Raw genomic sequence first — 72,089 nt, 5'->3', positions numbered from 1 at the left:
AATATAAGTTGTTCGGTTAAAAACTTTCTATAAAATTTTGACTCACGTCTCCGGGGTAGACGTCCCGTGTTTGACCCCCCGAACCCTCGAACCCTCCGACCAATGCTGACTACACTGGAGGGATGTCACCGCCTGTAACGTTGGGCCGCTGACCGAGCCGTCGAATTTGACATGTTAGGAGTCAAATCAGCAAAAAAGTAATCAGTTTAAGAAATCTTTGCATTTCTTTAGCAGATACTCGGTACATGTACGTAAAGCTACGACGAGGAAGCTTCATCTTTTGTTGACTGCGGCGCCCCCTGTGGACAAAAGATGACGTCAGACTACAGAGCAGCTTCCTTCAGCTCGTCCTCGGTGCCACAACATCAACAATACATTTGATTTGACTCATCCAACCCAGATAATACAGAATCATAACAAGTTCAACACTCCCCAGAGTACATTTAATAAATGTCATAATCATTGATAGATTTTCTAAATTGTTATTAACTTCCTTCTGAACAAATCAATAGACTCTGATTCAGATGATTGATTCATTTTACTGGTCAGTGATCTGGTGTAAAGAGCAGAAATCATGCAGTATTTTTAGTTTAAAGCTGCACATGAGTGTTTTTATTTTAACACTGGACTAAATGGTTACGTGTGGCGTGACAGGTGTCGCTCATTTATTGCAGCTTTAAGTAAAAAACATATCACACAGAAATCCCTAAAACTTCTGTCGAGGTTGAGAAACTCTGCATTCGTGGCTTAATGTCAGCAGTCAAAACTTATTACAGGAGAATTAAACCAAAATATCTTCCAAATATCCTGAAAACAAACAGATTTAACTGGTTGATATGCAGCTCAGTGAAGATCAATCGTGTGATCGGCAGTAATTAACATTTTGGACTTGGCAGTTGGAAGCTTGAAAACCAAAATCGTCGTTTTGAAAACTTTAATTTGGAAGGAGAGGCGTCGATCCCGTCCTCGTCTCTGCAGACAGAAACAACATGCTGTAAAGTTTGTGAACCAACAATCTAGAAAATGTTTTTCCGTCTGTCGAGCTGCTCCGATGATATGAAAAAACAAACTATAAAACATCATTTGGTCCCTTCAGTGGTGCAGGTACGTCTCAGACTTTGGCCTAAAACACGACAGATATGAACAAACAGAATGTAAAAACCACGACACTACCAACTACCCTGATGTTGCTTTAATCACTAATTTTAAACATCTGTCAAGAAAATATAGAATTTCATTTTTTATGTGATTTCATTCTTTAAAAAAAAAAAAACAGTTGTGAGATTTGTTTGTAATTTTGCTCCCTCGGACCGACTGCATGTTTGACATGAAGCACCTTTGAAGCTTTTATTTTACTTTTTATTTTTTATCTGACTGAAACTTTAATTAAAGGGATTTTTTTTTGTTCTTCGTTCGACGGCAGTTTGTACATCGAGCCTTCAGAGGCCGGTTGATGACACACAGACGCTTCACACGCAAACGCACAGGAGACATGTCGTCGCCACAGACATGCAGCGTGTTATTTCAAAGTAAAATCTCGGGCAAAATAAAATAACTTTTACACAAAAAATGATGGAAGTAAAAGCTGCTGAGACTCTTGTTGACATATGAAGCAGGACACAAGATAAAGAATCATCTTCCAGCTTCACGCAGCTCAGATTTAAATGTCCACATCAGCACTTTGAGTCTAATAAATCCTAAACCGGCACAACACGTGGGATCAGTTCATCTTCTGCTGAACTCTGAATAAAAGTAATTAACTGAATAACTAATCCTCTCAGCTTTGGGAGTTTTCAGGTGTTTCCAACAATCCTGCCGACCTGCTCGGCCTCTGTCGGGTCCTGAGACGAGGCGTGAAGTGGAAACACCTGTGTGGGCGACGTGCACGGCTGCTCAGGTGTTTAAAGAGCAGACGCGCACGTCGACTCTGATGAGATTCAGCTCCAAATCTCCAAGTTGCAGGAAGTCGTTTTCAAAGTGTGAAATTTGCCGATGAGTCTGCAGAGTTTTCATCCCGAACCAAATCCCTCCGCAGCTGATTTCACTTCTGAGCTGTCGGAAATAAAAAACCTGCAGACTCTTACGTAACTGAAGCTCCTGACTCAGAGGAGGCGCTGCTGTTCAGCTGCTCCACACAAGTTGCATTTTTGGAAGCAATGGTTTCCTCAGACTGTGCTCACAGAGACCCGTGGGTTTCAGACCGACCGAACATCACACTGATGATGTTTCTGCAACTAAAACACCTTTAACAGCACTTGAGTCAACACATCAGAGAGTTTCTTCAAGGTGCCTGTGAACCACCACAACACTGAACTAGTTCTGGTCTTTCCATTACTGGATCAAGCTGATTCAGACAAACTAAATACAACAACATGAAGGTTTCTTGTTGTAAAAGCTTCACATGTTGGTGTGAAGGAGCCGTGTGAACATTAAGACAGAAATCATTTGAGTTTCAGCTGAATCCTGAAGAGTTTAGGATTTTCAGACCGACAAGATCAAGAAACTCAGAATCTTTCACCTGAATTTGGACAAAACGTGTGTCAGTGGTGCGTTCAGGGACCTTCAGCAGTGTCTGAAACTCTAATATCAAAAGATTTGTGTTACTTTGTCTTGTGTGATAATCTGTGGCTGCTTTTACTGGATGTTTCTACAAAAAATAAAGAAAAATTATCATATGAATCGCAGGTAAAAATGTTCATTAAAGGTGCAATGCGTAAAACAGTTTTATAGTTTTGTGTAGCATGCTAACCAGCTAGCTCCTAGCCACTTTGTACCTCATAGTCCAACAGTAAACAACAACAACACTCCTAGAGTCTGCTAATACGACTGCTAGCTCCGTGGTTGACTGAGCCAACGAGCTAACGGCAGCTACAGTTAGCAGCAGTTAGCGGGGACTATGGAGACCAAATCTTTTACATATTGCACCTTTTTATGTAGGATCCCAAACAACGAGTTATTTTTAATAATCTGAGCGTGGTGGCCGAGTGACGGACGATCAAAGGTGCTTGGGATTGTAGCGCTACGGAAGCCCTGAGGGACAAACTGAAAAAATATCAAGGAACTAAATTTATCTTCACAAAACAGATTCATTTTTTTTTTATCTTAGTGTCTTGAGAAACTGAGCTTTGTTATCCCGAGATAACCAGATAAATGAATGATCACGGAGTGTAAACGTCCCTGACAGCAGCCGTGATGTCGACACACTCACGTCACACCGACAGGTAAAACATTCAGACGTTCATGTGAAGTAGTTTTCACGTACGTTATCTCAGGAAAACACTTCTGTGAAGACGACATGAACAACTTGAGATCTCGAGAAAGAAAAGAAGAGTTGTACTCGTCATCACGGGACAAGACGGGGGAAGTAATGTTTGACCTTCACACTGAGAAGCGGATCAGTACAGCAGTTCTTCTGTACGGCACCATTTTGCATCTTAACAACAGGGGAATGAAACCGCTTTCAACTTCCACTCACTATTTGTTTTTAAGTGTCACATAATTTGTTCGAGTGTCGCCTCACGGTCGAGTTGAAAGTGTCAACACTGAGCGAGGAGGGAGTCTGTGGGGGTGAGAGCAGATACGTGTTGATCATTACGTGATGATTCATCACTCGCAGCTGTCATTGTGGCTGAATTTTGAGAACAAACTGCAGCAGAGAGCTGAAGCCAGCCTCGTGCACATTTTGTCCAGATCTCTCTCCTCGTTTTTAAATCACTCAGACTCAATAATCGCTCCTCGTGTTGACGTTTTCCTCCTGAAAGCACCACAGCAAAGACAGCCATGTGCTCCCTCCTCAGAACAACACAGCAGCAGCAGCAGCAGCAGCAGCGCCATTTTGCTGGCATGCAGAGTGACTAATGCCTGTGGTAATGTTCAGATGATGCTGGGTTGCTGGCTGCTCTGCAGAGGAAACACCGACTGTGGTCAGATTCATCATTATCTCTCTAAATCCACAGCTCCCAGCCAGAGAAAACGTTTATTCTCCTCATAATTTCTCCCCAATTTCTTCAGCCTCAATTATCCAAACACTGAGAACACGTTGGATTATTTGAACCTTAATAAAGCACGAAGCTGTGAGACGACCACGTGAGGCTCATTATTTCCACATTTTCAAAGGACAGATTTGTTTTAAAACGTGCAGATCTACTTTATCGGCAGTGATTTTGTCTTTTTCTGGCCCCAGGAATCAGAGGGCGGCAGTGTTTTGTGCAGCCAGAGGACGGCGTTCAGCTGAGTTTACAGACGACAGGCTCCTCTGACGGTGGCAGTCGATATGAAGTGATAAAGAGCTTCAGATCTGCAACAGTCCTGCGAAATGTTTGGCGCTGCGGTCGGAGCCGTAGCTTTAAATACTGACGTCGTGTCTCAGGAGGTTTTTGCAGCCTGTCCTTGGATGTGTCCATGTGTATATAAGTGGTCCATCCATCAGACGGTAGTGAGGCTGTTTATTGATCAAACCAGGCTCAGAACACCACCTTTCATCATTAAAGACACGTGTAGGACTTCTGACCTCAGCACAGCTACGGCCCCGCCTGCAAACGTACTTTAAGGATCTTTGTAAGAAACTGAAAATAATGAGCCTCATAATAACGCAGTAGATGTGTCTTACTGATATCAGTTTCCTGTTTCTGGTATTTTTCTCATAGTCTTATTCTCATAATTGAGCCGCTCGCTTTGCAGCCGACACCGGTACAGATTTGGGAAACAAGATCCGGCAACATCGTCTGTGACAGCAGCACAAACCTGAGAAGTCTCCAAATAAACTACATGTTTACATTAATCCACAACGTAAGTGCTGCTGACACCAGAGTTAGCCTTCTGCATTAGCAACTGATGCTAACTATTCCAATCAGTACACAGGTGAGCTTCATCGAACGGAGCAGGAAGTAAGTGAAAGTTGACTTCTGTTGAAGTAGAGTCATAATATTAAATGATAAGTTATACATCGACAGTTTGCTGCTCAGCTAACCAGACAGCTAGCTTGGTTAGCCGTCTGGTTGCCCCATGAGTGGATCCTTGTGCTGTTACGACCCACAATCAGAAAAGACACAATTTTGAGAATAACACCCAAAATACTGACACGTTCTTCAAACTGAAGCACGACGATGAAAACAACCTCTGTCGTTCTGACGTGTAACGCAGCCATGTGTCATCAACCGTCACCATGCGAGGCCCCAGGAGGAATATATTCATATCTTTATCGAAACATGTTTGTCTATAACCCTCTTGTTTTCCAGATGTGCAGGGAGCAGTGCATCTTTATGGCAGGAGAAGTTAAGCTGCACATAGTTAAGCTCTTTGCTGTCTATTGTAGCGGGAGGCACTTTAATCAATTCTATAATGAGACGGGGTTCAAGGCACTAGAAACTAATTTTAGATATATCTATGAAATTTGTTAAATATCACTGCTTTCCTTCTTGAAACTGTTTTTAAAAGTCAAATGCAAGAGAAAAAAAAATTGGGGTCACAAATCACATAAAATGATCTCATGCACTCCGTCGTCAAAGATCAAAGCTTTAGATAAATGAAAAGGAGGATGTAATTTCAGAAATGTCATTTTTTTAAAGAGATCGTCGGATGTCTCTTCCTCTTTTTTTCTTGTTTTTTTTTTCAGCAGATTTGTCCCCTTCAGCAGTTAGCTCCGTCATCATGCACCGTTATCCTGTCGTTAGCTCGACAATAATGAGGAGAATCATCATCATCATCATCATCATCATCCCCCAGCTCCCGAGGTCCCTCCACAACTGCAAGCAATTTAATACTGTTGTCATGCATTGAGTATACATAGCTATACCATAGCTAATTAGGCCATAATGCTTTAGTATTTTTGACATGCCATGATCTTCGAAAAAAGAAGAGTTCCTGTTCCCTTAATGCTTTTTAACATTCAACACTTAAATGCTCCAAAATAACTTAAACAATAATAAATAGCCAGTGCACTTTTGGTGAAAACAAATGAGAGAAAAAACTGCGATTCCAGGAGGAGAAGATGAGGGTCGAAGAAGGAAAAAATGTAAAAAATAAGAATGAGGTAACGTCTTGTGCATGCCAATATAAGAGAGAAGAGAGTCTCCACATGCTTTTATATAAAGGAGTGTTGCGTGGCGTCACACAGGGAACCTCCAGCCGATCTGTAGCAGCAGCAGCAGTGCAGATAATCCTCCACGAGGCTCGGCTCGCTTCCTGTTTGTTTCTGATAAGGTGCCTGGAAAACATCGAGTTTTTCCAAAAAGTCCCTGGATGTGCCGCAGAAAAAACACGCCCCGAACTTCAACTGTAATCCACTGCGAGTGCGTTTCTCCAGGAAGTGAGCCGTCCTCCGGCCCGTTCGTCAAGTCTCAGCTGGGCTTTGTTGTTTTTTTCTTTTATCCTGAATGTTGAGTCTATTGCTCAGAGTCGGGGAGGTGTCGGGGAGACTTTTTGATAAATTCGTGTGTCAGATTAATAAATCGTGCCACTTATTCCCTTTAGTTTGTCGAGTCGTTCTATTCTTAATCGTCTCTGTTTGTATTTACTCGTATCTTACACCACAGTTGTGTTTATTCTTTATCACTGTTGTCTTAATGCCTTTGTGTATTTTGTGTGCAGCACTTTTAGAGAAGATGCTTCACAAACACGTCTCACAAAATCTTTCTCTCCAATGATTCCTTTGCTCCCTTCTTTCTCTCTCATGTCCATCGTTATTTTTTTTTTTTACGAAAAAAGCTCCAGAACAAGATTCACTTTATTAATTAGATCATCTAAGTTCATCTGAGACAAACTGGAGCACTTAAATTTGCATTAAAGACGCGACAAAGACGACGATACCGAAGCAACGTAAAGATGATTGCACTATGAAAGAGGCCCTCCACCAATTTAGGGACGCACTACCAACATATCCAGGGTCAGACTCCAAAAATCACTGTTTCCTACATTTCCCATAATGCAATCCAACAATAACTACAATAATGTCTCTTGTTGGACCCTGTCTTCCAGGTAAAGGCTTGCAAATTTGGATTTAGAGATCAACATACTCTAACTGCTGCTCCCTCATTTCATGGCAAGCACCAACACCTAATATTTCCCATGATGCAACTCAGCGGTGTCTTTTAATAGACTCTCCCTGGCTGGTAAACACCCACATCTTTCAAACTGAACACCTCCAGTTTGTGACACAGGCTTTTCTGTCGTCTCGGTGCCAAAACTAGAAGAAGACGTCTCTGACGACATCGCTCAGGGTGAATAATCTGCTGCAGAGCAACAAGAAGCCATAAACCTGTGAGCAGCAGCTCCCTGTGGTAGATTGATGGAGTTCCCCTTCAGTCTGAGGGAATAAAGAAAATGTCTAAAATCAGTGAATAATTTATCAAAAACGTTCCCCCGACACCTGCTGATCTTTGAACTATTGCCGAACAACTCCGTCGTTGTGTTTTCATGATGTAACTGAGCCTCTACCTTTTTTATAAAGTGACCATGTGTGCCTCTTTGAGTATTCACACATGTTTGAATGCAAAAGAAGAATAAAATGCACCAATGGAGATAAAGCATCCGGATATTTCTACAATATTTACACTGGTGCGTCGGACGCTGCCTCAGACGTCGGTCAGCAGCTTCGTCTTGTTCACACAGTTCTGGCTGGGCGCCGTGCAGTTGGCAGTCCTAAGGTTCGCTTCCCTAAAGTTGTCGATGCTGTTGTTCATGTCCTCGTCTATCTCCATGTACTCCGACTTGCTGACCACCGAGGAGCTGCGGCGGCTCGAGTTGGTCTCCGACGCCAAGTTCTGGTTGCTGACGTTGAGCAGCTGGGCCTGCTCCTCGCCCTCCGTCTCCCGGTGGTAGAAGTAGTTGAAGTTGGACACGATGACGGGAACAGGGAGCGCGATGGTCAACACTCCGGCGATGGCGCAAAGCGAGCCCACAATCTTCCCCCCGATGGTCACGGGGTACATGTCCCCGTAGCCGACGGTCGTCATGGACACCACAGCCCACCAGAAAGCATCCGGGATGCTGGTGAAGAACGACTCCTTCTCCTCGGCCTCGGCGAAGTAGACGGCGCTGGAGAACAAAATCACGCCGATGAAGAGGAAGAAAATGAGCAAGCCCAACTCTCGCATGCTCGCCTTGAGAGTTTGGCCCAAAATCTGGAGCCCCTTCGAATGTCGGGACAGTTTAAAGATCCTGAACACCCTCACCAGGCGGATTACCCTGAGAATAGCCAGAGACGTGGCCTGTTCCCCTCCTCCCTTCCCCTCCTTGTTGTCTTGGTCGTCGGCCAGCTCCGTTCCGAGTGTGATGAAGTACGGGATTATAGCCACAATATCAATCGAGTTCATCATGTTTTTAAAGAACGCCGCCTTGCTGGGACAAGCGAAAAAGCGGACTATCAACTCGAAGGAAAACCAGATGATGCAGAGCGTCTCCACCACGAAGAAAGGGTCTGTGAGGACGTTTGGTTTGTAATACACGGTGATGTTCCCGACTATCTGCATCCGCGCGTTGGGATCCTCCTTCAGTTCTGGTAAAGTCTCCAAACAAAATATGACTATTGAAATAAGAATAACCATCACGGAGACGATGGCGATCCCCCGGGCGGGCCCCGAGCTCTCCGGGTGCTCGAAGAGGAGCCAGATCTGCCGCTGGAACTCCTTCTCGGGGAGGGGCCGCTCCTCTTCTCGGATAAATCCTTCGTCCTCTCGAAACTTCTCCATGGCCTCCACGCCAAGTTCGTAAAACTTTATCTCCTCTGAGAACATATCCAGGGGCACGTTGACCGGTCTTCTTAGCCTTCCACCGGACTGGTAATAATACAAGATGGCGTCGAAACTCGGGCGATTCCGGTCAAAGAAATACTCGTTTCGTAAGGGATCGAAGTAGCGCATCCTCTTCTTGGGGTTCCCGAGGAGAGTCTCCGGGAACTGGGCCAGAGTCTTGAGCTGGGTCTCGAAGCGCAAACCCGAGATGTTTATGACCACCCGCTCGCAGCAGTCGTGGTCGTCGTGGTCGTCGTCGGGCGGGTACGGGTCCTGCGGGTGTCCCGGCAGGGTGGAGGTCTCGTCCATGTTTTCTGTTGACACCACGGTCATCCTTCCTGGTGGGACGAGGACAGGAAGAGGAGGCGGCGTGAAGGTGAGGAGCAGCAGGTCGGAGTGAAGAAGCCTCTACTGAGGCCGGTCGCTGTGCAGAGCCTCCGTCTCCATCATCATCTCCACCATCTCCGAGCTGAACATCCTCCTCCTCTACAGCGACGCTTCGTCCTTCACCTGCGAGAGGGCGAAACAAGCACAAGACGTCCCTTCACATCGCGTTTCTCGCTGCTCAAACACCCCAACATGAAGAGAGAAGCCCTCATGCAGTACAGTAGAGACGCCTGTGCTGCATTTGCTGTATTTTTACCGCATACATCAGTATTCAAGTTTGCAGTCCTGCTGCGCTTCCTCTCTGCGCACATCAGGACTCACACTCATCCCACCACAACATCAACTGTCACATGAACGTTTCACACATTCACATGAACAGACACTGTTTTAGATCTGAAGGATGTTGATTCATGATCAATAAAAACCTACCTGGGCTGAGCTGGAGAGCAGCAGATGGAAGGAATGTCCTCTCCCTGCGCACCTTCTCCCAACTTGGCTTTAATACTGATATCGCTTTACAGGATCTCTGAAAAATTAATAGACTATGTTGTCTTGGTTAACATCCGTATCCTCTTGGTGTAGGTTTTCAGCGTCGATCGGAGCAGCCCGCTGCAGGAGGAGGAGGAGGAGGAGGAGGAGGTGGAGGAGGAGGTGGAGGAGGCTTCAGACGGCTTTGAACCGCGGCTCAGCAGCAAAAATCCTGACTGACTATTTATCAAAATCATGCTGGAAACACGAGAGAAGCGGTCGAGTGAGAAGATATCAGAAATAAAAGAGGCTGGTGGAGAGAGAGCGGCGAGGAGGAGCGACACTGCAGCATCAGCAGAATGAAGACCTCTCTCTCTCTCCCTCTCTCTCCCTCCCTCTCTCTCTCTCTCTCTCTCTCCCTCTCTCTCTCCCTCTCTCTCTCTCTCTCTCTCCCTCTCTCTCTCTCTCTCCCTCTCTCTCCCTCTCTCTCTCTCCCTCTCTCTCTCTCTCTCTCTCTCTCTCCCTCTCTCTCTCTCTCTCCCTCTCTCCCTCTCTCTCTCTCTCTCTCTCTCTCTCTCTCTCCCTCTCTCTCTCTCTGTGCTGCTGCGGTAAAATAAAAAAAGGGAGAGAGAGAGAGACAGAAAAACAACGCGGAGGCTCCAGAGGAGAGGCGGTGCGGTGCGGTGCGGTGCGGGTGCAGGATCCCGCACTAAGAGGAGACAGGATGTGAGGATGTGGCTCTCCGGTAATTTGGAGGCATGTTGCGGGATTTTCACGTAGAGGAGAAGGAAGTGAGCGGAGGAGGGAGGAGGGAGGAGGGGAGGGGGGGGGGGTTTCGACGCAATGCAGACAGACTGTAAAACACAGTTGGCACTACAGTGTGTGTGTGTGTGTGTGTGTGTGTGTGTGTGCTGCACGATGCTGCATCCAGTCGATGGATCAATGCACGCAGATATATTGATCATGTGTTATATAATGTCTCCAGTCTGACGGCTGACTGGAGGAATCTGCAGCAGGAAGCCGCTCAGACGCTGTTTGCGACAGTCAGGCCCGCGTGTCGGTGTAAATATCCCCGGTGTTGCTATGGTAACAGGGAGAAACCAGCAGAGGGGTGTTTATTTATTTATTTATTTGTTTATTTATTTATTTGTTTGTTTTGTGTGTTTCCTGAGTGAAACTATGAGACAGAGAGAGAGTGACAGGTGAAGGATGAGCCACAGTGATCAGTTGATCAGGTACGGAAGCCTGAAACACACACACACACACAGACACACACACACACACACACACACAGACACACACACACACACACTCACTCACAGACACACACACACACACACACACACACAATAACATAAAACGTGACATGGAAGGAAAAAAGTGAATTAATGGAAGAATATAAATTAAGATGAGCGTAAATTGAACCTTTAATTTTCATTCAGGCAAAATAACTTCAGATTATATTTTGTTAGATTTAGAAATTTAAAGAAAATGACTAAATATTTAGAATAAAATACTGAATCAAATGTAGATTAAAATTATGACGTTATGTAGACATTAAAAAAATAAACAGTACATTTCTGTAACAAAGTTAAGTTAAACTGACGTAAAGAGAAAGTAACTCACAGTTATGACTCATTAAATCTAAATTAAACATATTTACTCTGTCAAGCTTTAAAATACTGTTGTGACTTTTTGAATTAAAAAAAATCTAATAATTCTGATTTAGTAACTTAAAGTTACAGTCACAAGATAATAAAGATTATCAGACTAAATTAATTCTCATGAATGAAACTGACGTCAAAATGATTTTAACTCAAGTCAAAGTTTCTTTATGACGATAACTGAAGAAACTTAACCAAAAGTGAGACTTTAAAAAAGAGTAACGATGATTTAGTAATTCTGATTAATTAACATAAAGTTTCATTAAAGTTTTGACCAAGGCAAACTTACAGAAATCACATCACAGCTGAAAACAATGATAAATCTTAAAGGTAAAATGATAATATAATAATTATAATAATATAATAATTCTCCCACCTCAGTACATGAGTGTTTATACCTCCTGTCTGTATGTTCAGAGGTGATTTTAAGAGAAGCTCCTTCATTAAACACGAAGCTTCACGTGCTGATAACTGAGATAACGACTGAGCGGAGGCTTTAATCAGAGTGGAGTGAATTATAAGAGGTGGATCTGGATCTGCAGTCGCTCTGAGGCCGACTCGGACTTTATCTGAGCGCTGGAGATAGAGATCTTCACCTCTATTGTGGAGGAGGTCAGGTGAGCCGGGCGACTTTAATCCGGCTGATGTGAAACTGGAGCTGTTCAGAAAAGATCTTTGCTCCTGTGTGAGCCGGATTCATCTTAATAACTCAGTCGAACTGAGACATGAAGCCTGTGAGGAAACCTGCAGGTTTTAGTCAGAAGAAGTTACTGATGTTGAGTTTAACGTCACTGCACACTGACTTACAGGAGAGGGCTGGAGCTGGAGCGATGCAGCTCAGACGTCAGGATAAAACGTCCCAACGTCTCTGCAGACCACCGATACGCTCACATGTGTGTTTATGACGATTTCCAGCCGTGTTTGTGGCGATAAAACTGGGTAATCAAGGAGACCTGGGGACAATATCCAGCTGCGTCTGTGGTGGAAAACTGAAATGTTGGATGGGAAGACGGGATCATTTCCAGCTGTGTTTGTGGAGACTAAACCAGGCGTTTGAGTTCGACCTTTTTAAGACATAAAACAATAGTCAAGACATCTTCAGCTATTTTTTGAGGTGATAAAAATCAGGTGTTCTTAACGGGACCTTGGGACAGTTTCCACCCTTTGTGATGACACAAAGATATTTTTGACGGGAGTCAGGACGTCTGCGTCTGTATTTGTGGCGGCTGGTAACTGGGTTATTAAAGGAGACTCTCACAATTTCCAGCTGTGTTTGTGGAGACACATTTTCTTTATATATTTTTGACGCCAAGTCGAATATCTCGAGTCGTGTTTGTGGTGATAAAGACCAGATGTTTTTTAAAGCATTCAGCCATGTTGGTGGCGACAAAACATCAATTAGACGATTCGGTCTGTTTGAGTCAGAACGAGAGATTTTAATGGAAAGAAGATGAATATATGACAGAACCGTCCTTTAATGCAGGACTGACCGTGTGTGTTACTGATCCTGCTTCACTTCAGGTGTGACTGCAGAGTTTGAAACACATGTAACACACCTGGACCTTTTTAAGGCCGGGTGGTTCGTCTGTGGTCACGTGACCTGCCTGCTGAGACGCCTGAGGTTCAGCACCACGGACAGCTCCGCCTCTCAAACACCTCCAACTTTCTTCTTCTTTGTTTTTATACGTTTGATCACTGCCGCTTGTTTTATCATCACATGCAGTCGACGTGTACGTGTCTCTGTTGTGTTCGTGCCTCCAGCAGGTCGGAGGAGGAGTGTGTTGGAGGCAGCAGACGGACGCAGCAGTGGGCAGGAAGGTGGAGGATCAGCTGGCTGCAGAGCTGGAACCGGTCCCAGTACCGCTGAGCCGGGAGTCATCCAGCACAGAGACGGTGGAATAAAATACACCAGGGAGTCGTTATTTAAAGTCAGTGGTGTTTCACTGATGTCATTAAATAACATTGAGCACATTTAATTAAGCTACATGAAGAATCTGATGAGTGCAGCAAATGTCAGTTCACACATTCATCACAGATTAACAGTTTTATTTGTCGTTTATTTCTTCGTGCTGTAACTTTAACACTTTATCTGTATTTATTGTGATATCAGTCGCCGTCTGACTTAATGAAGCAGATGTACTGATCAGATGGTTCTGTTTAGGCGACAGCTGATCACATCGATGAGGACGAGGAGCTGCCAATCCCTGTGGGTTCACAGCCTGACAGGCAAATCTCAGGGCTGAATAACAAGCAACATGTCCGGGGCGTAGGTTTGATTTCAGACTCAAAATAAAATATATATGTTACATAAATATACAGAAAGATGAACATCGCTGTGATATTAACTGTCCGTACTGGAAATGAACATTTAGTTTCATTGGCAGATGTTTCTCTTTTTTAAAGAAGAATATAAAACCTGTAACTGAAAATCAAAATAGAGATTAAATGTCGACGTTGTTGTTTTAAGCTCTTAATCTTGTCTGCAGCTCTTCCTGTCAGGCGAGTGCAGCTCATACAACCTGCAGCCTGAGAGGCGAAACTCAGGGCTGATAGATGTGGAGCTTTAGCCACGCTAAGAGTGCACAGCAATAGATGAAAGCAACCTATGTGAAAATATAATATCAGTTATATTTCTATGATTATTACATCTTTGCTTCTTGTGAAAGCTGCGTGATGAGGCGCTTTAGGTGACTCCTGTCCTCGATGCCTGACAGGCGAGATGCAGGGCAAAGTGTGACTGAAACATTATTGTGATCGTGATAAAGTGAAAAAGTGGATTTTGTGAGAAACTCAGTTTTGTAGCACTTCAAAATAAATGAATAATAAAGTTACTTCACAATAAAAGCACGTCCCATAAAATCTTGAGTTTGCAGTGAGAGGACGACCGCGTGTCCTCGTGTGTGAGACTCGGGTGGTCGCAGGTTATTCGACTGAACTCTATTTGCAGTCGCAGTGTTAGTCTGTCACGTCTGACAGCTGGATGAGTTTCTGCACGGCTGCACGCAGCGGTGGATTCCTGAAAACTAAATTTAGTCTGAAAACATGTCAGTGGCACAAAATCCTCCACAAACAAATCCGATTCATTCGCGACCTCCGTGTCGGAAACATGTGTGCTGATAGGACACGAGTGCGTCCTGAACAGTGTGTAAGCCGCCGCGCGTTCGGCCCTGAGGTCAGAGTCAGACGCGTCCGGCGCTGAAAACAGAAGAAGTGGCTTTGTGTTCGCTGATGCATGCGCAGCCAATCTGCACACATGGTAAAGATTTATGATGAGCTCCAATCCATATGTTGGTGCGACCTCTGACCTCAGAGATTTAACAGGCGGGATTATAATCCAGTTTGACTTTAGACGGAGCGAATGTCTTTGTGAGAATACACACGGATCAGAAACAAGTGAAGTCGTGTGAGGGGAGTGTGTGTGTGTGTGTGTGTGTGTGTGTGTGCGTGTGTGTGTGTGTGTGTGTGTGTGTGTGTGTGTGTGTGTGTGTGTGTGTGTGTGTGTGTGTGTGTGTGTGTTTAACACATGAAGGTTGTGCGACACATATCTTATATTTTCTGTCGCACCGTCTCCGCCTGTGATCATTTCAGCGTTCACGTTTATCGTATCGGTGGTTCGCAGACTCTCGCGGCGCCGTCATTTTATTTTGGCGACTGAATCCCACAAACGTGCGTCCAGAAGCATGAATGCAGCCGGACGACGCGCGGTCACGTACTCTGCTCTGAATGAAAGCGTGGAAAAATGTGAAAACTTGACAAAGAGCCTCGAGAACAGGAGCCTGAAGACGCTGGAGCGGGCGAATGCTTCACATAGTGCTGAACACACATTCACACACTGACACGAATGCACAGATGCTCCTCTGATGACTTCATCCCTCTGGCGTTCTGCGTTTTATCTGCTGTCAGATGATACCGGCAGGCTGCTGCGGTACAAAGGAGAGGCTGCTGCCGCCGTACCCGGCCCGGTGTCGGGTTGCAGCCGCTTCACCAGCGCTGAAACTGAAGATGGAAGACAGAGCAGCGCCTAAAATCCCTTCTCAAAGCAAGTGGAAAGTTTAATGCGCACTTGAACTCTTACCCCTCGCCTCCATCTGCCGCTCAGCCAATCAGCAGCTGATGTTTGCGGTCGCTAAGCTCCTGTAGGCCCGGTTTCCCCGACTGGGCCGCAGTGATTGGTACACGAAGGCGAGGATTAGTTTCTTAATTTACACTCCAAACGTGTTGTTTCGAAACAACCTTGTTAGTCAACACTGACAGATGACGACTGTGTGACCTTCTCACAGAGCTGCTGCTGTTTACCAGGACTGATGACTGACCAGCACAACCAGCAACGTCAACTGGTTCTGAACTGGTTCTGAACTGGTTCTGAACTTTGACTTGTTTGTTAGGAGAATCATGCAGTAATGGATTCATGTTGTTTTTGGTTGATTTCCACAGTTTCTCAGTTTCCGACATATCCTTCTCAAACATGGTACCGCTCGAGGTTTCACCTGTAAAAGACGGGCCGCGGGACTAAACTGCAGAACTATTGGTTACGTTACTCGTTACAACGACGGATTACTTTGTAACAAGTTACTCCAACACTGATTACAGACTAATGAAACATTAAATACTGAATGTTTCCACCACATGAGCTCATGAACTGATTTCATTCATGATTTTTGAACATGTTATCAATGGACGGCGTCGCACGATGCACAAAACCTCCCAGCACAGGTCGAAGAAAACTAAAAGCTATCTTTTGCTTTGAGCAGAGAATCCACTTCAGGGTTCTGGACCGGTTTGTTTTGGTCAAAACGCTCCAAACAGAACCTGCTAGCATGTGTGTCGAGCCTCAGGAGGCCTGTGTGATGATGTATGAGGAGATTTTATACTAAGCAGTGACCTCAGTGTTTCTGTGAGCTCAGGTCAGATCGTCCTGTGGTGAAGCCCTCAGTCGTCTTCAGGCCTCAGCCGAGCTGCACTGAGTGAGAGGCTCTGTGCTGTTCATGTGATGAGGAGGAGGAGGAGGAGGAGGACGAGGAGGAGGAGGAGGAGGAGGAGGAGGGATGCCTCTGCTTCATGCAGACCGACGCTGCATCCCCCTTGGCAACACACAGTCCTGTCATCTCCTGCCTCGTGCTCGTGCCCGAATCAGGGGCAACGTACTCATTAAGCCTTCCTCTTTACCACGGGGCTCTTCATCGCCCTCTCCATCCTCCCCCTCTCCTCCACTCTCTCCACAGCCATCATCTCGTCCTACATCGCTCTTATCTCCTCACTCTCGGCTCAGTGTGCCTCACCGCGAAAACCTCAAGAGACGCGCAGAGAGGGAGGAAGGTGAAGATGGGAGGGAGTCGAATGTAAATGTGAAGCTGGCTGAACAAGGTCGTCACGCAAATACATCAGCCGGTGTTCAATCTGTGTGGGAGGGAAATACAGAGTCCGACAGGAGGAGAAGGTCTTTATCATGATAATGTGACACCTCCACGTAGCTCTGCACGTACGCAAGTCAGCTCCAATCCACCGCGTTCACACAGCGGCCATTTTCCTCAGTTGAGATGATGATGTCACGCTGCTGTTTCAGGTCGCGTCATAAAAAAAATCTGGAATCCGACAAATGTTTTATTATTTTAAGATGATGGAGAAAAACAATGTACTTGATAGCCTGCTAGCTAACGTTAGCATTCAACCACCTCCCAGTAACTGTTTGATGACATCACAGCGCGTTTCATTCACAGGTCTGAATAAATGTGTCCAAGATGGACGCTGATACTTTAAGATGTATTTAACAACGTTTATCAAACAGTTACAGTAACGTAACAGAGTAATAAACACGTTACTGATGATATGTCAGTATATTACTTTAAAATGAAGGTAACTGGTAGTATGTAATTTATTGCCCAACACTGAACGTTAGCTCGGAGGAAGCTGAATGCTAATATAAGCTGTCGCTAACAGAAGCTAACAGGTGACATGCAGCCCGCCGTCTCTCTGGACTCTCTGTGTGTTGAGACACTCAGAGTTCTGTCTCCGGTCCAGATTCTGCCTCCGGTACCTTTAGAGCTGTGATAATGAAACAGGTGGACAGACTGTCCCTGCGTCTCTGTGAGCTCGACGCCTCGTATATTTTCCCTCTGACCTTTTCAAACGCTGCTTCATCGTCACGTTCACTCGTTGAACTGATCTGAGTCTCGGGGTGTCACGTATGTTCCTGCACAGCAGAAGCTGCAGAGATCACGTGAGAGAAAAAATACTATTTTCTTTCAGCTTATTCATGTAAAATATCAATGTGTTCACACATGGGTGGTGAGCGAGGGTGTTTACAGCAGCAGCTGCAGGAGGACTTATGAATGTAGCGACCACCCCCCCTCCTCATTCATAAACACACGGGATGCTTATATAATGCCTATGCAGATCCCCCCTCTTTCTCCTGTGCTATTTATAAACCCAGCAGCATGCAGGGAAAAGAGCGTGGCCAATTCATGCCGTGCCCTTCAAGACCAACACATGGCCCTTGGGGGCTGCCGGGCCCCGACTTCAGGGAGCTATTATTAGAGTCACGTCATGGGAGAGCCGGAGAGGAGAGGAGGCGAAGTGACAGATGGGGGAGGGGAGGGACAACGGACACGGAGCATAGCGGTGCTGCCGATGATGGAGGGAATGTAAAGGCTGATGTCACCAGGTTCATGTTTCACCACCAGAGCAGAAAGAAAACAGGTAGATGATCGTTTCAGCGGACGTTTTCAACCAATCAGAGAGCTCCTGCCTCAGTTTCTCCTCAGAGTTTCTCACAGAAGGTAGAAATGTTCATCTTGAGACAAAAAACTCAAAACTATTTCATCCATTTCAACACTTTGGCTACCTCCTCTTAAAGGAGCAGTTCACCCCTCCTCCTGATGATATAAAGTCAGGCTCAGTCATCATCTCCTCCTGATGATATAAAGTCAGGCTCAGCCATCGTCTCCTCCTGATGATATAAAGTCAGGCTCAGCCACCGTCTCCTCCTGATGATATAAAGTCAGGCTCAGTCATCATCTCCTGATGATATAAAGTCAGGCTCAGTCATCATCTCCTCCTGTTGATATAAAGTCAGGCTCAGCCATCGTCTCCTCCTGATGATATAAAGTCAGGCTCAGTCACCGTCTCCTCCTGATGATATAAAGTCAGGCTCAGCCATCGTCTCCTCCTGATGATATAAAGTCAGGCTCAGTCATCATCTCCTCCTGATGATATAAAGTCAGGCTCAGCCATCGTCTCCTCCTGATGATATAAAGTCAGGCTCAGTCACCGTCTCCTCCTGATGATATAAAGTCAGGCTCAGCCATCGTCTCCTCCTGATGATATAAAGTCAGGCTCAGTCACCGTCTCCTCCTGATGATATAAAGTCAGGCTCAGCCATCGTCTCCTCCTGATGATATAAAGTCAGGCTCAGTCATCGTCTCCTCCTGATGATATAAAGTCAGGCTCAGCCATCGTCTCCTCCTGATGATGATTGCTGTTTTGCTCCGTGTGTCCACCTCAGTTGTCTTTTGGAAAACTCAAATCCAACCGTCACAAAGCGTGCAATGAATCTTGGGATACGGCGGGTCGGATCCTTTACGGGACGAAGAGACGCCGTTTTTTAAATGTATGTATTGGTGTCTTGAGCCTCACAGGTCGAGTGCTGTGTCGGTCCATAATACAGCCCATATCTCCACAACTTGTGTCAGAGAAAACATGTATTTTTGATGATGTTGTGCAACTTCATACGTGATGAATCCAAGAAATGTTCGTGTCAGTCGAGGATGGATCTGCTCTGATCTTTAGGATGCACTTTTTAATCCTGAAGTTACACACATCGCTGATAAACACACGATAAAACAACATAAGACTGATGTTTAATGCTGTTTCAAAAGCATTTACATAAACACATTAGTGTTGTTATCTTCATTCATGTGGTAAAATAAGCGGCTGGTGTCAGATAAAGTCCGTATCATCTGTTTTAAATGTGAGCAGCTCGTCGGAGTGACTGTCAGCTGGACGTTCGCTCGTCTGGATGAGATGATTTATGCTCCGTCAGTGTAAATAAAGAGACGTCAGCTGACCACGTCAATGTCCAAACGGCACTTTCATCCTCACAACATTAACCTGAATGGGACAAGCTGTCGATGAGCGGATCGATCGGAGCACTTGAGATGGCAGTGAGTCGCAGTGACACATCGACGCCGGAGGAGATTCTGTTCATCCGAGCAGGATGAAGGAGAGTCGTGCTGGCAGGTTTGACAGCTGATCAGTGTCTTCTGATAAACTGTAAGGCCCAGAGGAGGGAGGGCAGGGAAAAGGTACAGACACACTGAGGACGACTCCATCCTCCAAACCCTCCGTCTGACTCCATTTTTGATTTTGAGCTACTGCAGGAAGTCGACGGCGAGCGGACTGTAAGCAGGTTCGGAGCGAGCGAAAAGCTCGGCTGCATGAATAAATGATGATGTTGTGATACATGAAGTACGGAGTCGTACAGCAGGACGGACAGTTTCCTGCCCGACGCAGAACAGTCAGGTCGGATGTTAGTGGGACGCTGCAGAGAGCAGCAGCACGCTCGGTTTCAGGCTGAAGGAAAGAAATCTAAATTAAACAGGAGGCAGAGATACATCAGAACCCTCCGGTGGTTTCATCGAGGCTCCACCACCGCGGCACGATGCATTATTCAAACACGTATACGTAGTGTACACGTCCAGGATCAGATCAGAGCAGGCCGCTCAAACTTTTCACTCAGGAAACTAAAACTGAACGAAGCCGCCGGCGAAAAGCAAACAGCCGCCGTCACGTTCTGCTGAGACGCAAATATGATTATGACAAATTAAACAGGGATTATTTTAATCTCAGAAACAAAACAGCATAAACACTGATTTATATTGTGATGTTTATTTCTGCTCAAACATCTGGTTGGTCTTTTCTAATCGTACTGCGGGCCGACTTTGGTCCACGGGCCACGCTTTGGGCGGCGCTGTGTGACAGGCGTTCAGCATGTACGAACATTTCTAATGATGAACCTTTCACAGTGACGCGTTCACTTACTGCTGTACTTCCTGAAGGGAACTGTAATTGTGATGCGTTCACTTACTCTTCAGTATTCAAGTGTATTTGATCAGTGATGCGTTTACTTCCCCAGTGAATGTGAAAGATGATGATGTCGTGCGACTCTCTGGAAGGTCCCGACCCGCGGGTTCGGGCACCATTCATTCAGTTTTCATGAGTCTGAACCGCGTGGCGCTCGCAGAGTCCAGTCTGGGTTTTCCTCTGTAAAATAAATGAGTGAGCGTCTCACCATCAGCTGTCAGGATTTCAAACAGCTGACTGTTTTTTTTAAGCGCCATGTTTGAGGCAGTGAGGCGAGTGAGCGGCAGCGGTTAGTGAGGCCCTGGCAGCGGACCTCCTGAAGACAGGGCCGCTGTGTTCAGGCTCTCTGGGAGAGATGTTTAAACGGGATGGTGACCTCCACACGGCTGCAGGACAGGAAGCGTTAACACCATCAGTGGCTGCTGCAGGGACACCAACACAAACGAGTCGGAGCAGGAAGACAAATAATACAAATATGTTAAAGGAACAGTCCTCTGAGGCTAATGACGGTGTGTTAGCCTAGCTTAGCACAAAGACTGGAAGCAGAGGGAAAGTCTTAGCCTAGCTTCAGCAAAAGACAAGAAATCCAGTGACTTAATCTCATCTCAAGGTCCATTTAGTCGTGTGCTGAGACTTTCAGTCACATGATCTTCATCGGCACATGGATCCTCTGGACCAGACAAGTCACCATTCAACTCAGTCACCTGCAGTGCTGCTGCAGCCTGACTCCCTGAGCCCCTTTTTACCAGCGCTCCCCTGTACACCTGCAGTCCTTTCACATTTCATGTCATCAGGGACTTGAGGCGATAAAAGAATAAATATATCTCAGTCAGGAACGCAGGGACTCGCACTCCCTGAATTGAAAAAGCAGCATGCTAAGCTAAAACAAGGAGCACAATGCAGAAACCCCCCGGCTGCAGACAAGAATACAGTTTTTAACCTTGATAGGACTCAAGGTGGAGGCTGGTGGTGGCGCCAGGCTCTCCAGCAGCAGCAGCAGTGTGTGGGAGCCATGTTTGAATCACGGCCTTGTGGTGGGAGTAGATGAGATCAACCCATCCGGGTACTTTGTCCTTGCGTCACGTCCCCGCGTCCTTTAGGGTGAAAACAATCCTTCTGATTTGAACGGCGGTTAATAGAAAATTGAAAACCATGTGTCAGGTATGAGGATCCAAAATACTACGACCAGTCAGGCAAGTCATCATAGAGGCAAGCGTCATTATTAGAAGGCAGCTCAGCTCAGTTTCTGCCTGGAGCTCTGTCAGATGGACAGACCGGTGAACCAAACTCCACTCTAAAATCAGGTGTTTTAAGGCCGGGCCTTATTTTTTCACAGTAAAAACTGTAGTAACAACTTTACAAAGGCTCTTTTTTGATCCACTTTGATCTGCAGACACAATCGGCTTCACTCAGTGACATCATTAACTCACCTGTGATGAGGTGTTTGACATTTAACTGCCCTTCATTCTTTGGGGAAGTAAAGAAAATCTTAACCTTTGGGATTTTTTATTGTCAGATGTAAAAAATGCAGAATAACGTTTTACAGATTTCTTTACGTTACTGTCCTGATGCTCTGGGTTGTTTTCTGCACAATAACCACTCGGTTAGAGGTTGAAAAACACATTTGGGTTGAAATATCTGTTTTTGTCGCCTCAAACACGGCTGGAAAATGTCCCGAGGTCTCCTTTTAGAAATATCCAGTGGTTTCACGCTGACACATGTTGGAGCACAGTCCTGAACAGCGGTCACCGGCTTCACAGCCTTCTGGTCTTTACCTCCATCACCGTCTCCTCCACCTCCAGATATGACCGTCAGCTCATAAACATGTAAAATGAACATGATGACGTATTGTAGAAATATCAATATGGTGCGTAGCCTGTGACGTGTGAACGTGACTGCATCATCAGTGAATTCAGTTTCCTCTGAACTGCATCTGAAACAAGAACTGTTATTTTTACTGTTAATGTTATTATTTCATTTTTTGTACATTTTATCTGACAATAATGTAGCTAAAACCAAAAGCAGCCTTCAGGGAATCCCTGAATGCAGCATGAAGCCTGTGTGTGTGTGTGTGTGTGTGTGTGTGTGTGTGTGTGAGCTATTTTTAGAAAGCTCCTCTTTCTTCGAGGGGATTCTGGCTCTATTTTTGCTGAGGGTCCTGATAGTCTGCACCATTTAACATCCAGAGGGGGGCGTCGGGGGTTAGCGGTGCACGCTTAAATGAGGAAATGCAGCAGTTTACTCGTCAGTGCGTGACAGCTTACTGCAATTAAACCAGCGTAGGAAATGAGCTAATACTGCCGTCTGTGTGTGTGTGTGTGTGTGTGTGTGTGTGTGTGTGTGTGTGTGTGTGTGTGTGCATGGACGCTCCCTGGACACAAACGCGCTGCTGCTTTTTCTCGCCTCCCCCCGTGGTTCCTTTCACTGATGGTACGACCCAAAAAATTATAAAAATAAATAAAAAAATCCTTCCAGTTTCTGTAAAGAGAGGATTCGACCTTGCTTTGCCCCTCAGCCGCCAGAAATACAACAGATCTGCCTTCATGGTGGAATAATGTACGACTGCAGATACGATCAACTCACAAACAGCCTCAACAACACCAGAAACGTTGGGAGGGAGAGAAACATGAAAACCTGCTGCTGTGGCAGGAAGACTGAGGCTCAGATCTTATATTATCTCCTTAATGATGTGAAGCAGATTTTTAAATAAAGATAAAGGGTTTAAAACGTTCTGTATGAGAGTGAGACCCCGGTGAACACAGACACTGTTCACTTAATTCATCTGTAATTAGCTGCTTTTTAGCCTGTGTGAAGCTGCTCGTTCAGTGGATTTAAGATTCAAACTACGACGCTCTACCTTCAACTCTAGACTCAGTTTTGCACGTAACAGACACCATCCAGACTTTAAAATAAAGCCTGCTGACAAACGGTCCGTATCGTACGACACATGATGACATTTGAACTGTTATTAACAGTGTCAGGCGCTCGCAGTTTGGCCAGGTTCATGAAAAAGATCATCCTTTTGGTTAAAATGTGTTCAGTCCTGTAACATAAGTGCTCATCATTTACGTGCTAAAAACAAATCACTCGTGGTCACAAACAGGAGGAGAACCGAGGTCTCCCTGAGGGAAGTCCTGTGAATGACCCATCCAACCACCTCCTGACAAACCGTCTTCCCAATGTTCCCGGGAGGCTCCCATTTTGAAAGATCCTTTCCCAGTTTGCTCCTAAAACCCTCCTTATTTCTGGGGTCTCATGGTCGGCAGGTTTGCTCCCGAACCTCGTCCTTTAAACTTCTGCACCAGACACTTCAGTAACTGCAGCGTCAAACTGATTTATTGCTTTTAAATAACCTGGATAGTTGCCGGGAAATGAGTAGACGTTAAAAAACAAAGAGGCTTTAATACGGGAGGATTGCTGTGTTAGTCAGTCACGGGTGACTGTGCTCTGCTTCACCGAGGATTTCCTGCTTGGAAAGTCAGCTAACAAAAAGCTTCCTCTGAGGCAGAAGAGAGCAAACGAGCCCGGCTGAACAGGGTGATCACAGAGTAATGTGGCTGATGTGACTGATGACTCTAACCGTGACCTACATTAATGACCAGTGGCCACTCGCCATCTTCAAATGGACGGGAATGTCCTTGGATTACTGAGCTAATCCCAGTTGAGATTTGAGAGATGAGGGAACTTTGTGGGCGTGATAAAGCGCAGCAACGGCTGTGTGAAGCGAAGATTAGTCGTCTAACAGCCTCTCTGACATGGACGTTTCACACAGAGCCTCTGGTTCACCCGTCACTGTGGTCAGGCCCCCAGCTGATCCTGATTACACTGATTGTTTAAGTGAAATAAGCTCCTCATTGACTCTGAAGTCTCAGGACCATTCACACAAAGACTCCTGATGACTGTGAATGAAGAGCAGAAAATCAACTGAGCTGCTTCCACTCTGTCACGGTTATTCATACTTCACAGATGATGAATCATATTATTTTGTTGACCGTCAACTCTTCATCTAAAACCACCTTTCATGTCAAGGTGTGTCCTGGTTCTTGTTGAGGTACCGCGGGTTGCTAATGTTACCGTATAAATGGCAACGGCGACGATGCAGCTGCCAGTGGCTCCTCCAAACATCTGTAATCTTCACAGCTGTATTGATGAAAACCTGGCAGGAATCAAAGGATGGGTTCTGGACTTCAAGACGATCACTGCCCACGTCACCTTCGGAGGTGGGCAGTCCACCAGAGCCAGACCAGCCGACCACGCCCGGGAGGAGAGGAAAGAGATCCAGGATGGAGTCGTGCTAATCCAGCTTGGCTTCAAGGGTGCTGCTGTGCTGGGACTCAGAGACTGTCCACATCTTTGCAGAGACCTGTCTCCACCACAACGTCCCAAAACAGTGATCAATAAAGCAGTCTGAGAAATCTACCACAGCCCAATATGACCCGAGTTCACGGTTCTGAGACCCTCTGACAGTGATATATTTTGAAACCTTTATTCAGCACTTGGAGGTATTAATACACCATCTTAAACACCTCCTGCAGTGTAATGGAAACCGTGCAGTACCTTCCATTTTGGAGCTGACAGCACAAACACTTCCACCTTAATAAGCAGAACTCGGAGCGGCTCCACAGAACACGGGTCACTGAGCTGCCCTCAGCACTGATTCATGCAGGTCACCAGGAGGACAGTCGGTGGACACATGCACACACAGATTGCTCCACTCAGACCTTCTGCGTCCTGTTATCGCTCGTCTCATGGGAGAGGAGAAGTGAAACCACCTCGGACGGATCAATTATTAATGTGGAGCCGAGCTTTGTTCCACAAACACAAAGGCCGAGCGAGCTCGTCTCTCAGCCGCCTCTTCAGTCCGTCAGACAGACGCTGGTCCGGTGCTGCTGCTGTCAGAAAGTTATGTTACTGAGGCGAGCAGGAGATACAACAAAACCAGTCTGATATTTACGAAAAAAGCTTTACAGTGGGATGAGAAGATCAGTACCACTCTCATCTATACATTAAATATAAGGCTATAGCCAGTTAGCTTAGCTTAGCATAAATCATCAGGAGGAGACGATGGCTGAGCCTGACTTTATATCATCAGGAGGAGGAGATGATGGCTGAGCCTGACTTTATATCATCAGGAGGAGACGATGACTGAGCCTGACTTTATATCATCAGGAGGAGACGATGACTGAGCCTGACTTTATATCATCAGGAGGAGACGATGGCTGAGCCTGACTTTATATCATCAGGAGGAGGAGATGATGGCTGAGCCTGACTTTATATCATCAGGAGGAGACGATGACTGAGCCTGACTTTATATCATCAGGAGGAGACGATGACTGAGCCTGACTTTATATCATCAGGAGGAGACGATGACTGAGCCTGACTTTATATCATCAGGAGGAGATGATGGCTGAGCCTGACTTTCATCAGCGTGGAGGGAGGAGATGATGACGCCATAAAAAAAGACGCTCCTTACATGTGCAGAACCTGCCCTAGAAACATCATGTTTTTAAGTTTTCTTCAGTATCACAGTGATCCAGTGATGGTTGTCTGTACATTCATGAGTACACTGCAAACAGGAAGTGCTAACAGCTAATTCGGCAAAGTTTTAATGGAGTTTAGGAGTTTTTTTGGTTGTTTTTTCTTCTTTGCAAGCAGCTCACTTCCCAGTGGTACACACCTAAGCAGCTTTAAATGAACGGACGAATGGCTGACAGGTCTGCAGAGGAACAGTTCTGACTGCTGATTCAGCAGTCGCAGTACTAATGGTCTGAGTTCAGTCGTGGTTTTTTCCATTTGTAGTCTCCGCTGACCCCTCCGGAGCAGCTTTCTTATGTAATGGATCTGTTTCCCTGCAGCTCACAGTCATTACTTTTGAATGAGGCTGGAGTAGCAGTAAAGCAGATCAGCTGATCTACATGACTCTGCAAACAGGAGTCAAGGAGTTAGAAAATGATACGACTTCATTGTTCCCGTGAGGACTCGCGGCGCTACTGAGCCACTATACATCACCGCAAAAACCAATGAAACAGTCGCTAACGGACGATCTTCAGCTATAAGAATGTTTTCAATGAAATACTGCTTTAATCAGTCGCTCCAGGACGCTGCAGCGTTGTGATCGCTACAATTAATGCAAATTCAGCCAATCTCTGTGAAAAAACACCGTTTTCATTCCCATCGTGTCAGATCGGCTGCGTGGACGCATGTCTGTAAGTTTGACCCTGAAGTTACTCCTGTTCCTGCTTCAGCAGCCGTTAAATGAAAAGCCGGTCGGGAGGTCCGGGTGGGTTGTGCACTGGACTTACCTTCTGGAGGCCGAGGTTTGCATCCCCACAGTGAGACCGAGAGGTCAACACTGATTTGTTTTGGAGTTACGTAGGCAAGGTCACGTGACTGAACATTATATTTTGACCCACAGTGTGATCTAAACCTCAGCAAGCAGTTATTGTGCTTAAACCAAATCACAGTGTTTTCACAACAGTGACGCTCGAAACATGTCGTCATACGTGAACTGATTTAAAAACGCGTTCATGTTATACATTTGAGCACAGTTCATTTATTTATTAAACATAGGTGGTAGAAACATAAAGCCTTGTTAACTTTAATATACATTATATTATATTATACAAATCATTTACAACATTGCAGTACATTAAAGAGAAAGAAAAGGCCACATTAAACGTAGTCACAACTATTATTCAGAATGACTCTGTTGTGCATATACAGGAATATGAACGATCCCAGTCTGACGTATATTATGACATCATCAGGGACTTGTTCTCTTTTTTTCTGCTATTTAACTTTATACCTGTCGTCATACAGTGAAACACACGGACACTCAGGTTAACAAAATAAAACAGTATTTGAGATTTTACACACCGAAGACACACGCTGAGGTTTTGCAGACAGAGTTTTGTCGCTGTAGTTTCAGCTGTTAGCAGGAAACACAAACACACAGGTGAGTGAATGAACACAGGACCGACCTCAGGTACACGAGACAGACTGCAGGTGTTACACTCATGCCGGTAAGTATCTATGATAGTTAGTTTTTACTATTTTATGAATTGTTCTCTCAGTCTTGTTTCACTCCTCTGAATTTTTACAGCATTGTATAAAAAATAAACAGATTGTTGTTGGATTTAACCTGATGTATGTGTGAAAATCAAACCACACATCAATTCGAAGACACCGTTTCTGACCTCTTCTGATGGGAACCTATCAATATAAAATCAATGTAAGTGGCTGTTAGTCACCGTCAACACAAACACTCCCTCAAACTGTCAGGAAGATTCAGATAATTCAAACAACGCTTCAATTTTTATGGACAATATTTGGTCGGCAGGTCATTTTTTTCTCTATTTTCTATTAAGTCTGAATTTACAATCACGTCACAATCTTGATCACATTTGTTTTCATCTCATAAAACAGCAGCAGCTCTTCTTCAGACCAGCATGATGAAGAGATGTCGCTCTGAAAAATGCCTGTAAGTGTGTTTTGAATAAATTTTCAAGTTAAAGGCGCAGTATGTAAGAATTGGCCACTTGGGGAATTCCCTCTCCACACAGATAGGGGGCAGCATTTCAGAGAAACTGCTAATTGCAGTTGTGTCTCGTTAGTTAGCTCAGTTAGCCGTGCAGCTAGCGGTCCAGACTGAGAGCTCAGAGTGGTATGATAAGACAGGACAGGCTGGGGCTAGCTGGTTAGCATGCTAACTTTTTTACATAACTCTGCAACACAAAACTGAAACTTCTTCAACACTTTTGAATCCTCTGAGCTAAAATTCTTACATATTGCACCTTTTAAACATCTTAATTTTATGTCTCGCTCGGTTTGTAAAACACAAAATTTAACAATAAAAGTTGCTGGGTGTTTGTGATTTTTCCCAAATTAGGACTATTTTATATCAAATTTAAATAAAATGTCCTACTACTTGTAATACAGTACAGTACATACAGTATATTTCACTTTTATATGATCTGATTTCAGTGTAAATGCAGACAAAACGTTTGTGTCACAATAACACCATCGGTCGTTACTTCACACTAAAATCATTTTTAAAAAGAGCAGATTGTGTGAAGTGAAGATTAAAACATCTCAGTCAACAGTTTTACTCTCATGAGCTGCCAAAGTAAATCTATATCTTTTTAATCTGGAACAGAAAATTCAACGGGGGAAACTGAAAGTGGACACGATTGCGAATATTATATTTATTTTTTTTAATACCACATTTTGTTTTTGTGGTCCAAAATAACCAGAAAAAACTCCTTACTTATCAGAACTTATTACTATTACTTGAAAGAGATAATAGTTTATATAATGTATATTTTTTAAATCTTGTGTGGCGGGATAATAATGGAGGTTTCTAAAAGTAACTGACACAAGAAAACTAAATAATTCTTGTGCAAGACAAACAGCCTAAAAAATACATGTAGTCTTGTCCACTTTGAGCTTCCATAGAAAGAGATTTCTTTTTACTTTCATATTATTTTCCTCTCACAACACCAACCAGGAAGACTACTTACTTTACATTCAATACATTAATTTACAATACAGTATTTCTACGCACAACCAGTCGATTGCATCCCTACAGTGCTAATATAAATACACACTTTCTTCTTCTATGGTACTTCAGATGCATCTGACGGGGTTATAACTTAAATCAGGTTATGATTAAGGCACTGTTAACTCTTTATGTACAGACATGAACAACCAGACAATTCATCTATGCTGATGACATTGTACTTTTCATGCATTATTGCTTATTGATGAATAACTGTGGTTACTGCATGTTTCTTTGTGACATCTGCTGTTTTTTTTTCTGTCATTTCCAAACCCCTGCAGATATTAATGTTGTGATGGTTTGCATGTTAAAGAACAGTTTGTTTGTGTTTTTTCCACAAAGAAATTAAAGGCTCTAGTTTGGTTTAAAGTAGGAGACGCAACAAAAGACCTATCGCTTCTTACTCTTGATCACCTCACCCTTTATTTCTGTTTGTGTTTTAATTCTCTGAAATTTGATTAGCCTACTTTCATATTTTCTCATTATGATATTTCAATAAGAATAATACATTTGTTTTCCATATTTCCTTCGAACAACACTGCCTGTTAGCTTCGGCATACAGAAGCATTCAGATCACGAGTCTGATTCTTTCTATTTGACTTCGATGTCTTTCCTTCGGTTGGTTCCTACTGATGACGTCACATCTCTGGGAGACTTTGTTGTTAACAAACTGCAGTAGAAGGTGATGACAGGACCGAAAGCCCAAAACCTACAAAGTGTTTATTATGGAAATGGAAGAAAGTGATGAGAGAAATGTTTCGTCACAATATGACCAGGAGATGTGTAAATGGAGGGAGGGGGGCGCAGACTGCCGCTGATAACACACTGCTTTCTGTTTAGACAGTGACCTTTCCAGGTATCCCTCTTTTAGTCAGATGTCAAAGTGTTATTTAAATAAAGAAAAAGACGTCTTTGGGAATATGAGAAATGCTTTTGTTGCAACTGGCTGCAGGGGCGTGTCCAGTGTTACACTGTAGGGAACAGCAGAGTGATGGTGTTACACTGTAGGGAACGGCAGAGTGATGGTGTTACACTGTAGGGAACGGCAGAGTGATGGTGTTACACTGTAGGGAACGGCAGAGTGATGGTGTTACACTGTAGGGAACGGCAGAGTGACGGTGTTACACTGTAGGGAACGGCAGAGTGACGGTGTTACACTGTAGGGAACAACAAAGTGACGGTGTTACACTGTAGGGAACGACAGAATGCAGGTGTTACACCAGAGGGAACCACAGTGCTGGTATTACACCGCAGGGAACGACAGAGTGACGTTGTTGCACTGTAGGGAACAACAAAGTGCCGGCCTTACACCATAGGGAGCGACAGCCTGCCAGTGTTGCACTGCAGGGAACAACAGAGTGATGGTGTTACATTGTAGGGAACGACAGGGTGCAGGTGGTGGGTGTGAATGACAAAGTGAAAAACAGTTTAGTTTGCGTTGGACTTTAAAGATCTGTCCCGTCCTCTCCGGAGACCGATTCACAGAGGACCCACAGGATGGATGAAGGCAACAGAGATGTGATGGTGTTTTTGATCCCAACAACACACAGCACAAGCACACTGTTTAAATCCAGTTGGCCTCTTGACACATGGAAAAAGCCAACAAGAAACAGAAATGACACATCTGCATGTGCATTCATCTGAGACACATGAAGATTGAAACTGAACATGATTAAAGATTTATTTTATCAAAAATAGATCACAATTGAAGATTGTCAAAATAAACAATGGCAACAATAACTGGAAATAAAAAACAGAAAAGAAAAGAAAAGAAATCAAAATGCATTTTTCTTCCACACTGAATTTCCCAGAGCACAGTAATCACTCACACTATTGCTTTTCCTTATGTTTGCATGAAATGAAACAGTTTGGTGACGAGCCTGAACTGAACTCTGCAGTTGATGGTGAAGCATGAAGATGTCGGAGACGTAACAACGGATGTTACACGCAGTGAAGATCAAGTGATGGTTAAATATGTGGAAACCTGACCAGGCTGACTGTAAGTCACAGGTTTAGTCATGGAGGACGGAGCTGCGCTCACAGGGGAAATATTATGTCATTATTGTTGCACATGCAGAATGCAGAATACATTAATCACCACAACTAATGTCGAGTCACAGCTCATCAGCGCTTCTGTCACACAGAAATCACCCTCGGCTGTTTTTACGTCTAAGCCAAGCAGAATTACAACAAGAGCGAGCTGCAGACTTGATGCTAGCAGTTTGACGGAGACGAGTTTTCACAGACGCAGTAATGTTTTGTGATTATGAAATATTTTTCTGCAATCTTCACGGGTGTCAGATGAGAGGAGGCTGTTCGTACGGAGAGATGTCCAGGATGTGTTTAGCAAAGACGGCAGGGGAAACTGTTAGCTTAGCTCCGTCACGAGGAAAATAAAAACAATTTCTGCCTCGCACACCGCACATGTTCCTGAGCTGAAGATTATGATGTCACAGTGAAGCTGACCTTTGACCTTTTGGATATAAAGCATCGTAACTTAAATAACACATTCAACAAACAGACTTTGAGACGAGAGAACCAGATGTGCTAACATGCTAACACGCTAACTGATTTCTGGGTTTTAGGACGACAGACTCTGCCTCTGTACTCCGGACTGTTTCTCCTCCTTCCGGTTTCTGTTCTCAGTTAGAAAAGAAAGAAACGTCCCGGACCCAAACATTTTTTTTAAAGTGTGTTATGATGTTTCTTTATCACAGTCGTAGCTCCAGCGCTAACTGCTCCTAAAACCACGTCCACCAGGCAGTTTTCAATCATTACACCTGTATTTTAGGCTAGCAGTTTCCCTTTGCTGCCAGCCTTTTTTGCTAAGCTAGGCTAAACACATCTTGGACCCTTTCATGCATCGGTCACTGAACAGAGATTTACCTGATCTCCATCTTCTCATCTGAATTTCGTGAAAAGCGCTGACTGCAGGATTTCCCAAATTTTCAGATTCTTCTGATAAATTTAACACATGTTGTGCCTGAAATGTTCAGGGACCGGATCGTTGTTTGGTATGAAAAACCTCATAAAAACGTAAAAATTATTTTTCCATTAAAACTTCAAACTTATAAATATTTTAGGTTTAACAGTTTTTAAGACCAGCTCCATTCATTCTATAGCAGGAACCCTCTGCACAACATTATTGCCCTTAAATCAACATGTAATTAAAAACAGTCACACAAACAATTTCACAAATAAATTAAAATGTGCAAAGAAAATGGTGATGTCAGGCTCTAAGCTGCTTCGCTGTCGTCCGGCTGGATGACATCTGATATTTAATTAAAAGGCCGATATTGGCTTCATATATATTCATCCCTCGTTAACATGGTTTACATTTCTTCTCGGATCTTTAGCTTTATTTTCTGACTTCTCCAGGTTATTAAATGGCAGTTTATAGAGCGTTTGGGTTTCTGTAATCGCACCAGATAATTAGAGAGGCATTAAAAAAACTCAACCCAGGTCTGATGACAGTGTTCAGATAATGGAGACTCACCAGCGTCATTCAGGTGTTAAAGCTTCTGTCGTTAATGAGCGGACACTGAGGTAGATGTTCTCAATATAACAGATATACAGCATTTTGATCAAAAACCCAAACACAATCAGAAACATTCAAAATCATTCGAAGAAAACTCAGATGTCACATGTCTGCGATAAATGACTTTCAACCGACTCTTTTTGTTGCTGCTGTTGAAGTTTTCCACACATTCGTCTGCAGGGGCGAGTTTGTTTTTCTTTTTTAAAGTGTTTTTTTGGCAGGCAGACATTTTTCATGGGAGCTGCCCACTGGAGCTGCTCTGTTTTTACAAAGGCAAAAAAAAAAAGAAACAAAACAAAAGAAAAACAAGACGAAATAATTAAAACACATTAGCAAAAATGTTAAAAATCTACAAAATAATTCACGAGGTTAACCAATCCCCCTCCATATAAAACATATACAGTATGATACTTTAAAAAATATAGATTTAGCAACTTATTCCACCAGTCGAACAGAATCATTTGAATTAACTTGATATCGATGAGCTGTTGTCGTTGTTGTTCCCTCGGTACAGATTATCGGTGCTGGGTCGAGCCGTCAACACAAAAGTCAGACTTCTTCTGTTTACATGCTCTACTTTCCAAGCATGCAATAATATGTTTTGGTTTGAATATGATATGCGACGCACAGACAGGACGTACAGCTTCTTTTTCTCTACAGCAAGAGGAGCGACCTCCCGAAAAAACATCTATTGGTGATTATATGTTGGACTCCGTTAGCCAGCAGACATGTTGTAAATATACGAAGCAGATGATTCAAGTAACGTTTGTCGTACCTCAGAGTCCCGCTGCAAAAAACATCAGTCAGGATGTCCTCTTGTAATGGAAAGGCGTCTCATAGCTCCGTGTTTCTATGAGTGTCAGTGTTTTTATCCAGAGTTTGTTTCACCTTCATCAGAGGAAGGAGGAGGAAGAAGAGGATGAGGAGCGGGGGAAGCAGGGACGTCGTACTCTTTTGGTTTGACAAGGCGCCGCGAGGAGGAAGCGAGGTGGAGGAGCGGCTCGTCGTCCATCCTGGAAACAGAAGCAGAGACACTGTTGGTCCGTTACAGAGTAAACCCTGCAGGACTCACGATCACATTCATGAGGAAAATCAAAATGTCACGTTCAAACTACACAGTGATTCTGTCTGTTAAAGGAACAGGTCACCCAAAACTTTAAACTCAGTCAACATCTCCCATTCACACTTTTAGCTGAGCAGCTACAGTAAATCTGGTCTCCTCAGATCAGGTTGTGATCTCTACATCAGCAAACGAGACCATCGGTGAGAAGATCGACTATTTCAAAATAATTAAAATAGTTATTCTCTCACCGGCTCAGATTCTGACTTATCCTGGTCGAATAAGTCACAAAAATTAAAACATATTTTTTATGTTGGAGTGCTGAGGATGAATCTGTAGTACCCGCTAGCTGAGCTAACAAGCTAACAGTAGCTACAGTCATTGATGCATAAAAGGAATCCAGTTAGCAGCAGTTAGCAGTTACTCTGGTGATATGCTGCCCCCTATTTGTTGGAAGTATGAACGCATCAGGTGGCTAATTCTTACATATCGCACAATTTTTTTGAAAAATATGATGAATCTTGAAGTCCATCTGTTCTGAGGCTGCACAGACAGGAGAGTGACATATTCATTTAAGATTTAAGAGATAAATATGTGCTGATTGTTTCCACGACTGTGAGATCTCACAGGAAACAGTTCAACTAAACAAATTCACAAACCAAAAAGAAAACTTCAGAGACACAAGTCAATAAAAACAATAAGACATATTCACCTATACGACACGTAAACATGTGGAGATAAATGGACTCACAATCTGAACACTGACTATATATACTCCTTCCCCAGACTCTCCATCGCGCGCACACACACACACACACACACACACACACACACTCCAGGCCATCTCCATCGGTCACATGCTGAGGAAGCAGAGCCAAGGACAGGACGAACCAGCAGCCATCACTTCCTGTTTATTCTGTGCTGATTGTTCACAGCTAGCGACGCCGACCGACAACATCCACCACGCTAACGTGAGCGAGCCACTGCGGCCCGACGACAGGGAGGAAGAGGACAGGGAGGAGGAGGACAGGGAGGAGGAGGACAGGGAGGAAGAGGACAGGGAGGAGGAAGACAGGGAGGAAGAGGACAGGGAGGAGGAGGACAGGGAGGAGGAAGACAGGGAGGAAGAGGACAGGGAGGAGGAAGACAGGGAGGAAGAGGACAGGGAGGAAGAGGACAGGGAGGAGGAGGACAGGGAGGAGGAAGACAGGGAGGAAGAGGACAGGGAGGAGGAGGACAGGGAGGAGGAAGACAGGGAGGAAGAGGACAGGGAGGAAGAGGACAGGGAGGAAGGGGACAGGGAGGAAGAGGACAGGGAGGAGGAAGACAGGGAGGAAGAGGACAGGGAGGAAGAGGACAGGGAGGAGGAGGACAGGGAGGAGGAAGACAGGGAGGAAGAGGACAGGGAGGAGGAGGACAGGGAGGAGGAAGACAGGGAGGAAGAGGACAGGGAGGAAGAGGACAGGGAGGAAGGGGACAGGGAGGAAGAGGACAGGGAGGAGGAGGACAGGGAGGAAGAGGACAGGGAGGAGGAAGACAGGGAGGAAGAGGACAGGGAGGAAGAGGACAGGGAGGAGGAGGACAGGGAGGAGGAAGACAGGGAGGAAGAGGACAGGGAGGAGGAGGACAGGGAGGAGGAAGACAGGGAGGAAGAGGACAGGGAGGAAGAGGACAGGGAGGAAGGGGACAGGGAGGAAGAGGACAGGGAGGAGGAGGACAGGGAGGAAGAGGACAGGGAGGAGGAGGACAGGGAGGAAGAGGACAGGGAGGAAGACTACGTTTCTGCACAGATCCTCTCTCTTGCACCTTTGAATGACTTCATTTTTTCTCTACAATTAAAAATGTTTATTTTCCGAACGACTAAATCCAACGAAGCCCTCAGTTTATTGAATCTGCCTCGTCTCAGGCTGTGTTCGATGCAAACGAAGCAGGTCTTCACATGTTTCATGTGTGATCGTCTCAGTGTTTATCAGTGTTTATGATCCACAGCAGCCACAGTTTACCTGAGGACCAGCCGGGCCCTCTGAGATCAAACCTCCAGGGGCCACAGGAGGTCTGAACCCAGTCAGAAACTTTATTGACCCAGTTTAATCGGTGTCACTGGTGGGGAACTGTTCAGCATAAAAACTCTTGTGCAGACGGGACGTGATGAGTCGGAACAAGACGAGCAGGCAGACGGTGAGTCGGAGCGTAAACGGCAGCAGCCGGATCAGCTGTGTGCCGCACGGCGTTCGTAAGAGAATCCAGTGAAGACGCTCGCTGCGGTTTGTCGAGCTTCACTTCACTCCAGCGGACTCAAGGTATTATCAGCTGGCTTCTGTAAGCCTGGCTGCACATTCTCCATGTAGTAACAGCTAAAAATAGACCGTTCTCCAGGAAGGGGGAGAAAGGAGGCATCAAGTGATAATCAATGGGAATAATGAGGTTTAATCTGCTCGCTGCACGAGGTGCTGCCGGTAATTAGGTCTCTCAGTCAGTCTGCAGCCGGAGCCACGAGGAGAGAGCACGTTTTAAATCAGAAGTCTTTTATTACCACTTCTTCTCTTTCCTCTGCTGCTGCTAATACATTAGCTCAAAAACATACCAGCGCACGCCACAGCGTCAGATCTGATGTGTTTCACAGCGAGCTCAGCCTGACCCAGACCTCAACCTGAGTCTGACCCGGTCCAAACCAGAGCTCACAAACACACTGCAGCCTCAAGATTAACACACATCAACCAGTGGCTTCAACCTTCCTGCACATCTGAGCGATCATCAAGCTCCCTGTGACTTTTACCTTCGGTGCCAGACTGTGGTGGCAGCTGCATTGAAGTCTATGGGAGATGATGGAGAAACGCACTGAAACCCAACAGATCTACATATGATGATTTACTTTACAACACTTTTCACTTTAATCCCACATTTTATGGATTAAAGGAAAAATCTGAATGATCAGTTTGAGTTTCAGCTGCAGGTTAAATAAAGACAAAAGATTAAGTTTTAATTAAAAAGTCTCCAGAAGGTCTGAAACTGATGATTTAGAGAACAGTTCAACATTTGTGCTTCAGAAAAAACTTCAATTCTGATTATAATTGCTGCAGATTGTTTGTCTGCTAAAGACTGAAGGCTTTGAAGCGTTTCTCTCGGGTCAGTGGAGGCTGAGATTCAGCTGTCGTTGACACATTAAAGCTGCGACGTCTTTCATATCTCTGATCGATGTGTTTAAAAACCTTCATCGGCTTCATGTGACACTCAGGTCGAGGGTCGCCGTTATTTAAAGACTCGTCCTGTGTCACTTACACTTGATGGATGATGGTCACGAGACCTCGACCGGCACGACAATAAACCATCAGTGACAGCAGCTGCTGCGCTGTGGTCGCCACGGTGATGGCACCACAACATCCACACAACATCACGCAGGAGAGATTTAACAGCGTCTACACTGCCGTGGTCCAGAAACAGGAGGCCAGCTGCAGAGGAAGCCTGTTTACAGTGATGACAGTAAAATGTGTTTGTGACGGATGATTCAGAATTAATGATTGAAAATGTCTTTTTCACCGCCTGTTCAGAGAGAAATAAATGTATTGATCCAGTTGAACTGGGTCATGAGTCACATGATGTTTGTCAGTTTGTTGTGTTAAAGTCAAACCTCATGTAGTTTTGTGTCACAGCGCTCAGTGAACTACATCAACTCATCAGCACCAGAACCAACACCAACATGGAGCCAACTGGGTCAGAAAAGCTCGTAAACAAGATGAACTTCACGATAAATCTGCTCATATTGACAGCTGCAGTTCTGGTTCTGGTTCAGTTCTGAGCTGCTGATCTACAGGAGCAGCTCTACAGTGTTTCAGTCAGGAGACGATCATCTTCACCTCCACGCCGCTGCTTTCGCCCGTTTGTCTTTCATGAAGTGGAAAAAGCAGTGGGCTGGGTGGAGGTTGGATGGGTGCTGGTGCTGGTGCTGGTGCTGGTGCTGTAACTCACTGCAGGCCACTTGAAGCTTCGGGACAGATTCCCTCAGCGGTGACAAAGACGCTAACAATAGCTGTCAGAGTGTAACTCTGCCCCGTCAACAGCAGCAGTGTCATCCAAGGGGAAACCTGTTTACCTCCGCCTGCACCGGCTGCATATGTTCAGAGAGGACATGCAGGGCAGGAGGAGGAGGAGGTGGGCGAGGAGGTGGGCGAGGAGGAGGTGGAGGAGGAGGAGGTGGGCGAGGAGGTGGAGGAGGAGGAGGTGGAGGAGGAGGAGGAGGCGACTTTACAGGAGGAGATTCTGACCAAAAAGCCTCCCAGGGGGCCGACGGTCAGTTGGCTGAGAGCTGTCATGTCTCCTGCTCTCAGTCTGACATGAGCTGCTGCGTTATGTAACTGTAACATGGTGGCTGCGTGGTGGAGGAGCGGCGTGCTTCATACAACACGCTCTGAACATGACGCCTTCTCCTCCACGTGTCACCTTCACGCTCCGATGCAGACAACGGACAAACAAACAGCTGACTGACTCAGTCCTGACCCGCTGCCAGCATGAAACTCAGAGCCTGTTCACACCTGACGGCAACAAGCGTCTGATCACACCTCAACTCCTGCTGTATGCAGATAAACACAGACATCTCTTGGACACATGAGGTTTTTGTCAAAGACAATAATATTTTCACGTAGAACATTTGCTGAATTAACAAGAAGGAACAAATCAGTCAGAATCAGTCAGAGACAGAGTTTCACACAGTTTATAAAGTGTCTCCAACTCAACAACTCACTAAACTGACACATTTGTTAAGGGAGTCTGGGGACAAAGAAGTCGCCTATACTGGTTACTGGTTAGTGTGTTTGTAAAATGTGACATGTTTAGATCAATAACATGTTTCTTCTTTCATAAATTGAGTGTAAATGGTGAAATCAGTGTAAACAGTGTGTTCAAACAGCTGCTAAATGTTGGCAGGTGAGACTTTAGCACTTTAGACACAGAAGCAGACTTTCTGTCTTTGTGTATAAAACACACTTAGAGCAGAATGTGACTGATCGGATCGCTGCAGTCTGACTGTGGATGAAGCTGACTGAGGTTAATTCCAGTCACCTGTGTCAGACCTCGTTAGTGCGACTGGCAGCAGCTGGTCTGAGGGAGGTTATAAAAGCTGCAGCGCGTCAGAGAAAAGACTGAACTTGGGGAGAAACATTAGCGTCTTTGTGAACGTTAGCTTCATCATTATCTTTAGAAACAGGCAGAGCTGTGTAAGTGTGTGGATGTGGTGTGTGTTGTCAGTCGCCTGTAGACCAGAAACCTGGTCCATCTACAGTGACCTCCAGGAAATGAGTCTCTTTCAGACGAGTTTGAATCAGGACTGTCTGAGAAAACCAGAATAAAACTGTTTTGAACTTCCTGGAGGCTGTTCTGAAAGACAGAGCACGTCCATACGCTTTAATTCAGACTAAACTCATCTCGATGAAGGTGTTGTCCACACCGGTGTTATCAGCAGACAAACGATCCCCATCCATACAACACACGTCACAGGATCATCCACGCACACGGTGCCACACGACCGCTCCTCTATATATTTTTAGTAAAAAATAAAGAGTAGGTTATATATCAGAGGCACAGAGCTCTGGAAGTCTGGATTAAATTATAAATGAATCCATCATGTTTAAAAGGAACCAGAATACAAGAAATTACATCCATTGTGTTAAAAATCTGGTCGGGCAGAACCTCCAGAACCTTGTGAGATTGCGCCCACATTTTAAATGCTTCCTACGTCCACGTACAGAAGGAACGTTTAATAACAAACTGCTCATTAAGTGCATTGAACTAATCAGTGAGTGGACGAGCCAGAACCTCCTGCTGAGCACTGAGGCCCCGAACAAGAACCATCAACAGTCAGTCACCCTGAACTCAAAGCACTGAAATCTACAACTCAAACCAGAACTGTTTCTGGACTCGGACATGAATTCAGCCACGAAATCAGCAAGAATTAAAGGATTTCTGTCAAAACGAGACACAAAAAAACGTCTTTGTGTTTTTATATTCGGCAGGCTGGACCACTGGAACGGTGCGTTCACAGGTCTGAGTAAAAAATCCGACAGATAGCCGCTCCTCATCCTCACTGACACCTCACTCCTTAAATCACTGCACTGACTTCCTGTGTGTCGGAGGACAGATTTTAAAGCCTAAAGCACTAAAGACCTCGGCCCTTAAAGACATCTCATCTTTCATTGCAACTAAACTGTGAGTGAACTTAAAGGTGCAGCCGGACCAGAACCACCTGCAGATGTTCAGTCCTCACCACAGCTGGACCGACAGCTCCAACACCAACACACTTTTGGACAAACACATGTAGTAAAAGTCTTTCTGCTGCTCGGAGAGAATAAGTGTTTTATTGTCGATGAGTCTGAAAGGAAGTTCTGAACTGAGAGGGACCGTCTCTGTGACCGGCTGCAGCTGAGAGGACGGATCAGAGCCGGCACACTGCAGGGACCATCCAGCTGTGGTGTCTCTGACAGCTGCACAGGACAGACTTCCTGCGGCAGCTGCTGCCACCTGCTGGCCGACAGCTGTACTGCTGCTGCGACACCACAGAGGTCACAGTGATTATCACCCGATTCATCACAGAGACGTGTGTGTGTGTGTGTGTGTGTGTGTGTGTGTGTGTGTGTGTGTGTGTGTGTGTGTGTGTGTGTGTGTGTGTGTGTGTGTGAGTTGACACAAAGTATTAATATAAATCAATTTAAAAAACGACACAAAAAAGATATTTGTGGCAGGTACATGGAAGAGGAAGTGTGTTCAGGCTGTTTCAATGTTTGGATTGTAAATAAACTGGGATTGTTATTTATTTATTTATTTATTTATTTATGATAAACTGTGGATAGTTGTTTGTATATCAGTTGTAAATAAATCTGATAATGTGTTGAAGTAATGAGTTAAAAGAAGAAAAGTGATAGAGGAGTCAGGATACGTAAGATTAACTTCCACTTACTCCTTCTGGGACTCTGTTATTTTCTTTGTTTTTTATTATTATTTTTATAGTTTACTTCCTTTAAAAAACTCAATTTTATTTAAATAATATATTTAATAAACAGTATCAGTGTCAGTAAATGCTAAAAAAAGTTTGATTGACTTGTTGCCGTTCAACATAATTTTATTAGTTTATGTTGCATTTATCAAAACCGGCGTCACAAAAGATGGACGACACAGTAACGTGATGATAAACGAATAAAAGATGAATTAATCTTATAACAGTGGATGATTAAAAGGGTCATTAGACAGAAACTGTAAGTTTTAAAGGGCCAAATGTCTGAAAGCTGTTTTCTAACATTTAAACTCATTTTACAGAACTCACTGACGTCTTATCTTTTAACTGGTGTCACATGAAGAACGAACAACAGTCACGATATCCATGAAACGTGCATTTTACAAAATGGCTGCCACAGAGCATCAAGCCACATGCTGTCAGTCTGGAGACATCGGACTGAACCACCTCCACAGACATTCAGGAAGTGAAGTGATGTCATCAGTGTGATCTTTATTTCAAAATAAGAGACTTTTGTCAGTAACACTTCTGACTCCAGGGGACGATTACTGTCATGATATATTTTAGCATATTCATCATATATTTGATAGTTATGTTGACATTATTGCATTTAATCAAAATCAACACTTCCCTTCTACATGACTGTGGAGACAAGTCACTCTGTGTTAAATGATGGATTAAAAAACTAATATTGACATCTTGATGAGCCCAGAGGCAGTAATTGTTCAAATAACCTGTTGTATTATGAAGAAATATGAACAAATGTGTAATTTGTCTGTGAGGATAACACGTAGAAACAAGCTGTGAATCAAAGTGCAGCGTGAGACGTGAGTGTCGGAGTGTGAAGACACATCTGGGACTTAATTAATGTTAAATTGACTCGTTAAGACGACGACGGCGACTCACAGGGCAGGTTTTCATATCAGGCACCGACAGATTAAAGCAGGAAACACTGATGCTGAGTCAATGTGAAGCATTTAAAGGAGCAGTCTGTAGTTTTGTGGAAGAAATGTTAATGAGAGGAGAAAGATCTTCATTGACTGATTTTAAATAAACAAACTCTCTTTGTGTTCATGACCGAATAAACAAACTGACCTTAAAGGACAACACAGTTTATACTGTTTAACTTTGTTTATATGTGGCGGACCCTGCCACCTTTCTAGCTTCAAACAGTGTTCTGGGAAACAGTGATGTAAAATGCCGCTCTGCTGCCCCCTGGTGGTCAACAGTCAATGAATGCAGCTTTAAATTCACTTATTCTCTGATTAATGTGGGAAATCTTTAACTGCTTCTTCTGAACAACTTTTGTCAATATGTCTCACTGCTGATTGGTTCAGACAGTGTTTCTCTAATGGGGGAACGAGGACCCCCCGGGGTACTTTGGAGTGTGGGCGTATTTTATTTGACACTATTTTCTTTGTTTGTTCATTTTGTTGAGTGTCTGGGTGCAGGCCGGTCCATGGCCCTCATCAGGAGGAACAAGGTAACAGGTAACTAACTGACCCGGCAGTCAGCTGACGTCACGTGATGACCTGGTTCTGGTCGGTAACATGACTCAGTCGTAGGAAATAGTCCTACCGAGTGTTTCTGCTAGTTTGGAGAACAGAATCAGACCCGTTGTTCTGTAGCAGCGCTCTGTAGTTCAGAAACATACGTCTACAGCTGAATATTGCTGATTTAAAGCTGATTAAAATACATTTGTGTCACTGAAAGCACAATTTTGTTTTCATGTCATCCAGCAGTGCAGACGCCTCACACACAGAGAGGGGAGTGAAGGTGCTGTTTGTAAGAAAAGTGGATTTCTTGCAGGACGGGTCGGCCGCCGTCCCACAGCATCAGTATCTGATGAATCAACTGAATGATCAGCTTTTCTTACAAGCAGCGCCTTTAAAACAACAGAAAACAAATGATGTGTTATTAAAATCAGTGTGGCAATAAAGTTCCTTTCAATCAACTAATCAATGAATCGACTGATTGTTGCAGCTCTGTTTTAAATTATTGAATGTTCCTCTGCTTTGTGTCGCTGCAGGGGGAACGGGAGAGTCGTGCAGACTTCCTGAAACAACCACACAGTGACGAGACCAGGTTCTGACCAGGTTCTGACCAGGTTCTGTGTTCCTGCTGAGAAACTTCACACAGGAAGAGGAGCAACAAGTCACACACACACACACACACACTGACTGACTGACAGAGTAAATCAGATGATGAATGAACTCACCTGTCTGTGTGACCAGCTGTCGGCCGTCTGAGCTGCAGAGTCGTCCGTCCGTCCGTCTGTGTCGGTGACTCAGCAGTTCACCTCCATCAGGCCTCCATCCACCATAATAATCCAACATGTGACCTTCAGGCTGAAGAACGTCGGCTGGGACCTTTTTTATTCCCTCAGTTTGTTAAAAATCCACATTTCTTCCATCAGGTTTGGTTGAATGAGTCCAGATGAGCGAGGAGCTTTAATGACGCAGCTGACGATGGAGGAAACCTTCAGAGCAGCAGGTGACCTCCTCTGTTCCTGAGCAACACACCAGAGCTCTCCGTCTGACGAAGACCCACCCATCCATCCATCCATCCATCCACCCATTCACCCATCCACCCATCCATCCACCCATCCACCCATCCATCCATCCATCCACCCATCCACCCATCCATCCATCCATCCATCCACCCATCCATCCACCCATCCATCCACCCATCCACCCATCCATCCATCCACCCATCCATCCATCCATCCACCCATCCATCCATCCATCCATCCACCCATCCATCCACCCACCCATCCATCCATCCATCCATCCATCCATCCATCCATCCATCCACCCATCCATCCACCCATCCATCCACCCATCCACCCATCCATCCATCCACCCATCCATCCATCCATCCACCCATCCATCCATCCATCCACCCACCCATCCATCCATCCACCCATCCATCCATCCATCCACCCATCCATCCATCCATCCATCCATCCATCCATCCATCCATCCATCCACCCATCCATCCATCCATCCATCCACCCACCCATCCACCCATCCATCCATCCATCCACCCATCCATCCATCCATCCATCCACCCACCCATCCATCCATCCACCCATCCATCCAACCACCCATCCATCCACCCACCCATCCACCCACCCATCCATCCATCCATCCATCCACCCACCCATCCATCCATCCATCCATCCATCCATCCATCCATCCATCCACCCATCCATCCACCCATCCATCCACCCATCCATCCACCCATCCACCCATCCATCCATCCACCCATCCATCCATCCATCCACCCATCCATCCAACCATCCATCCATCCATCCATCCATCCATCCATCCATCCATCCATCCATCCATCCACCCATCCATCCATCCATCCATCCATCCACCGAGACTCATCAGCTGTTTTCTTTCATGTTGAAACATTAGAGCTCGACTGATCAGTACAGAAGCAGAAATGTGCCAAAATATATGTTCGATTAATTTAATATCTAATGTTGAAATCGCTGAAATTGTTTGAATTCTTGTGGTTTTGATATTTTTACTTTTCTTTGTTGGATCATGTGACTCACTGAACTTCACCTGACTGGAGAAATTAATTCCTCTCAGCCTCGAGTGCCGTTTCTATTCCTCAATAGTTAAAGTTTGTTGTGGATTTTTTTGTCTATTTTGGTTTAAATTTGATATTTAAAGTTCACTCTTGTCGTTTGAGAGCAGCAGTCTCATCCAGCTGCTGTCGGTCTTTCAGTCACATCACATGATCTTGTTTGTCCTCCATCGGCCGGAGGTTACAGTTGGGACTTCTACCTCTTTTTTTTGAGAGTCAAGATGTTCTGGCTGAGACGCTCCACTACAGAAATAATGAATAAGTAAATATAATGTGTGGATTCGATCTACACTGTAAACTTTATAACGTGACTTTACTTTTAAAAAGTCTGCAAAGCGATGACCTCACAGTTACCAGGTGAAGTAGACAATTAAATCTGAGCTGTGCGACTTCAAATCATTATTCTGCTTCACTCGGTGATCGTGAGGTGACTGTTTCATCTTGATGTTTTAAGTTAAAGGTTTTACAGTGTAAAAACGAATCACACTGTGACTTCAGATGATTTTCAAACATTTGATATTTCAACATTTAAGAAACTGAATTCAGAATAAAATTGTGAAATTTGATCAGATTTAAATTTTACTTTTAAAGATTCAGATTTTGGCCCTTCTCTGCTCCCGTACTCGTCAGCTGGAAGAACAAACGTCCTGATTGGGCACAGATATATCTGTCGGTCATAATGTTTTGCACTGACGTCATTTTGAGTGTTTGATGTTGAAATTTGAGGGATAATCACAATCAGTGTGTGAATCTGAGCCGATGGATCGAACCAGAATCAAATAAATGAGTTTCAGCTGAGATCTGAGTCTGAATCAGTCAGTCGACCTCGAAAACATCCAAAATATTGTTTTTCTTTTTTTTTTTACAAACTATTGAATGTGAACATTTCTTTTACTGTTTGTTTCTCTTCCTGATTAAAAAAACTACAATTTCAAACGCTCAGTTTTTCCTCTGCGATCGTGTGTGAAGCCTGACGGGCAGATAACCGGACGACCGCCCGGCTGCAGGTCGGCTCCTGACGCTCTGCTGCTCTGATCGGACTGAAATGGAGGCTTTCCACAACACAACATGGTGGTTTGGTGGCCTCGTCTCCGCAGCCTCAGCATCCTCTCATCCCTGTGGCAGACAATAGGAAAAGTCTGGAAGGTTGCTATAGAAACTGCCTCCCGTGGAGAGCTGCAGGGCCTCGTGTCGGCCGCACAGTGGCGCTGTTGGTTTGGTGGAAACAGCTGATTTCATAACGCTGCTGTGGAGTTTAACCTCCTGACGTGTTTAACAACAGGGTGCACGTGGCCTCCTTTTTCTTTTTCTTTTTTTTTTTGTCCTGACCGGAAGTGAAAGTCAAATCTGGACTCAAAGAGGTTTTTTAATTTGAGGATTGAATCTTCACATCAGCTGATCCACTGAGCTCCATCCAGCCTGAACGGAAAGTGTGTGAGGGAACAGGTGTGTGTGTGTGTGTGTGTGTGTGTGTGTGTGTGTGTGTGTGTGTGTGTGTGTGTGTGTGTGGATCATAATAAAAGCAGCCACGTGCCTCCTGCATCACTCTGTAAATTTAGATGACATTGGTCCTGTGTGTGTCTCAGAGAAGCGCATGTAAACTTTAAACCTGCATCTTGTGGCAATAAATTACTGAGAAACACAAACAACAACAACCAACAAACAGACAGACAAACAAACAAACAACAACTACACGATCATTATAATAATCATGATAATAATGATAAAGTGCTACAGCTGCTACAGGCTGACATGAAGCTCCCCCGGCTCGTGACGCGTGATGGAAGACAGTCTGAGGAGATAAAGTGATTTCTCTTATAATCCTGTGACGGCGGGATGTTCACTCCGCGCGCCCCCCGGTGCGTAATTGGTCTCCGGGTCAGACGTCGGTGAGCTTCCCGGTGTAGGCTTTGTGCGGGCTGCAGTTGGTGTACTTGATGGAGTCCGCGTCCTCGCTGTCCAGGTAGTCGGACTTGGACAGAGACGGCCTGCTGTCGCTCTTCTTGAACTCCCCGAACTGCTGCTGGCCGCAGGTCACGTGCGTGTACTGGAACTGCTCCTCGTGCTCGGTCTCGCGGTGGTAGAAGTAGTTGAAGTTGGAGACGATGACCGGAACCGGCAGCGCGATGGTCAACACGCCGGCGATGGCGCACAGAGAGCCCACGATCTTCCCCCCGATGGTGACCGGACACATGTCGCCGTAGCCCACCGTGGTCATCGACACCACCGCCCACCAGAACGCGTCCGGGATGCTGCTGAAGCCCGAATCCGGGTCGTCCGTCTCCGCGAAGTACACGGCGCTGGAGAAGAGGATGACTCCGATGAAGAGGAAGAAGATGAGCAGTCCCAGCTCCCTCATGCTGGCCTGCAGGGTCTTCCCGAGGATCTGGAGCCCCTTGGAGTGTCTGGAGAGCTTGAAGATCCGGAAGACCCGGACCAGGCGGATGACCCTGAGGATGGCCAGAGACATGGCCTGCTGTCCGTTCCCCTGGTGCTCCGCGAGCTCCAGACCCAGCGTGATGAAGTAGGGCATGATGGCCACGATGTCGATGGTGTTCATGATGTTCTTGAAGAACGCGGGTTTGCTCGGGCAGGCGAGGAACCTGACGAGCAGCTCGAAGGAGAACCAGATGATGCAGAGCGTCTCCACGATGAAGAACGGGTCCGTGAACGGGTTTGGCTTCTTTGCGCGCGCGGTTCCGTTCCCCGCCGGCTGCTCGTCAAACGTCCTGGCTTCCTCTCTGAACTCGGGTAAAGTCTCCAGGCAGAAAATCACAATGGAGATGAGGATCACCAGCACGGACACGATGGCGATCCCCCTGGCGGGTCCGGAGCTCTCCGGGTACTCGAACAGGAGCCAGACCTGCCGCTGGAACTCGTTCTCAGGCAGCGGCCGCTCCTCCTCCTTAATGAACCCCTCATCCTCCTTGAAATTCTCGATCACCTCCTCCCCCAGTTCGTAAAATTTAATCTCCTCCATGAAAATGTCCACCGGCACGTTGACGGGTCTCCGGAGCCTCCCCCCGGACTGGTAGTAGTAGAGGATGGCATCGAAGCTGGGTCTGTTCCTGTCGAAGAAGTACTCGTTCCTCAGCGGGTCGAAGAAGCGCATCCTCTTGCGCGGGTCCCCCAGCAGCGTGGAGGGGAACTGGGCGAGCGTCTTCAGCTGCGTCTCGAAGCGCAGCCCGGAGATGTTGATGACGACCCGCTCGCAGCACTCCTGGTTCTCCACTCGCTCCGGGTCGTACACATCCTGGGCTGACAGCGCGGCCAGTGCCACAGTCTCATCCAGGTTCTCTCCGGGCACCACTGTCATCTTTCCCCCCCAGACAAGGGCGACGCTTCCCGCACCTCAGTCCTCTCTGTTCCCCCTCCGACTCCCCCGCGCGTATTTGGAAACCAGCTGAGCGTCTCCGCGTGTGAGTCTCTTTGTTGCTGCTGTGTCGGCGTCACGTCTGCGGGTGAGCTGGATCCGCTGGCATTGTTGTGCCCCCCCACCACCACGCTCACCTTTCCCGTCCACGCGCTGCTGTAGTCTGGACTATCGGCTGGCTGTCACATTCACTGCATCTTAAGCAGGCTTTGCCCTCCCCGAGCTGACGTGTCTGTGCACGCTCTCTCACTGAGGGGGGAAATAAAAACACACATGCACGCACGTATGATCATCATGAAGCTGATCCAGCTATTCAGGAACAAACACGCTCCAAATGAGATCGACTCTGTGATGAAAATATCGATTTCATGTGAATTTGGAGACAGACAGAGTCGTGCGTAATGAACCTGTTGTGTCCACGGTGGCACAGGCTCAAGGTTATCACTTGTGTTGTTGTTTCTGCTGAATTATGACGTGATGTTTGCACATATGCGCGTGCTTTTATGAATGAGAGCACTTTAACGCGTGCATGTCGTGGAGAAACATGCGATTTCCATGCAAAAGAAGAAAAACACATCATGCATGACTGGATCCTAAATGAATACCTGTGGCTCAGGGTCCGTCCTCCTCCATCCAGCCCCCCTGTCGTCCACATGTGACACCCATGAAGGAGGCAGAGGCGCAGAGAGGCTCTGCAGTGTCACGCCGCAGCCGCTTCAACCCCAAACCTCGCTGACGCTTCCACAACAGCCCTGAACGCCGCCGAGCTGCTCCACAAGTTGTGCACGACTTGCGGGATCCGTCATGCCTCCGCGCTGCCTGCACTGTGCGTGAAAACACGAAGCACACACACAGAGAGCCGCGTTCACTCCGCTCCACTGTGAAATCTGAGCACAGTTTGAAGCGACGTGTCTGTGAATGGAAGGTAAACACTGCTGCGCCGTGCAACAAGTACAGAGAGGGAAAAAAAGAAAAGCTGGATGATGGAAAGAAGGGAGAGTTTCTGGGCTGCAGCTCAAAGCAGTGACGTGTTTTCCTAAAATAGCTGGATTTCTCCCAGGGCCGCAGGAAAAGTTTCTTTTCCCATGGAATGGCCCGAGGGAGCTGCAGGGGAAAAAAGGCAGGACGAGATGACATGAGGAGGAAAAAACAGATTTGCATCTTCAGGCTGCAGAGAGAAGAGTCAGTGTGAGAGTCATTCAGAAAACACAAGAGCAGCAGGTTCAGGCTGAACTCTGACCTCAGGCTGAGGAGACATGGTGACAGTCAACAAGTTCTCCTGGACACAGTCCGACTGCAGGACTGTGGAGGTTCTGTTGTAGTTCTGCAGAACTGTGAATCCAGCACCTTGTTTAAAACACATTTCCTGGCATTTTCACATGTGGAAAGATGTACGAGCATGAAATATACATTTTAACATGAACTGTAACTTTAACATGTGATAATAAACTGTCATGTGAACTGGACGTGTTCATTTCAGATTTGAATTCCACATTTTCACATATTTCTCTTCACAGTTGACTTTTTTACACTTGAAATAACATTTTGACATGTGCAAATAAACACGTCACATGTGAAATAAAATAACGTCACGTGTGAACTGGATGTGTTCACATGTTCTTGGCTTTTTTTCACACGTAGATTAAAATTTCTACACGTGGAAACAAAACATGACAGAAAGTCACATGAAGTTTTATTGTTATCACACATTTTTCAATGCAAATGGATTTTTAAAGTGAATTAAAACTTTGACATGTGAAAATAAAATAATAACACATGTGAAATAAACACTGTGATTTGCTCTTTTCACACATTAATCATAATTTCACCCCAAAAAATGACTTTTTCACGTGAATTCAACATTTTCTGATGTGATCGGCTTTTGTCACGTGATCTTAATCTTTAACTTGTGAAAAGAAAATAATGTCACGTGGAAACAAAACATGGCACATGTGCAACATGTGGAAACAGCTGTTAGAGAGAAAAGTGTGTGTAATTTCAGTATTTCACATGTTTAAATCTGTTCTGTCAGTTTATTATTCAGCCTCATTAAAGCTCATCATGAGATTAAGAAAAAGAAAACGGCTGCAGGACAAACGTTTAGCGTTTATTGACAGAAAAACATTTGAGATTTTATCAAATCCTCTGCTCAGTCACAACACTTCAGTTTATTAGAAAAGACGAGAGAGAAACTCTCAGAGTCACTTGTGGACGGAGCCTGAAACTACGAGACGTAATCTGAAAATAAAGGCAGACGATCTGTGGAGTCAGAGAAAATCCTCCGAGGCTTCAGCTTGAACTGAACTAACTGTGTGTTTGTCTCTGTCAGATCACGATGACTTGAAATAGTTTGTGGTTGGAGGTCTCTCACCTCTTGTTCTGAGGGATTATTATCCAATCAGAGCGCAGCCGGGGCGCTGAGAGGACAGAGCTTCAGCGTTTCATGATGCAACATTTCCAAACTTATCTTAAAAACATCTCGTATTCACACTCCAACGGGCTGACTCATGCTGAAATACCGACTTCAGCTGCCTGCAGACGACCTCTGCAGTCTGCCACTACCTCATTTCCTGTATCCTGTGATCTCATCGCCTCTAACACACACACACACACACACACACACACACACACACACACACACACACACCAGTTGCTAGCTTCGTTCTTGTGTCCACATGTTGCTGAAATGTCACTGGGCTCTCTGGTGGATTCTCTGGCAGCCCGTCGTCTCTGTTTCTGTCCAGGTTTTCTGCTTCCTGTTGGACTGCAGGACGTCGGCGTGGCCTCGAGCACCGAGACGCTCCGGTGATGAGGTCACCTCGTGCAGTCCCCGCTAAACCTTTAAATGTCGCATTCATCTGACAAAAGTCTGCTTTCAAAAGATCATCAGTTAAAGGGCAGGTTGGGAGTTTTTCTTCTGCAGAAATCGTCTTAATCTAAAAATACTTTCAGTTTACAGTTTCTGCAAAGTGCTCTCACATGCAGTGTGTGTTTTAAAGCGATGTGTGTTTCTCTTGAACGTATCGTGCAGATTGTTCAGGTTTTCTTCTCCCACATCTTAAAATAAATGGAAGTTGACCCTCAGGAGGCAGATATAAGCTTATCTCTGATATATCGGTGTCTGCGTCCGCTGAGAAGTATCATAAAGCAACAGTGCAGGAATGCAGAAGAAACCTCTGAGGTCATTCAGACGCAGCATTCAGGTTTCCATCCAAACGTGGCACATTTTAACCACGTGCCTTGATTTCTCATCTATTTAACTGTAAACAGGGTCATAAGTTACAAAATGGACATCGTGCTGTGATGAAGAAGACCTGAAACAAGCGACTGAGACCATGAACTCACTGGGAAACTGTTTACTTACATACAGTCGGAGCAGTGGACGTTAGACAGAACGCAGGTTTACGTCACTTCATCTTTGGCTTCACTTCAATCAATGAAGTGTCATGTGGGAGAATTTGAAGCTCTGTGATTGGTTTGCTGGTGAAATGCACGCTGGGAGTCGTAGTTGACTTTCTGCGTCCACAGGCTTCTTGACTTTCTAACAAAGGACCAGATATTCTGGAACACAGTAGCTCGTCTGAGGTCGTCTATGAGAACGTGAACTCTTCCTGCGCGACGCCGCACGTGACTCGGCCCTCGGGCTGTTTTTGGACGTGACTGTTTGTTGTGAATGGTTCACTGGGAGCTGACATGCGAGCACCGCTGGGATATACTGAGTCCCATTAACCACTGACCGTTACACTCTGTCATCCACTTTAAACATACACAAAGGAGGATTTTTCCCACCCTCTGAAGCTTTTTGTTGGCATTATGATTAATGTCAGTGGATGTCATGTTTTTAACTCCACGGTTCTGGAGCACTTACAAGAGTCTGACATGAAAAATGGCTGAAATCCTGGAGGCCGCCGGGTCGCTGTGAGCACCAGCATCACAGTGAAAACATGGCAGCTGTTATATAAGGTCATTGACTTAGAGTAAACTTTTCTGCTGATTTATACGAGATGGTTTGATTCATTGTGTCGTGGTGAACGTCGATATGTTGGCAGAAAGATGAAGCATGTGATGTGAAGTTACAAAGTAACTCTGAGCTCTCCTCCCGTCGGTAAACAGCTCCGGATCAGAACAGAATCTGATGAGACTCCTGGTGTTTACTCCTCCAGAGCAGGCCCAAGGCTCAGTCATCGTCTCCTCCTGATGATATAAAGTCAGGCTCAGCCATCGTCTCCTCCTGATGATATAAAGTCAGGCTCAGCCATCGTCTCCTCCTGATGATATAAAGTCAGGCTCAGCCATCGTCTCCTCCTGATGATATAAAGTCAGGCTCAGTCATCGTCTCCTCCTGATGATATAAAGTCAGGCTCAGTCATCGTCTCCTCCTGATGATATAAAGTCAGGCTCAGTCATCATCTCCTCCTGATGATATACAGTCAGGCTCAGTCAGATGTTATTTGAACCCTTTTTGAAGCTGTAATCTTCACTGTAGCTTCAGACGAGGTGTGTGCTAACGCTTGTAGCTTAGCTGCCACAGTGACCAGTATCAGACATGTTACAGTGTGAAGTAAACATGGACATGGACAAGTATTTTGTATTTTGTGATACAACTAACAACAAAATGATATCCAATGTAAAACTCTGCATCATCAGCATATAAGTACACACAACATACTGTGCAATTGTTCCTGTTATAAACATATTTTGCTTTCAACCATCAAGAAGTGTTTGGATTTTGACTGACACTGTTAGTTGAATTTCACGACAACAAAGCTACTGATAGTTTTCTCTGATTTGTAAAATCTTGACTCATCATCAACAGTTTCTTCCAGCCATGAGCAGCTCCACCTCCTCACAAGTGTCCATCAACAGAGACCCAAAATAGAGCAGATTTAATTTGCATCCTGACGTCCTTGTGTTTGCTGAATTTGCTGTAAATCAGTGTGAAGTTTGTTCGTCAGGTTTCAGATGTGGACGTATCGACGCCTCCTGCAGCCGTGATTTCATTTACCTCTGCGTTGTGTTCTGGTACCGGCTGCTGGGTGTCTCCACACTGATCCAGGACCCGCGACTCGCCTCCTCTCTGCAGCGCTGCGAGGAGCCGCTCGTCTTTAACGTCACATGTCCTGTGTAATTAAATGAATCTAGTTAGATGAAATTACAGTGTGCGGTGTGACAGCTGACTGTGTTGATGACAGTGAGAGCTGTAAGTGGGCCGAGAGACGTGAACGCTGTCAGTCAGTGAGGACGTGTTTAATCAGGACGTGAGGAAAAACTGAACCAGAAACTAAAACCATTAAATGTAGTTGAGCAAAAAGTGCAACTGTAGAAAGTTTATAAAATGGAAATACTAAAGCCAGCCAGGCTTTAAAGCTCAAGTCTAATAAAATAAAGCTGTTTTCAACATCTCTGAGGGAAGTTAGATTTCAAATAAGTTGAAGCATCTCAAGATAAACAAAACAAGAACTCCAGCAAAGTGTTGGTGACACTGGAGCCGGTCTTCCCGGCCGGATGTGTTTTGGCTGTCAAAATACAAAGACCTGGTTCCAGAGTAGGCACTGGCTCTGAACCAGCACCTGAAAACGAGGTAAGAGCTCGCTGCATCCGGACACGGCGCTCCGAGGCCGCCTCGCCATCTGTGGTGATCGTTTCAGGAGCTGGCAGGAAAACAACCTGATGATGTTTCAGAAATAGTGTCACTATTGTTCAGAGACACACAAACCAGATTAAACTACGTGAACTCGCAGAGAGCAGGATCCTCCCGGTGGAGCAGGGACGTCTTACACCACTAAACAGGCCAAGGGATGAAAAACAAAAGAAAGGAGTCATACAAGCGCGGCGATGTGGAGTGGAGGGGATGCTAACTGCAAAAGGGACTGGACGTTAGCTAAAGTGGTGCTTACAGCAGCTTTAAGACAGCAGCAGACCTCCGAGCTGCTTCAGCCTGTTCGAAGTTTATCACGACCTGAAACAGTCTCGCAGGAACAAACCTCATAATGAAGCTCTGTGTCCTCTGAAACCTTCAAACAGACTGATTGAAGGTCAAACTGGTTTCAGCTCCTGACGGGGAAATCAACAGAAACTGGGTTAATGTTTCAGGGAGCTGACGGGAGTCTCGGGGGGATCCTGCCACGAGGGACTTCAGAAGACGTTTCTGTCAAATCTCAAACTGAGGAGGTTTCATCGTTAAACGCCGGAGGAGACTCTGCTCTTCAGCTACAATCTGTGAGTTAAACGCCTCAGCTGTGATATTTCTGAGGACGGTCTTCAGATGTAGAGAACGGTTTTCTTTCAGGGTTTTGTGTCGAAGCGTTAGCAGCAGTTTAAAGTTGCTGGTATCTCTGAGGAGAGTAATTGGTTCAGTGCATCAGGAGGATTCTCTGTTATCTCAGCAGGAGAGAAAAACCCCGTCCCCTCCCGACATTAATCTTTAATGGAAGTCAATGACATGTCTGGATTCGTTAAAGACCTTTGTACCGGAGGCCTCGTTATAATTATTAACAGCACGGCAATAACAAAAGCAAAGACTCAGAGACAGAAAGAAAGAGAAAGTGTTTCTGCTCGTCAGATTCAAGAGCAAAGGTTGGAGGGATGTTCGAACACTTCACTGGTGATGACTCACTCTGTGGAAATCTTACAGTCATAAAACATGTCTGTGTGGTGCTGTGATATTTATTTTCAAAAGAAAACAGTATCCAGTCAGGATGCACAGGCAGGTATGAGTTTAAAACATGTGGTCACACAGCCCTTCAAAATAAAACGCCTCAACAAGATGTGAATAAACACACATGAGGACTTCCTGCTCAGTTACAGACGCATCATAACAACCTGATGTTTGTTTGTCTGTTCGCTCTGCACGGCTGCCGGCGGGGTCAAGGTGGCTGCTGGGTAATGTGAGCGAGTCTCCGGCTGCAGAGTCGCGGAGGACGCGACTGTCTTCAGATATTACCGATGTCAGGAATCACTCGTCTCCCGGGGACGCATTAGGGAGATTACATGGTTCACTACCAGAGTCCCAGCATGCAAAGTGATGAATTCATTTCCTGCTGCGTCCGCTCCTCCACAACAAGCCTCAGCAGCCAGCGACAACATCAGACTTCACCTCTGGCAAATATTTGGACTCCCGCAGGTGTTTTTAGGGTGGAGCTCCAACAGTCGTCCAGCAGCTGGCTGCTATAAGGATGCAGAAGGGTGGATATCCGCTCCAGCCTGATAAAATGTGCCAGCCATTACACCATAAAGTCACATGACAGCTGTTAACCTCCAGCAGAACATTTACTGTGCACCAACATCACCCACAGAGAAACACTGACAGGTCAGAGCTGAACCACGAGTCCAATTATTGTTTATTCATTTTGATTTGAAGATAAATTCAAGACATTTTTTCACATTTTGGTCAAACAATGATAAAAACTTTCAGCTGACAATGAAAATAATGAAAATATCATCAGTTGTAGCCGTAAAACGTGTGGAGGAGATGATTCACACTGAGTTCACGCCGTCTGATATAAATCTCCAGAGGTTCAGGCCTCATTAACAGACAAACCAACTCAGTAACAGCACACAATAACCTGTTTGGACGTGTTGTCCTTGTGTCTGTCACCGTCAGGCCTGTTAGCAGGTCTGCAGCGACGACACCTTCAGGTTTGTTGTTCCAGTTTGTGTCCTGAGCTCCTGAAAAGCAAACAGCAGCTTCACATACTGTTGTTTTCATCTGCAGACATGTGCAGCCATGACCTCTCTCCAGACTCTATTAGCATGGTTGATGAAACTGCCAGACACACACACACACACACACACACACACACACACACACCCGACACCGACACAAATACAGGCGGAGAATAACGATGAGTACATCAGAGCTCGTGGGGACAGAAACATAATTACACAGTCGATGCAGAATCCATCACATCACATCAGTTTATGATTCAGCCTCGTCGATCAATAATGGTCGTCCACGTAGATCCATAAATAAAATATGTAACTGTGCAAGTATGTAAAGAAGTATGTACACATGTGGACAAAGAAGAGTCTCCTCAGCTGAACTGAGAGCAGAAAGCAGATAGCAGAGGTCCGTGTGCTGACGTGCAGAGCTCAGGTGGTGAAGGTCGGCTGGTTCCTGCCTGCACAGATGAACTGTTTTACAGCCGCAGTAAAGACGCTTCACGAGGAGGAAGTGAACTTCAGGAACTGGAAGGTTTGCTAAAGTTTAGTTGTTTCATTATTATCTTTGTTTCTCGTGTTTTATTCGTCTTGTTCCTGTATTTTTTTTGCCGTTTCCTGGTTTCGTGCCGTCTTGTGTAAGACACTTTATGGTCACTGGTTTGGTAAGTGCAATATAAACACATTTATTATTGTCATAAACTCAAATCAAATGTCACCTTCCCCTCACCAAATGACACACGTATTTTACACACACACACTTCAGACGGCGTGCACGCTCTTTTACCTCAGCAGCTTCAGTTTTCAGCTTAATAAGCTTGTTGAGCGTGTGGGGAGGAGATGGTGAAGTCCTTTAAAAAAAGACGCTCCCTCCATGTGCAGAACTTGCCTTAGAAACATCATGTTTTAAGGTTTATTCAGTGTCAAAGTGATCCAGTGATACTTGTCTGTACATCCATGAGTACACTGCAAACAGGAAGTGCTAAAAGCTAATTCAGCAAAGTTTTAAGCGAGTTTTGGGGGTTTTTCTGGATGTTTCTCTGTTTTAAATCATCTCCAGCTGCTTCAGTTGTTCAGCAGAACGCTGCAACTCTGTTTTACTGAAGCTCCAGAAATGTTCTGAGGACTACGAGACTTCACTTGACTTTATATCAACACGGAGGGAGGAGATGATGACTGAGTTTACATTTTTGGGTGAACTGTTCCTTTAAAAGATGGCTGCAGCTTCAGTTCCTGTTATTGCAGTTTTAATCCCACATTTAAACATCTGAGTGCAACTGCACAAACTCCATCTCAGAATATTTCTCTAAATGAAAAATATAACAACTGTTCCTCTTTTACCCAAAGTGTGAACCAGACGATCCGGTTCTGATAAACCCGGTCCCTCTGAACCACCACATCATCTGGTCCACATGTGAGAGGAGAATCCAGAGCCGAGACTCTTCCAGCAGGACTCTGTTTGTGTTTCCTGGAAAACTCCCTCTTCTATTTCTGTGACATGTTCATATATTTTGTGTTTTTGTGTTTGGAGAGCAGAGCTGATGACTCCCCGTCCCCCGTCCCCGTCCCCATCCCCCGTCCCCGTCCCCGTCCCCCGTCCCCCGTCCCCTCCCCACATCGACTGCTTCACACAACATCAATAACTTTTATCCACAGCTGCACGAGGCTAATGTGACTAATTTGTTGGGGGGGGGGCGGTGAGTGATGGATCCAGATTCCTGCTCCTGTACTAAAGCAAACAATGCTTGTCCTGAAAAGCCTGCTCGTATTTTTAGGGCCTGACTGTGTTTTTACGTAACAGGTCACAGTCATAAGAATAGCTCCATCAATCACTGGGGCAGCGCCGTCCAAACGTTCTGGGAACGCTGGGATCAGAAAACAGCTCATTGTGCCAGAGAGGCCCGACGTTTCCACTCCGACTGTCCAAAAAACACTTCAGCGAACCTGAGGAGTACATTTACTGTACTGCAGTACTCATTACTGGATCTACTTTTACAGTATTTCACTTTTAAGACTTTCTACTTTCCCTGCAGAGAGAATTTTTCCTGGAGTCTGTGGTTTCTCTGCAGATCCAGTTTTTATATCCAGCATGCTGTTGGATTAAATCTTGTTTCTCCAAAGTGACATAAAAACATGGAGGCTGCCGCTCTGCAGCTTTACATTGAGCTGGTTCATCACTGCGTGCAGATGTTCGAGGTCTGGTTCCAGATGTGGAAGGAACTAAATAAAGCAGTACAATCAGATCCCACTGAAATATAAAAAGGTGATAATCTGCTGATCTTTTCTGACTTGTACTCAGTTGAAAACAGAAATAAACGATGGATTTAATGTTTTTCTGTCTCATCATCGGATTCTTGAACAAAACTAAGAAACGGTTCCCTTAAGACACATTTCACTCGCAGGACTTATTATTTGTGGTATTAATACTTTTATTTTGGCAGCGAGTGGGTCTTCCTGGCGGGGAGTCTGGCGGGTCGCTCAGATCACGTCCTCCTCGTCCTCGGTAATGGACCCACAAACTGAGAGACTATTGATTTTTCACGGAAACATTTTCTGCCCACAGTAGCAGAGGTCCGGTTCGTCCTCACCTCCTCAGTTAATCGCTGCTCCGCAGGTCGCTCGTTAATCTCTCTGATAACGAGCTCACACAGTCACCGGCCAGTTTGTGCTCCTCACACAGTCGTGACTTTTATATTCGCAGTAAAGAGGAACGGGACTAATTATCTTCTTGTTGTCAGGTTAGTTTATCTGTTCATTAAGTCATGAATAATTCATGTTCCTATACGTTATTTAATGTTCATGCAAAACAATGTATGGTTGCACAAGATAAGAGAGCCTCCACAAGACGTCAGCTCCAGGCGAAAACACGTGACGTCGGCCGCAAAGAAGCAAATTTCATGTGATTTCATGTGAATTCCTGTCATGTTGTGTTTAATCTACACGTCAATAAAGCCAATCACTTGAGAGCCAATCACCTATTTCACATGCGACATTTTATCTTCACATGTGCATTTGTAATATTCAGTGTTAAACATGTGCCAAGTGTGTTTGGCCTGTTTCTGTTTCAGTATAGTTGTTTCCTGTTTTATTTTGAAGGTTTTGTACTTGTCAGTCATGTTTTGTTTCACACTTCCAGTCTTTGTCTTTTTCTCGCCTTTTTTCCTGTTCCTGTTTTGTATTGTCTTTATTTCCTCTTGGTTTCCCATCAGCCTCCTTTTGTTTCCTGCCGTTTAATTATCTTTATTTTGGTTCCTTGGATTTAGTTTTTTATTAAAGCTCACCTTTGTTTGTTTCATCTCACCAGTCTTTGTGTCTGTGTCTCGGGAACGTATCAACTCAAATGTTTGTGATTGTTTAGTTTGCATCATAAATTAATTCATCTATCAGAAGAATCACAGATTTAAGTTCTTCCTGTTTTAAGCGCTGATCTTCCGAACGATGAACCCGACACGTTGGTTTGAAACATTATTCAGACGTATCAGGGCTGTGAGAGGAGGCAGCAGGCAGATTGCTGTGGTCAGGCCTCAGACTCTGTGATGGAGATGATTACATAACGGATGGACGAACACACGGTGCACGGCGGCGGCCTCAGACCTGTGCCAGCTCGGGGCCATGTGGCGAGGACGGGCTGGTCCGCACAGGAAGCGACTGTCGACAGAACGATGAGACTGCTGATTCAGGACTGACTCAGTTCAGGCGTCCTGCTCACAAACACAAGATCACTTCTGTTATTCAGCAAAACAGCACGACGGGAAATATTTCACTGTTTATCATTCTGCAGTCAACATATTGTCAGAGCGAGCTGGTATATGTGCGTCGTCATCGACTCGTAGCTCTGTGAATATCATCCATTTTGGTTTCTCTGTGTTTTAAAGCTCTTTTTCTGTTGCAGCGACTTAACGACCCGAGACCTGAAGCTGCGTGTCGTTAATGATGTGACAGTAACGACGTCTGTGTGCTGCTTGATGGATGACAGCAGCTGATACCTGCTCCACGTTTCCATGTCATGACTTTTAAACGTCAGCGTCTTTAAATTTAAAGAAGAGTGTGTGTGTGTGTGTGTGTGTGTGTGTGTGTGTGTGTGTGTGTGTGTGTGAGAGAGAGAGAGAGAGAGAGAGATTTCTCTTTCTTCAAAAGAGGAATGTAATTAAGTACATTTACTCAAGTACTGTGTTTTACTTACGTACTCCATTTTCTGCCACTACTCCACTTTGCAGATCTCATGCTGCATCAGAGCCAAAGCAGCACCTTTTTTAATGTACGGCAAAATGTAAAATATGAATAATAATTTGAAAAATGGCAGCCAGCCAACCCACCAGTGCAGAATTCCTCCTGTGAGTTTGCTGCTGTTGGATGATATTAGCTTTTCATTACATCACTGAGCGTCCTTGTTGAACACGATGGAGCTGTTTAATGTGTGTGTGGTTCAGGCAGGTGGAGCAGGACGCTGAAGGTGATCTGAAGTAAAGTCACGTACACAAATGAAGCTCAGATGTGTCACCATTATTCTTCTCAGCGGTCGTTCGTGGAGGTTGTCGCTCCTTCTCGCCTCATGGACCACCCCAGAGCTCGTAGCTTCACGTTAACACGGCTGTTAAACTCACAATCTGCAGAGTCTCTCATGTAAATCCAGCCTTGCCTGAAAGGAGAACTGTGGACGCTTATCGCTCCATCTCCAGCTGTGGTGGAGGAAGCAGAAGAAACAAGAAGGGGGGGGGGGGTCACCTGCCATGCCAGACTGTTGGTAGCCGTGGCAACCTGGGACGGTCCTCTGTGCCTCGGAGCAGCAGAGACCGACCCGTCACATCCCATCACACACTGAACAGAGCTGCAGAGTGTGTGTGTTCGCAGAGAGAGGCCAGGTCACAACACCATGTCATGAAAACTGAACAGAGAGGCAGAACGGCTCCGGTCACTGACGTCCATCCTGACGTTTCTCTGTACGCTGACGAGCCGGCTCTGTTTCACACAGAGAAAACTTCACGACAAGTCGAAGTCCTGCTTTCAAAACCTGCCAGCAGACAACTTCTCCGACGTCTCAGTGTGATCCACCTGTAGATTAGTTCACTATTAACCTCACTTTCACTGTGATATTCAGTCTGACACCAGGCTGGATTGTTACTGGAAAAATTAAGAACGACTTATGGCACAAAGGAAGCGAAGAGGCATTGTTTTCCCCGGTCACAACCCCCAGGTAACGGTGGAACGACCTGAATAACTGTTGAAAAGAAGCCACTGATGGAGGCAAACAAGGTGAAGAGGGAGAGCGATAGAAACTGAGGTAAAACAAGGATGAACAGACGGATGGAGAGCGCTCGGCGTTGTGTCAAAGTCTGTTCCCTGTTGTGTGTTTCCTCACCAGACGGTTCAAAACCAGCATTCTTTCTACAAAACCTGCCAATTTATTAATAATCCCGGCTGTTTTACGCTCAGATCGGGGTTTCTTGATCAAACTGGGATTCTTACTGTTGTTTTTGCTTCGGTTGTAGCCAGGCTGCTTTCCAGTTAATCCAAGAGAAATTAAAAAGAGTTTATTTCGCCTCAGGAGGAACTCTTCATCCTTTAGTTTATCACAAACATTCACACCAACACATCTGGAGATACAGAGTTTTCACTGGACAGGAAGAGGATGGACACATGTAATCTTGTAATCTCGACAGTCTTTGTACGACATTAAACAGGAACTGTCTCAGGTTTCTGTACATCACCAGTCTGTGTGATATTAAAGTCTTCTCTCCTCTTCAGTTGAAACAGCAGCACAGAAAGCTGTTATTGAATGTTCAGTTTAATGTGTCTGCCAGCTCATTTTAATTGCTTCTCTTGAATGGCTTGATTGGGGTCATCTCACTGTGGGTAATTGCAATAATTGTATTCTCGGCTGCTAATTATGCAAAGCAGAGAGGTGAGAGAGCGACCGTCGGCAGAGGAAAGAAAAACGCTGCGGTCAGTCATTTATCCTCCTGCTGAAAACCTGAAGACACAGGAAGTGAACACATCTTTTGTGTGTTTATATTGATTTATGAAAGTGTTCAGATGGAAGGTCAGTGCGGTGTGAAAATGTAAAATAACCTCTCAACGCTCACAGGCAGAACATTTTTATTGAAACTACAAAATGACAGCTTGTCTGCTGGTTTTCAACCCGTTCGCCAGAATAAATGTTGGCAGTGTAGCTTCTGCAAACCACCGATGTGTTGCACCGTCACACTCTTTGTCGCCACAAACCTGACTGATCATGTCCCAATGTCTCGTCAAAATTATTTCAGTTTTGTTGCCACTAACACTGGAGACGTCCCGATGTCTGGTCAGATATATCTGGTTCTGTTGTATCTTTTCTAGCTCATCCTCTGTGCTGTGAACACAGTAACACAGTCGGTGATAGAGTCACCGCAGGGGGGATTTGACCCCCACAAATAAATATCAGGCAGGGTGACCTTCAGCTGTGCTCACCTGAATACTAAACAGATCAGACCTGGTGAAGCTGAACTGAGAGGATACTCAGAGCAGGACACACCGGCTCTCTCAGGCTTCATCAGCTCTCACACGTCACACTTAACGTTTACTCAAATGTTATTTTGTCGAGAGACGAGACTCTTTCTGTCTGGACGCCGTCGGTTATCGTCCTCCAGATAAACCAGCTCTGCTGCTGAAGACTCGACACGTCTCCAGACTCACGAACACGACGTGTGTGACGGACTTTCTGAACCTCTACAGCTCCGATCTCTCGGGACGACTTACTTTAATGTTAATTAGTGAATGGATAATGAAATTAGATGAAATGTGCGGCAGGTGCAGAGTGAAGGTGATCAAGGTCAAAAGATTTGAGAGCAAACTTAATGTCACCTCGCTGCTCGTTAACTTTAACTTCAGTCTTTAAATTACCTCATTAAACTGCGCTGACATTAAAAATCTGAATATCTGCTGATCCTCTGACTGTAGCGCCACCATCAGGTCATTATTTTACAGACATGAAGGTTGAAATAAACTGAAATATATATTTTTAAAAGCACAATACAGAAGAGTTTAATTCTCTCTCTCCACCTGCTGCCTCACTGACTCACTGATGAAGCTGTAACTGTCTCCAGCCTCGTTAACCGTCTCTGGGTCAGAGGTCAGAGGTCAGAGGTCAGGGGTCAGGCGTCTGGCGTCTGGCTCGTAGAAACCAACAACTGCAGACAAACAGAGACGAGATGATGCAGCAGATTTCATGAGGTGACGGAGGAGTCGTCATGTTCAGCCTCGAGGCGACGACGACTGCTGGACTCTTGGTGTCAACTCCAATAATGACAATAACTATAAAATGTTTATTTTTAATTAATTTATTGAATTTTTTTCTGCATGTTTTCTCATTTTATGTAATTATTACCAGTGTGTCTTGCTGCGTGTGGCCGTGACACGAGATTCGTCACAAGTCCTGAAAGTTTCATGTTCAGGCTCTAGTTTAACCCTTTCTGTCACTTTTTGTATTTTTTGGGGCATAACTTCCACTAGAAAGGCCCTTTTTATGACACAGTGGCCAAATGGTGTAATTGCGACATCACGTGACGTACTCTGGCCAAAAATGATGTTTGACTGATTAGATTTGCACGGATACTGAAGTATCTGTGAAGGCCAACCGACACACTCGGGCTCTATCAGTCACCTCTGTCACCTCCGACACTGATTTGTGTGAGCTAGCACGCCTGTGATTGGTGGAGAGTTAGAGAGGCTGGTTGTTGTTGTTCCTGCCTGGAAACGAGGGTGACAGCTGAGTTAGCTGCTTGAGCAGAGGTGATACTGTAAGGATACCCGGGCAGGCTTGTTGTTTTGGTGTTGGTCTGTGTTCGGTTTGAATGACACCAGAAAAACAGGCAAACACCTAGAAGCTTCCTCACTGAGGTACACTACAATAAATCTGAGGACGAAGCCATCGTAACTGATTTAAGCTTCATTGCAAAAACAATCCAGAGTTGTGCTAAAACATCATTCTGACCATATTTAGACTGTTTGAATAATATTTGCCTCCATTAAACCGTCAGCAGCACTCATGAGGCTCTTTGCTGCATTTAAAGTCAAGAAATCCTCTAACAGCTTCCCGTTCGCTCTGCTGACGGACCGCCGACCTCCGGCTTCAATTCTTGACCCTCCTGTCGTCGTTTCACAGTATCACAGCTCTGGGATCGGCCTCTACGTGTCCACGGACGCCACATCAATCACAGGAGGTCGCTGCTGGCAGGCTGTTATAGCCTCTATTACCCATCACGCAGCGGCCTCATCACCAGCTCGTATCATCTATCTGAAATGAGTGGCCACTGCTGCGGTAAACTCATCCCATGTGACGAAACAAATGCACACTTTAGCAGTCATGCTGAGGTTACAGGGAAGGAGAGGAGGTGAGGCCGAGGGCTCCGAGTCAATAATGATTCATTTTCTGCTGAGAGTAAAAGCACTCCAGGCGCCGCAGTGCTGATGAACACACGAGGAACACGTGTGGATGAAAACACGCCGCAGAACAGAGACGCTGGACGACTATTAACAGTAAAAGGTCCAGAGGAGCCATCATGAAGATGGACCTCTGAGGAGCTGAGCTGAGGAAAAGACCAACGGAGGCAAGTTTATTCATTTAATCTTCTCATGTTCACAACACGGTCTTTTAAATTCTTTAAATTTTCTCACCAGAACAATTAGAAGAATTCTTGACTCTTAACGCTCATTTAAAAGATCCAGATCAGAGCCTTTTTTAAGGGCCAACGTCAAGCACAAACTTGTATGGCACTCAGTAGAGTGCATACCTCCATCCCAGATACCAGCCACCTAAATACACTTGATTTTATTCATCAAGATCCAAGAATTATTCCCTGAGAAATTAACCGAAATGTAGAAAAATGCTTGATTGATTAATTTAGTTCATGAAGTCGATTCTGGGCGAAGACTCATCCTGCAGCCAAGTTTGGTAGAAATCTGTTCAGTAGTTATTGTGAAATCCTGCTGAACAACCAACCAGCCAACCAACCAACCATCCAACCAACCAACCAGCCAACCAACCAACCAACCAACCAACCAACCAGCCAACCAATCAACCAACCAACCAACCAACCAGCCAACCAACCAACCAACCAACCAACCAACCATCCAACCAACCAACCAACCAACCATCCAACCAACCAACCAAACAGCCAACCATCCAACCAATCAACCAACCAATCATCCAACCAACCAACCAACCATCCAACCAATCATCCAATCAACCAATCAACCAATCAATCAACCATCCAACCAATCAACCAATCAACCAATCAACCAACCAACCAGCCAACCAATCAACCATCCAACCAATCAACCAATCAACCAACCAACCAATCAACCAACAAACAAACCAACCAGCCAATATGAAATTATTTACCACAAAGTTGTCACCAAACTATTATTTCCTGGCTGTAAGTGGCAGCCATCTTGGGAAAATGGTGGCCATCTTGATTTTTTACGTATCTAAAACAACCCCTGACGAGTGTTTGTGCCAGTTGTGGTCCATGTTTCCATATTATAATGTGTTGGTACCTGATTTAAAAAAAAAGATTGATTAGATTATAATCAATAAATAAAACTGAATGAATGTGATATTACAGCCAGTGAAAACAATGAAAAATCAGCTTATTTTCAAAATGATGACGGAGTAATAAACATGTTTAATGTCTGTGGTCAGCTGCCATTGATGCTCCTCATACAGTACATACAGTACATGTACCTACAGTACATACAGTACATGTACCTACACAGTACATGTACCTACAGTACACATATATAGTGTGTATTTGTGTTTTGTCCTGAAGAGCAACAACAACAGCTTCATCTCAGTTTCTCAGCAGACTGCTGTGACAGCAGCGAGGCTCGATGATCGATGACGACTTCAGGAACTATTTTGTGGAAGTTTTATGATTTGTCTTCCTCCTCAGCCCCCTGATGTGCACACACACACACACACACACACACACACACACACACACACGTATGATTTATTTCAGTGCTCACAGATGGTGCTCTGAAGTTATAATTCACCAGTTTTGTCGTCCAGCTGTTTGAATCACCTCTCCATCAGACACAACCGAGGACTTGTTGTATTTCTGTGTGTTTGAGTTTATCAGTAATATTTCTTTGTGAAGACAAACCAGCAGGAAGTCTCTGTGATCACCATCTACACAGAAATAAGATTCCTTTGATCACCCAGTTTAGATGATTTAACGCTGAACTTCTTGTTGTCCTCTGTTTTTGGTCTCCACCACCTCCTGAGGGAAATATCTGCCTCTTCAGCTGCTAACTGCTCCGCTGTGTTCCCCAGCTAGTCTCTAACCTCGTCTGTCTGCTGTTTACCAGAACAAGTTCTGCACAGTCCTGCTGAGACTGAACCAGACAGGAAGTGAGCCAAAAACCAAACAAAACTAGGAGCTAAAACAGGCTGAAAATCTCAGTAGAGCCTCAGAGACGGTGAGAACGTTCTTTGGGTTTTTCTCATTTTAAAAATAAATGTAGCTCAACCTAAACATCACACAATATGTGGAAGTGAAGTACATTAAAGCTCTGCATTAAGTCCAAGGTCTTCCTGGGAGGAAGCAGTCGGAGCAGAACGACTGCTGACGGCTCCAGAAATATCCTCCATATCCTGATTACAGTTTATTGAGCGGCTCTGAGATAACGTATTGAACGGATCACTCTGCATCAGGTGGCAGCGCCGCAGAGGTCGACCCAGTGCAGGAAACATATCTCGACTTGTCTTTTCTCTGCTTCTCAGACGTCCTCTGTCTCGGGTTTGTCTTTCAGCTCCTCGCTCGTGTCCTCGCTGTGGTCTCCAGCAGGACACAGACTGAAACTGGAGCTCTTTGTCCTCTTCATCAGCTCACGAGTCACCACACCAACCCGTCGCTACTCGCTGGAAGACGCATTCAAAGATTTTTCCTCTGGACACACACCTTCCTGCTCCGACCTCCTGCTGAGACGTCTCTTTGAACAACCTTCCCTCAGAAGTTTGTTTCGTAACGTCTCCAGTTCACATGAGAACTCGGAGCTACAGGGCTGACATGACGTCTGCAATCAGCAGAGTTCAATACTGAGTTTTTCAATTTTTACATATTTTCATTATAAACAGAAAAATACAACCGTCTGAATTCATGTTTCTCTCTGACTGAACAATAAAATAATAAAATAACAATAACACACTCAGAAAAATAACAGAAGAAATAAACAAAAACAAAACAAACAAATGAAAATAAATAAATAAATAAAATAAAGAGTGTATATAAAATGCCTGTGATGTGTTTTTATCTTCAGCGTCCGTTCACGTTAACAACGTGCTTCAGAGAGTTTCAACACTTATCATATATCCCTCCGTCCTGTCCTTCATGCAGCAGGAGATTTGTTCGTATGATCCACTCTGCACACCTCTGTGAACCCCTGAACGCCTCCAGTTCCTCATAATAATTTGTTTTCCCACCATTAAACCAGAGTGAATGAAGTCCTTGGATCCGTCCTGAGACATCATTCGTGCATCACTACGACTGTAGAGCCTTGGGCTGAAATCAAAGTGAGGTCAGGAGACGTTGCTTTATACATAAAGTCGTAATTTTTATAGCTACGAGTAATTTAGTGAGAAAATGTCGTAACATTGTCAGAAGAAAGTCTCAATATTTCAAGAAAAATGTTGTTATTTTACAAGAAAAGAGACATAACACAAATAAAATAGACACATTTTGAGGAAAATAAATGACCAGCAACCTACAGAAGTTTCTTGCATATTCTCTTCAAAGTCCTGATACTGATGGTGATGAGCCAAAGTTTCAAGTATTTCACATGTTCCTCATTTCAACGCAGGCGAAGCAGCTAGAGCGCTCGACACTGTAACAATATTCAATCTGCAATCTGCTTTTTTAATAAACACTCAAAACTCTCAGACTGGGTTATTCAAAAAGGTTTAAATCAGATTTCACTGCTAGCTTACAGCTGTCTGACAGCACAGGGGGTTGAACCAGCAACCCTTCATCGATGCTCCGCCTCTTTACCTTCAAGCCTCCTTAAATCTGAATTCCTCTGATTTCTCTTGTGTTCAGGCAGCAGAGACGAGGGGGGGAAGCAAAGGGCGAGCTGAAGCTGACAATTAACCAGCCTGAGCTCGATCTTCCTGTCCAGAGGACGATAATTATCAGAGGCAGAGAGACGCTCTGCAGCTGATCAGCTGGCCTGTGTCATCACACCGAGTGGGAGCAGAGCCATGGAGGCCGGAGAGAGTGAGGAGAGTGAGGAGAGTGGAGGCTGAAGGGAAATAAAACTGGACTGAAGCTGACGGAGGGTTTGTCAGAGGTGGAGAGGTGTCATGAAGGTGGAGATGATGGCCGTCTGTCAGCAGGGTTATGTAATTTACTGGATGTCAGGAGCCGACAGCGAACGTGTCGGCGGGAGGTGAAGCCCCGTCTGTCGACACCTCGACCCCGGAGATGCCTCGTCCTCCAACCGCTCTTACTCAACAGTTTCAGGCCCGCGTGAGGTTTGGGTTTCCCTCGTCTGAAAATAGCACGGATGAATATGTGTGGAGCCCCTTCGCATCGTACTGCTGCTCCGGGTCAGAGCTGTGGAGAAACAAAGACGTGGCCCTCCAGTTTAAACTGATTACAGCGAATGAGAAGCGATGTGAAGAAAAGTCGTCAAAAAATCCTTCTATTAATTTATCGACTGCAAAAATCAAAGAGGATTAGCATTGAAGAGCCATTTAGTTAAGGGGTTCGGGTTAAATCTGTCACCAGAACCCAAACCCGAATGCAGCCTGGCTCCACTCGGTTTGACTCGGCAGCGATTTGCATTTCCTGCAAGGTGCGTCTTAAAACAGTGACGCTCTGCAGTACTATCGAAGAGTCACCGCTAACAAAGCAGCTCCGCTAATTCAGCTACAAACACATTTCATTCCCTGGAACCTCTTCACAATAAAAGCCCCCTGTTATTAAGGCATTTAAGAGCTTTTATTGTGAAGCAGCATCACAGGAAACGTTGTGTTTTCAGCAGCAGTAAGTAAACATGAACCAGCTGACAGTGAACACGATGAAGTGCTGAGAGCTGAACACATGACTTTAGAAACGTCCTCTCAGGTTCCTGCACAGACGTGACTTCAGGATCCGTTTGTTTACTACTGTAGGTGAAAAGCTTCGTAGCCAAACATGCTAACGTTAGCTTACATCAGAGCAGATAAACACACTGTTGCTCTCATGAGACAAGTTACATTCATCCTCAGCTTCCTCTGAAGGGCATTCTGGGTAATGTAGGAGCACTGGAGCAGCAGCGGAGCGAGCAGGCTGGGTGGAGAGAGGAGCGCTGCACAAACTGAACCAACACTTGATCAGCAGCGTGAATAACTGCATCATGATGACGGACAGGATGGATCCTCCATTCAGACGAGCCGCTGCTGACGGACAGCTGACGGCGCCTCCCTCTGTGGGGAGCTGACAGATGTGACAGATGTGATCGATGGTTCATAATAAACTGCACTCCAGTCTGTTGCCTAACAAACGCTGAAGGTTTCTGTTTTTATTGTCGGGCAGGAAAACGCCTGGTGTCACCAGGAGAGGGGAGGTGAGGGGGGAGGTGGCGGGGGACGCCATGTCCTTGTCAAGGACCTAATTACCTGCAGCAGGAGGCGAGGGGAGGCGAGGGGAGGGGGGGAAGCCCTCTCATATTCTTATTTCCTGAATCGATCTGCTGTGACAGCTCGCTGTTTGGCTGTTTAATACCAGTTTGTTTCTGAGATGCAGGTTTAGAAACTCTCCCGGGGGCAGTTCAGACCTTTTCCTCCCAGTGTTTGGTCTGATTCAAACCGTCGCCCTGCACATACAGAAAAAATAAAAGTATTAATGTTGACAAGGCACAAATCTTCTGAGAAATCTCTGCTTTTGTCTTCTAAGTTAGTCCATATTTATATCTGTTTAGTTTGTGTGAACTGCAGACGGTCTGGGTCCACTCGTCTCTTCTCTGACTGTGCAGACTGATGTGAACTTTTCTGGCTGGTGCTGCTAATCTGTGGCAGTTTGTCACCGTCACTCGCAACACTTGATTTCACCCAGAGGGACGTGGTCATTATGGCGACAGGAAAATTAAAATGGCTCTGGAGGAGAGAGTCGGGTCAGATCCAGACCTTCTGGAAGGAATTAAGACCCAGACTCTGTTCTGATCCGGAGCCGTTTAGCGACGGGAGGAGAGCTCAAATTACTTTGTAACTTGTGGGATTAAAAAGTGGATTTATCTTCACTCCTGTTTATCAGCCTGACTGCAGCAGTGATCCGGAGGTGACCTCCAGGTTCTGTACTGTTGACTGCTGACTGGAGCTGGAGGGGAAATGGACTTTACTTCATGAACGTAACGTTACAGAGAGGAGACAGAGAACCAGAACCAGAACCAGAGTCTCTGCTGAGTGCTGAGTTCACTCAGAGCTTCACCTGAAGCCATACAGCTCGTCTGACATCATCTCGAGTCTCCAGAAGCCCTGAGATCCCAAACTGATTTGAAAGGATGTTATTTACACTCTTTTTAAGCTGAAGTCTTCACTGTAGCTGCTACGCTAAAGCGTTAGCGCGTCCTCGACGGTGCTTTTTGTACATCTTTCTGCTCTTGTCCTGAGCGAAACAAAAACATTGACTTATAAGAAATAGAAGAATTGAAGATGGCGCCCCCTTTATAAACTGATAACCTTAATTAATAATCAATAATAAGCTGAATGTCACACTGAACTCACACTGAAAGATTTGTAATAACTGCAGACGTATTATTTACGTGTTTTGGAGTAAACTGCAGCTTAATGTTTATTTATTTCATGTTAATGTTCTGCCTGACATACAGACGGGTTTCTCATATTGATCACTGCTCAGTGATTCCTCCTCTCTACGTGTCAGGAGATCAATGCAGCTGAACAGACAGATTTTATCATCGATACACTGATATACTGGATGAGTCATTACAGCCCAGAGGGATGAGAAGTGAGAGTCGGAGTCTCAGTGTGAAGACAAAATTGGAAGATAATTGTTGTGCTGAAAGCCTTCGTCAGTGGTGTCATACATCTGCTGTTCATTAACCCCCCGTCTGTCTCAACACGCCACATCACTGTGAATTACTGCAGCGGTAACAGGTCTGTGAACTCAGCAGCAGTCAGTCCCTAAACGCCTCGCGGCTGCAGCTACCTGTGTCATCACTTCACCTCCATACCTGCCTGCACAGCCGGCCTGCAGCCTGCCAACACGTGGGGTGAGATGATGACTGGATATTCATTTTTGGGTGAACTGCTCCTTTAGAATAAACTGGAGATCAGGTCACACTGGACAGGAATACACTCTGTGAACATGAGGGCTGTCTGATTCAGGGACGTGCCAATAAACAGACTGATGTCACAGCCTTTACATCGTCGGCTCATCGTCGCCTCGCAACACAATTTGCAGATTTGTGAAGAAAACCAGCTTCAGCAGATTTTTCTCTCGGAGGTTTGGTCCTCAGAGGCGTGAGCGACGTGCTGACGGGTGGAGGACAGGTGCAGCATGCAGTCAATCCTCTAAGTATAGACTCCCTCCTCCTCCTCCTCGACCACCACCGGCACCACCAGCCGAGCATTCCTGCCGGGCCTCTCGCTGCAGCAACAACAATACAGCGGCTCGGATGACGGACGCTGAAAAGCCTCCCGCTGTCAGGCCGCCAAACGATCCACGTCTCTGTGCGCTTCTCTCCTCCACCAGGAAAAATAAAAAGCCTTCGCACTCTTCTTGGTCGTCATCATCAGACGAATGATGCAGAGCAGCTGGGCTCCTGATAATATTCTGTTTTTATCACTTCTTCTGGGTCAGAGGTGGAAGATCAGTACAGAGGATGTGACAGTTATCAGAAACCTTTATCTAAACCAGACTCCCTTAACAAATTGTGCAATTTTGAGAGTTGTTGAGTTGAAGACACTCTACAAACATCGGACAAGACCATCTCTGACTAACACTTTATTATTCAGCCCTCCTTGTTAATCCGTCATGTTACACGTTGAATCACCAGACTCCTTTAACAGATCGGCTCACGTTACTTTTCTTCCTCTTGTCTTTGCACCAAACTACACCTTCTATCACACAAGCTTCAACTTTTATTTAGCTTTAATGTAGTTTATTTGATTTAACAAAGTCAAAATATATCTTAAGAGTCTGTTCACACCATCCTGAGCGATCCGATCATAAGTGTGAGACACATGTGAGATCTAACCAACAACATCACCAGACTCCATTAACAAATGTAGTGATTTTAAATTCAGCAAATGTTCTACATGAACTTCTTTCTGTCTTTGTGTAGAAACATGGAGTCTGTCTGTCTCAGTGATGGACGGGTTTGTTTGCATATCGAGCAGGAAGTGATCAGAAGCTGGATCTCTCAGGACGGATGCTGATAGCAGGTCTGACACGTCCTGAGACGTGATCAGACACGTTTTGTCCCTGCAGATTATTTGCAGGACAAACCTGTCGGCCGTCTGCTGCTTTCAGACAGGATTTTATCTCCAGAGCTGAGTCACATCTTTTATCTGAGGTGTTTGTCGCATCCTTTCAGGCCTCTCAGACTTCAGCAGACAGACCAGAACCTTCCTGCGTGGTGGCCATTGTTGTCTGTGAATGTGTGTGCTGTCTCGTTGTATTCAACAGAAGCAGATTGCTCAGAGACAGTGGAGGACAGAGGCTGACCATCTGTTTTGTGGTATTGGCTGGATTAATACTTCAGATCGATCTGCCGTCCTCAATCCAACACCACCTTCAGAACAGATGAACACACGGTGTCCAAACATCATAACGTTTATTCCAGGATGTTCATTTTTATATTCAAATCTAGATTTGATTGAACCCATAACTACCTGCAGCGTGGACGGACCTCGGCCCTCCTCCCTCTGCAGCTCACAGGATCATTACTGGATCGATCTACAGTAGACGGAGCTGCAGGTAGAAATCAGCCTCCTGTAT

At 45.2% G+C, this 72,089-nt stretch overlaps 2 protein-coding genes and 1 long non-coding RNA gene across 3 annotated transcripts in view; all 3 read right to left on the bottom strand.

Moving 5' to 3' along the window:
• The window catches only part of kcna1b (potassium voltage-gated channel, shaker-related subfamily, member 1b), a 12,024-nt gene extending 2,062 nt beyond the window's left edge, over positions 1-9,962 (bottom strand). Inside the window, exons 1-2 of the mRNA XM_084345325.1 lie at positions 9,546-9,962; positions 1-9,239 (exon numbers count right to left, since the gene is read on the bottom strand). The exon at positions 1-9,239 is cut by the window's left edge and continues 2,062 nt beyond it. Of these exons, the coding sequence (XP_084201451.1) occupies positions 7,572-9,062 (1,491 nt within the window). The 5' untranslated portion in view covers positions 9,063-9,239; positions 9,546-9,962 and the 3' untranslated portion in view covers positions 1-7,571. The remainder of the gene's footprint in view (positions 9,240-9,545) is intronic.
• Positions 9,963-26,869: 16,907 nt separating this feature from the next.
• Positions 26,870-43,052, bottom strand: LOC311252296. Its single transcript, XR_014621510.1, has 2 exons — positions 42,700-43,052; positions 26,870-33,434 (listed from the first exon to the last, which is right to left on the bottom strand). It is a non-coding gene; the product is annotated as an uncharacterized lncRNA (long non-coding RNA).
• Positions 43,053-43,785: 733 nt separating this feature from the next.
• LOC311252289 (shaker-related potassium channel tsha2) lies at positions 43,786-48,976 on the bottom strand. Its single transcript, XM_084345326.1, has 2 exons — positions 48,060-48,976; positions 43,786-47,703 (listed from the first exon to the last, which is right to left on the bottom strand). The coding sequence occupies exon 2, from the start codon at positions 47,395-47,397 to the stop codon at positions 45,961-45,963; it is 1,437 nt and encodes a 478-aa protein (XP_084201452.1). The 5' UTR covers positions 47,398-47,703; positions 48,060-48,976; the 3' UTR covers positions 43,786-45,960.
• Positions 48,977-72,089: the final 23,113 nt, after the last annotated feature.

Source organism: Pagrus pagrus, assembly GCF_965226575.1.
Source record: "Pagrus pagrus genome assembly, chromosome: 23".
NCBI lineage: Eukaryota > Metazoa > Chordata > Actinopteri > Spariformes > Sparidae > Pagrus > Pagrus pagrus.
Note: the sequence above shows the minus strand (reverse complement) of the source record. Positions and strands in the feature narration are given on the sequence as shown.

Coding starts and splice junctions, on each gene's coding strand:
- LOC311252289 (XM_084345326.1), bottom strand. CDS start 47,397: ATGACAGTGGTGCCCGGAGAGAACCTGGATGAGACTGTGGCACTGGCC.